At 51.2% G+C, this 54552-nt stretch overlaps 2 protein-coding genes across 2 annotated transcripts in view; both read right to left on the reverse strand.

Moving 5' to 3' along the window:
* The window catches only part of PLA2G1B (phospholipase A2 group IB), a 6425-nt gene extending 3954 nt beyond the window's left edge, over positions 1 to 2471 (reverse strand). Inside the window, exons 1-2 of the mRNA XM_023212810.2 lie at positions 2405 to 2471; positions 309 to 468 (exon numbers count right to left, since the gene is read on the reverse strand). Of these exons, the coding sequence (XP_023068578.1) occupies positions 309 to 468; positions 2405 to 2438 (194 nt within the window). The 5' untranslated portion in view covers positions 2439 to 2471. The remainder of the gene's footprint in view (positions 1 to 308; positions 469 to 2404) is intronic.
* An 11319-nt stretch (positions 2472 to 13790) lies between these two features.
* Positions 13791 to 42081, reverse strand: MSI1 (musashi RNA binding protein 1). Its single transcript, XM_023212938.1, has 15 exons — positions 41943 to 42081; positions 41746 to 41786; positions 41103 to 41184; positions 40919 to 41003; positions 37609 to 37650; positions 35966 to 36058; positions 31919 to 31967; positions 30743 to 30825; positions 29835 to 29952; positions 26564 to 26644; positions 24534 to 24590; positions 20334 to 20402; positions 19019 to 19206; positions 18387 to 18449; positions 13791 to 15591 (listed from the first exon to the last, which is right to left on the reverse strand). Exons 1-14 carry the CDS (start codon positions 41999 to 42001, stop codon positions 18408 to 18410), a joined length of 1089 nt encoding a protein of 362 aa, XP_023068706.1. The 5' UTR covers positions 42002 to 42081; the 3' UTR covers positions 13791 to 15591; positions 18387 to 18407.
* Positions 42082 to 54552: the final 12471 nt, after the last annotated feature.

Raw genomic sequence — 54552 nt, forward strand, 5'->3', positions numbered from 1 at the left:
AAAAAAAAAAAAAAAAAAAAAAAAAAAATGACACGTGGATTGTTGCTGTGATGTTTACTGTTGCCACATTCTGCCACTGGAGGGCAGCATCTCCCACTGTTTTGAGCGTCGGTCATTGTTTCCATCTCTAACGGGGAGCGTTCGCTACAGGTTCCTCTTGGAACATATTTCTTTATACGACAAGAGGTGAAAATATGTTATCCTTAGCAGATATGCAAGTCCCCTTTGTATGCCTCGTGAGATCCTTGGTGTATGCCCCGCCCCGCCCCCGGCAGGCACTCCAGTTTTCCTCCAGGCGGATCACTTACTTGTCCAATTCATCCACGGGGGTGCCTGAGCCCCCCAAGCCACAGTAGCAGCCGTAGTTGTTGTAGTCCAATAAAGGGTTGCTCTCCGGGATCACACACTTGATCAATTTGCGGAACTGCCACAGGGCCCGAGGGCTGATGCTGCTCTCGGCGGCAGCCACTGCAAGAAGACATAGCCAGAGTTCAAATCGGTCTGCCAGCACCCCGGGGGCACACTGCCTTCCGGCGCCCTCGGGCCCCACGCTGCCTCCCTGACCCCTGCCAGCTGCCTCCTACGAAGACCGTTGGACCCAGGAACCTGGTGAAGCGAAAGTGGGTAGAGGTTTTTTGTTTTTTTTTTTTTAATGAAAATTTTATATATATAAAGTTTATATATATATATGTGTGTGTGTGTGTGTGTGTGTGTATCTTCTTCTTCTTCTTCTTTTTGGATCTCACTCTGTTGCTCCCGGGAGAGTGCAGTGGTGCAATCATGGCTCGCTGTAACTCCGTCTTCCAAGTAGCTGGGATTACAAGCATGGGCCACCACACCCCAGTAATATTTTGTTTTGTGTTGTTTGTGGATACGGGGTTTTGCCATATTGCCCAGGCTGGTCTCTGGGCTCCTGGACTCAAGGGATCCTACAGCCTCAGTCTCCCAAAGTGTGCTAGGATTACAGGCATGTGCCACCCAGCTAGGCCTGATAGTTTTTGTTTGTTTGTTTGTTTGTTTGTTTGTTTTGAGACGGAGTCTCGCTCTATCACTCAGGCTGAAGTGCAGTGGCACGATCTCGGCTCATTGCAAACTCCATCTCCCGGGTTCATGCCATTCTCCTGCCTCAGCCTCCCTAGGCCAGATAGTTTTAAACTATCTGCATTGTTTATCCAGTGAATATTTATGGAGCACTTACTACGTGCCAGGCTCTGTCCTAGGAGCTAGAGATATAGCAGTGAACAGATATAATAATAATAATAATACTCTCTAACCTCATGGAGCTTACAACCTAGTGGGAGAGAAAAACAATAATAAATGTGATAAGGCCGGGCGTGGTGGCTCACGCCTGTCATCCCACCACTTTGGGAGGCTGAGGCAGGGGAATCACGAGGTCAGGAGATACAGACCATCCTGGCCAACACTGTGAAATCCCGTCTTTATTAAAAATACAAAAAAATTAGCTGGGCGTGGTGGTGGGCGCTTTTAGTCCCAGCTACTGGGGAGGCTGAGGCAGGAGAATGATGTGAACCCGGGAGGCGGAGCTTGCAGTGAGCCAAGATCACACCACTGTACTCCAGCCTTGGTGACAGAGCAAGACTCTGTCTCAAAAAATAAAATAAAATAAAATAAAATAAAATAATAATAATAATAATAATAATAATAATAATAAATGTGATAAGTAAGGAAACTGGATACTCCATTAGAAAGGGGAAAAATGGAGCAGGATGAGAAGAAACTGAAAGGGAGGTCAGCCAACCTGGCCAACATGTGAAAACCTGTCTCTACTAAAAAAATACAAAAAAAATTAGCCAGGCATGGTGGTATGTGCCAGTTACTTGAGAGCTACAAGTCCCAGCTACTTGAGAGGCGGAGGCAAGAGAATTATTTGAACCCAGGAGGCGGAGGTTATAGTGATCTGAGATCACGCCACCGCACTCCAGCCTGGGTGACAGAGTGAGCCCCTGTCTCAAAAATAAAATAAAGTGAAATAAAAATTAAAATAATAAAATAAAATAAAATAAAATAAATGGGAGATTGGCCTAACTACTTAGTTGACTAAGGTGGGAGGATCACTTGAGCCCACGAGTTGGAAGCTGTGGTGAGCTACGATCGCGCCACCAAACTCCAGCCTGGGCGATAGAGCAAGATCCTGTCTGGAAAAAAGAAAATAAAGGCAAGCTTTCTTAGCTCAGGCAATCTGAGTTCAGACTTGCAGGTTGAAAAGGTGCCAGCCTTGAGGGAACCCCAATAGAGGAGCCCTTAGGCCCCACTGGGAACCTCGAATTGAGACTGCGGGGCTGGCCAGCCCTGTCTGCTGTGGCCTGTGGCCCCCATTCCGGAGGAGTGAGAGCTTAGCTCACTTGGGAGAGAAAGGCGGGCGGAGCCCAGGAGACTTGCCTACCTGTGAGCAGCACAGCCAGCACGAGCAGTTTCATCTTGCAGTCAAGGAGGTGAGAGGAGAACTGAGATGACCAGTTTCAGTTATAGTCTTGTAGTCAGTCTCCACACACCCCTGCCCAGATAAGGCTGGAGTGTTTGCTTTGCTTTGCCCTTGGCTGAGTCTGGGGCTGGCCTTGAATCTGTTGCAGGAATGACCCTGACAATTTGCCAGCAAGGGATCATTGGAAAACATGTTATGCATTTGTCCTTAGCAACCGTTAACCAAAGGGATGGTTTCTGGAGTTTTCAGAGCTTACAATCTTGACCCTCATACCTACTACTTTGTACTCAGCCCAGCGTCTTGGGCTGGTTGGGGAAAGCAAAGTTCAGTCGGACGCTGGGATAAGGGAGACAAGAAGGAAGTGCAGCCTGGGCAACATAGAGAGACCTCATCTCTTAAAAAAAAAAAAAAATGTTAACCAGGTGTGATGGATTGCACCTGTGATCCCAGCAACTCAGGGGGCTGAGGTGGGAGGATCTCATGATCTAGGGAGGTCAAGGCTGCAATGAACCGTGACTGAGCCTCTTCAGCAGAGTGAGACCCTATTTAAAAAAAAAAAAAAAAAAAGATTGCTGCCTGCAGCCTCCATGTCTCATCAAGTGCCCGAATCTGTGCACTGGGTCTAGTTGAATAATCCCATCAGTCATGCAGCTTGCAGATGAAGAGACAGGTTCAGAGAGGTGCGGTAACTTGCCCAAGGTCACACAGTTGGCAGATGACAAAATAGGGCTCCAGTTTAGATCTGTCTGATTCCAAGACACAGGGTTTATTTTATCCCACCACTCCCCTCTGCAGTGTGGGTTTGTGAGAAGAACCTGGGGTTTGGATTCCAAAGGCCTGGGTCTAACTTATAGAATACTAAAGGACGTTAGAACTGGCATATCAGAGGCCAGGCGCAGTGGCTCACGCCTGTAACCCCCGCACTTTGGGAGGCCAAGGCGGGTGGATCACCTGAGTTGGGGAGTTCGAGACCAGCCTGACCAACATGGAGAAACCCCGTCTCTACTGAAAATACAAAATTAGCCGGGTGTGGTGGTGAGCGCCTGTAATCCCAGCTACTCGGAATGCTGAGGCTGGAGAATGGCTTGAACCCTGGAGGCGGAGGTTGCGGTGAGCTGAGATGGCGCCACTACACTCCAGCCTGGGGAACAAGAGCAAAACTCCATCTCAAAGAAAAAAAAAAAAAAAGAACTGTTACATCAAATATCGATATAACATTGTTTTGGCGAAATTCACATAACATAACCACGTTTAAGTAAACAATTCAGTGGCATTTAGTACCTTCACAGTGTTGTGCAACCATCACCTGTACCGGGTTCCAGAACATTTTCATCACTCCAGAAGGAAACCCTGTACCCATTAGCAGTCACACTCCCTCAGCCCCTGGTAACTGCTCATCTGCTTCTCTCTCTCTCTCTCTCTTTTTTTTTTTGAGACAGTTTTGCTCTCATCACCCAGGCTGGAGTGCAATGGTACAATCTCAGCTCACTGCAAACTCTGCCTCCCAGGTTCAGGCAATTCTCCTGCCTCAGCCTCCCATGTAGCTGGGAATTATAGGCACCTGCCACCATGCCTGGATAATTTTTGTATTTTTTGTACAGACAAGGTTTCACCATGTTGGTCAGCCTGGTCTCAAACTCCTGACCTCAGGTGATCCACACGCCTCAGCTTCCCAAAGTGCTGGGATTACAGGCATGAGCCACCTTGCCTGGTCTCTGATCTGCTTCTCTCTCTATAGATTTATACTTGGTTAACTTGGTGCTCTTCTGTTCCTATGTGACCTCTACAACAACCCTGTGGGGTAAGGAGGGCCTGGTTAATTTATTTATCTGTTTTTGTTTTGTTTTGTTTTTAGAGACAAAGTATCGCTCTGTTGCCCAGGCTGATGTGCAGTGACACGATCATAGCTCACTGCAGCCCCAACCTCCTGGGCTCAAGCAATCCTCCCACCTCAGCGTCCCGATTAGTGGGGACTACAGACATGTGTCACCACACCTGGCTAATTAAAAAAATTTTTTTGGGCCAGGCACAATGGCTCACACCTGTAATCCCAGCACTTTGGGAAGCTGAGGCGGGCAGATCACGAGGTCAGGTGATGGAGGCCATGCTGGCTAACACGGTGAAACCTCATCTCTACTAAAAATACAAAAAATAAGCCGGGGGGTGGTGGCAGGCGCCTGTAGTCCCAGCAACTCGGGAGGCTGAGGCAGAAGAATGGCATGAACCCAGGAGGCAGAGCTTGCAGTGAGCCAGGATTGCTCCACTGGACTCCAGCCTGGGCGACAGAGCAAGACTCCGTATCAAAAAAAATTTTTTTTTGGAGACATGGTGTCTCCCTATGTTGCCCAGGCTGGTCTTGAACTCCTGGCCTCAAGTGATCCTCCCATCTAAGCCTCCCAAAGCATTGGGATCACAGGCATGAGCCACTGTGCCCAGCAACCTTGATAGTTTTGAGGAGTATTGGTCAGGATGACCCTCTCTTGGAATGTGTGTGTGTGTGTGTGTGTGTGTGTGTGTGTGTGTGTGTGTGTTTGTTGGAGTCTCACTCTGTTGCCCAGGCTGGAGTGCAGTGGCACAGTCTCGGCTCACTGCAACCTCTTTCTCCCAGGTTCAAGTGATTTTTGTGCCTCAGCCTCTGAGTAGCTGGGATTACAGGCGCATGCCACTGCGCCCGGCTGATTTTGATTTATTTATTTTTATTTATTTTTGAGGCAGGGTCTCACTCTGTCACCAGGCTGGAGTGCGGTGGTGTGATCTCGGCTCACTGCAGCCTCTGCCTCGCGGGTTGAAGTGATTCTTCTGCCTCAGCCTCCTGAGTAGCTGGGACTACAGGCGTGCACCACCACGTCCCCCTAATTTTTGTATTTTTAGTAGAGATGAGGTTTCACCATGTTGGCCAGGATGGTCTTGATTTCTTGACCTCGTCATCTGCCTGCATCGGCCTCCCAAAGTGCTGGGATTACAGGCATGGGCCACCGTGCCCGGCTCTCTATTGGAATTTGTCCTATGTTTTTCTCATAATTAGATTAGAGTTATGGGTTTAGGGGAGGAAGACCACAGAGGCAAAGTGCTGTTTCATCACATGGCTGCTTTATGTTTAATCATCTCTTTTCTGGGCCGGGCGCAGTGGCTCACGCCTGCAATCCCAGCGCTTTGGGAGGCCGAGGCAGGTGGATCACCTGAGGTCAGGAGTTCAAGACCAGCCTGACCAACATGGTGAAACCCTATCTCTACTAAAAATACAAAATTAGCTGGGTGTGGTGGTGCGCACCTGTAATCCCAGCTACTCGGGAGGCTGAGGCAGGAGAATCACTTGAACTCGGGAGGCAGAGGTTGCAGTGAGCCGAGATTGTGCCACTGCGCTCTAGCCTGGGCAACAGAGCAAGACCCTGTCTCAAAAAATAAATAAAAATAAAAATGAAATACCATTAAAAATTCAGTTTCTTGGTCACAATAGCTACATTTTGAGGCTCGTAGACACACGTGGTGGGTGGCTGCCAGATCGACAGCCACAGAATGTTTCCATCACAGAAGGTTCTGTTGGATAGGGCTGCTGTGGATTGTTCCAGAGCCTGTCTCAGGGTTGCCCCATGGGAGTTGGGGGCTATGAGAACTAATGAAGGGGGCCTTGGGTAGGTCAGAATCCTGCATCAGCTTGACTGAATGGCCCCGCCTCTGCAGCCGCAGAATGAGTGGAGTCTGCCCAAGCACAGCGAAGCCTTGCCCAGCAAAATCTTCAGTCCCTCTTATGTGGGTTCCTTGGGGTCATAACAAGACAGAGGACCAGGCACTGCTCCTAGATTTAGGCCTGAAGGACACTAAGTGGGTGACTGGGGTGGCTCAAAGAAGGAGAAGCAGCTGTGGTTGCAAGTAAAGTTATTAATTAACCTTTTATCCAGGCTGGAGTGCAGTGGCACAATCTTGGCTCACTGCAGCCTCCACCTCACAGGTTCAAGTGATTCTTTTGCCCCAGCCTCCTGTGTAGCTGGGACTATAGGCATGTGCCACCACGCCTGGCTAATTTTTGTAGTTTTATTAGAGATGGTGTTTTGCCATGTTGGCCAGGCTGTTCTCAAACTTCTGGCCTCAAGTGATCCACCCGCCTCGATCTCCCAAAGTGCTAGGAATACAGGCGTGAGGCACTGCACCTGGCTATGAATTACTATTAACTGAGTGCTAACTCCATCCCAGGTCCCATATGCTAAGAACCTGGCATAAAGGTCGAGGTAGGTCCAAGAACAAACTTCATTTTATAGAGAAGACAGCTGAGGCTGAGAGAGGTTAAGTGACTGCCCCAGAGTCACACACCAGGACCAAGGTAAGAGTTGGATTTGGTTCTCATGCTACCATCTCAGGCCAGGGAGTACTGAAAGTCCCTTGAGGAAGGAAGAGATTCAGTTCAACCTACGACTTCCCTCCTTCCCCAGCCCATGAAAGCCTTACTAAGGACAATCTGGACAAACTCCACGTGCTGGAGTTTAGACAAAGCACCTGGTGGGGAGGGGGTCAGGTTGCTGCCACAACCCTCTCCCCGGGAAAGAGACATGCTAACTCTGACAGCCCAGACCTCTGCGGCCCCGGCCACAGAGATGACAGTATAAGGGACCTGGAAGGGCACTGGGTAGCTTCCCAAGGCCCTACGCTCTTTGTACCTTGACCTTTCACCACCCCAGATCCCTGCACAGGTGTGCAAAGCATAGCCTCTCCCAGCCTGGGAAAAACACACTCTTCAGTGGAAAGAACAGCTAAGTATAGCTTCTTGACTCCTTCAGGTGATGGCATACCCACACTTTAGCAAGGTCACGTCTTCTTGGCTGCTAAAGGGTAAGGCTCCTATTCCTAGGAAGTGCTTGACAGCAGCTGCCGGCTACCATTTGCTGAGTGTTTCTCTATGCTTGGCACTGTGCAAGCACTGTGCTTTATATATGTTGTCTTTCAGCCTAACAACAGTCTTCTGATAGAGTTATTATTGCTGTGATGGTTGTCATCATCTTCCCCATCTTACAGATGATGAAGCAGGTTCAGAGAGTTTAACTAACTTTCTCAAAGCCACATGGCTAGAAGGTGGTGGAGAAAACATTTGAACCTGTGTCTACCTGCCTCTGATTCCTGCTCTCTCCAGTGATAACAACAGCAGCAGCAGCAATTAACATGCTGTGAGGCTGTGCTAGGAAGGATACTAAGAGCCTTGCATAGGCTAGCCCATCATCAGGTGCCAAGGAGCAAGTTGAGGCAGTATACCGGTTTATTTATGATTTATTTATTTATTTATTTTTGAGATGGAGTCTCACTCTGTTGCCCAGGCTGGAGTGCAATGGCGCGATCTCGGCTCACTGCAAGCTCCGCCTCCTGGGTTCACACCATTCTCCTGCCTCAGCCTCCCGAGTAGCTGGGACTACAGGCGCCCGCCACCACACCCGGCTAATTTTTTTGTCTTTTTTAGTAGTGACGGGGTTTCACCGTGTTAGCCAGGATGGTCTCGATCTCCTGACCTCGTGATCCGCCTGCCTCGGCCTCCCAAAGTGCTGGGATTACAGGCGTGAGCCACCGTGCCCAGCAATATACTGGTTTAATGAAAACTTTTTCCACTCCCAAAGCCACCATCCTCAGTGTCCGGATCTTCCTGACAGCCTCCTAACTGCTACAATGGCACTGTCTACCTCCCCATTATCCAGAGAAGGGATAATGTAGCTAGTGGTTCCCAAACTTGACTGATCCCTGGACTCCCCTGGAAAACTTGAAGAGTGATATAGTCCTGGCATGATGGCTCAGGCTTATAATCCCAGCTACTCGGGAAGCTGAGGCAGGAGGATTGCTTGAGTCAGGAATTCAAGGCCTACATTGTGCTGTGATTGCACCAGTCTACTCTAGCCTGGCAACAGAGGGAGACCCTGTTTCAAAAAAAAAAAAAGTAATACAGATTATTGGAACATAATACATGCAGGTTGGGTATAGGATCTGAAATCTGTGCTCGCTCTCTTTTTTTTTTTTTTTGAGATGGTATCTGGTTCTGTCACCCAGGCTGGAGTGCAGTGGCACGATCTTGGCTCACTGCAACCCCTGCCTCCCGGGTTCAAGTGATTCTCCAGCCTCAGCCTCCCAAATAGCTGGGATTACAGGCATGTGCCACCATGCTTGGCTAATTTTTTTGTAATTTTAGTAGAGATGGGGTTTTGCCATGTTGGCCAGGTTGGTCTTAAACGTCTGACCTCAGGTGATCTACCCACCTTGACCTCCCAAAGTGCTTATGCTGGGATTACAGGCATGAGCCACTGTGCCCAGCTGCTTTTTTTTTTTTTTTTTTTTTTGAGACGGAGTCTCGCTCTGTCCCCCAGGCTGGAGTGCAGTGGCCGGATCTCAGCTCACTGCAAGCTCCGCCTCCCGGGTTCACGCCATTCTCCTGCCTCAGCCTCCCAAGTAGCTGGGACTACAGGTGCCCGCCACCTCGCCCAGCTAGTTTTTTGTATTTTTTAGTAGAGACGGGGTTTCACCGGGTTAGCCAGGATGGTCTTGATCTCCTGACCTCGTGATCCGCCCATCTTGGCCTCCCAAAGTGCTGGGATTACAGGCTTGAGCCACCGCGCCTGGCCTTCTGCTTAGAATTTTCTTCTGCCAGATAACCTAAATAGTCTCTCTCAAATTCAAAGTTCCACAGATGTCTAGGGCAGGGGCAAAATGCCACCAGTCTCTTTGCTAAAGCATAGCAAGAATTACCTTTGCTCCAGTACCCAGTAAGTTCCTTATCTCCATCTGAGACCACCTCAGCCTGGACTTCATTATCCATATCACTATCAGCATTTTGGTCAAAACCATTCAACAAGTCTCTAAGAAGTTCCAAGCTTTCCCACATCTTCCTGTCTTCTTCTGAGCTCCCCCCCACCCGCAAACTGTTCCAACCTCTGCCTGTTATCCAATTCCAAAGTCACATCTATAGTTTCAGGTTATCTGTATAGCAGTACCCCTAGCAGATGTTCTCCATGAGGACTCTGCCCCTGCAGCAGACTTCTGCCTGGATATCCAGGCATTTTCATATGTATTAGTCAGTTTTCATGCTACTGATAAAGACATACCCAAGACTGGGAAGAAAATAAAGGTTTAATGGATTTACAGTTCCACCTGGCTGGGGACGCCTCCACAATCATGGCAAAAGGTGAAAGGCACGTCTCACACAGTGGCAAGACAAGAGAAGAGACCTTGTTTGTATAGGAAAACTCCCCCTTATATAATCATCAGATCTCGTGAGAGCTGGTACCAATTCTCTGTATTAGTCTGTTCTCACACTGCTATAAAGATACTACCTGAGACTGGGTAATTTATAAAGAAAGGAGGTTGACGGGCGCGGTGGCTCACGCCTGTAATCCCAGCACTTTGGGAGGCCGAGGCAGGCGGATCATGAGGTCAGGAGATCGAGACCATCCTGGCTAACACGGTGAAACCCCGTCTCTACTAAAAATGTAAAAAATTAGCCGGGCGTGGCAGCGGGCGCCTGTAGTCCCAGCTATTTGGGAGGTTGAGGCAGGAGAATGGCGGGAACCGGGGAGGCGGAGCTTGCAGTGAGCCGAGATCGTGCCACTGCACTCCAGCCTGGGCAACTGAGCAAGACCCTGTCTCAAAAAAAGAAAGAAAGAAAGAAAGAAGTAAAGAAAGAAAGAAAGGAGGTTTAGTAGTTCCACATGGCTGGGAAGCCTCAGGAAACTTAGAATCATGGCAGAAGGCAAAGGGGAAGCAAGGCACGTCTTTTATTTTTTTATTTTTTATTTTTTTGTTGAGACGGAATCTCGCTCTGTCGCCCAGGCTGGAGTGCAGTGGCTGGATCTCAGCTCACTGCAAGCTCTGCCCCCCTGGTTTACGCCATTCTCCTGCCTCAGCCTCCCAAGTAGCTGGGACTACAGGCGGCCGCCACCTCGCCCAGCTAGTTTTTTGTACTTTTTTTTTAGTAGAGATGGGGTTTCACTGTGTTAGCCAGGATGGTCTCGATCTCCTGACCTCATGATCCGCCCATCTTGGCCTCCCAAAATGCTGGGATTACAGGCTTGAGCCACCACGCCCGGCTGCAAGGCACGTCTTAAATGGCAGCAGGAGAGAGAGAGCAGAGTGGGGAGTGCTACTTTTTTTTTTTTTTTTTTTTTTTTGGAGACAGAGTCTCGCTCTGTAGCCTAGGCTGGAGTGCAGTGGCGCGATCTCGACCTCGGCTCACTGCAAGCTCGGACTCCCGGGTTCACGCCATTCTCCTGCCTCAGCCTCCTGAGTAGCTGGGACTACAGGCTAATTTTTTGTATTTTTAGTGGAGACAGGGTTTCACCGTGGTCTCGATCTCCTGACCTCGTGATCCGCCCGCCTCGGCCTCCCAAAGTGCTGGGATTACAAGCGTGAGCCACCGTGCCTGGCCGGGAGTGCTACTTTTAAACCACTGGATCTTGCGAGGACTCACTATCATGAGAACAGCATGGGGGGAACCACCCCCATGATCCAATCACCTCCCACCAGGTCCCTCCCTGGGGATTACAATTCCAGATGAGATTTGGGTAGGGACACAGAGCCAAACCATATCACTAACATACTTCTTTTTTATTGGCTATTTTAAAGCTAATCATAGCTCTCAAGTCATTTTATTCATAAGCACTTCTGTATGCATTTCAAACTTTAAGGATTTTTTTATTCTAGTAAAAAACACATAAAGTTTACCATCTTAACCATATTTGAATAGGCAGTTCAGTAGTGTTCAGTATATTCACACTGCTAACCTTTTTCATCTTGCAAATCTGAAACTGCACCCATTAAACAACTCTCCTTTCTCCCTTGCCCTAGCCCCTGGTAACCACCATTCTACCTTTTGTTTCTATGAATTTGACTAATCTCAGTACTTCATATAAGTGGAATCGTATAGTATTCCATCCACAGTGTTATTTCACATAACACAATGTAACCTGATGTCCTCAAGGTTCATCCATGTTATAGTATATGCCAGAATTTCCTTCCCTTTTTTTTTTTTTTTTGTTTTTTTGAGACAGAGTCTTGGCTCTATCGCACAGGCTGGAGTTTGGAGTGCAGTGGCACTATCTTGGCTCACTGCAACCTCTGCCTCCTGGGTTCAAATGATTCCCCTGCCTCAGCCTCCCAAGTAGCTGGGATTACAGGTGTCCACCACCATGTCTGACTAATTTTTGTATTTTTAGTAGAGACAAGGTTTCACCAGGTTGGCCAGGCTGGTCTTGAACTGCTGACCTCAGGTGATCCACCTGCTTTGGTCTCCCAAAGTGCTGAGATTACAGGCATGAGCCACAGCACCCAGCCCAATTTCCTTCCTTTTTAAGGCTGACTAAATAGTCCATTGTATGGATAGACCACATTTTATGTATCCATTTATCCATTGATGGACTTTTGGGTTGTTTCTACCTTTTGGCTATCATGAATACTGCTGCTGTGAACACTGGCGTACAAATATCTGTCTGAAGGGCTGGGTCCGGTGGTGCACACCTGTAATCCCAGCAATGAAGTGGTATCTCATTGTCAACACTGAGCTCTGAGTCAAGTGGAAAGTAAAGACCTTCCCAGGAGGAAAGCAGGAGGGAGAAGGTACAGAGAATATTTAAAAATATCCACACTGATTATTTAAGCTAAAGGCACTTGAAAAACAGCAAGAACAAGATGATCACTCTCACCTTTGTGCTGTTTCTTAAAAGCAGAAGATGATGAAATTTCTGAGTGAAAGACCCCCAGCCGGTGCTGGAAGGAAAGGCAACATCCTTATCTTCAAAGGCAAGAAGCTGGCACTGAGATAATTCTGTGCAGACCCTTGTTAAAGTAACTTAAAAAAATTTTTTTTTGAGACAGGGTCTTGCTCTGTCACCCAGACTGGAGTACAGTGGTGCCATCTCAGCTCACTGCAGCCTCTGTCTCCCTGGCTCAAGCAATCCTCCCATCTCAGCCTCCCAAGTAGCTGAGACTACAGGCCTGCACCACCATCCATCGACTAATTTTTGTATTTTTTGTTGTAGAGATGGAGTTTTACCATATCACCCAAGCAGGTCTCGAACTCCTGGACTCAAGGGATCCGCCTGCCTCAGCCTCCCAAAGTGCTTTGATTACCGTTGTGAGCCACTGTGCCCAGCCAAAATAGCTTTTTTTTCTTTGAGACAGAGTCTCACTCTGTCACCCAGGCTGGCGTGCAGTGACGTGACCCTGGCTCACTGCAACATCTGCCTTCCGGGCTCATTCTTGTGCCTCAGCCTCCCGAGTAGCTGGGACTACAGGTGCGTGCCACCATTCTCGGCAAATTTTTTGTATTTTAGTAGAGATGGGGTTTCACCATGTTGCCCAGGGTGGTTTCGAACTCCTGAGCTCAGCGATCCACCCGCCTTGGCCTCCTAAAGTGCTGAGATTACAGGCGTGAGCCACCATGCCTGGCCCAAAATAGCTATTATCTTTTAAGCTTCTCCAACATAATTGAGTGGCTTTTTTATAATTTACTATTCTTTGTCCAATCCAGTATATAAGTAACTCTAATTGCTTCTTTAGGTCTTCATTTCTCTCTCTCTCTCTCTTTTTGAGAGTGAGAGCATCTTGCTCTGTCCTCCAGGCTGGAATGCAGTGTCAAGAACACGGCTCACTGCAGCCTGCAACTCTCAGGGCTCAAGCAATCTTCCCACCTCTGTCCCCTGAGTAGCTGAGACCACAGGCTTGTGCCATCATGCCTAAATAATTTAATATTTTGTATAGATGAAGGTCTCGCTATGTTGCCCAGGCTGGTCTTGAACCTCTGGTCTCAAGCACTCCTTTTGCCTCAGCCTCCCAAAGTACTGGGATTACAGGTATGAGCCACCACACTGCCTTCATTTCTTTATGGAGGCTCCCATGCCACGCACAACTTTTGATAAATAAATATGTATGCTTTTCTCCTGTTCTTTTTTTTTTTTTTTTTTTTTTTGAGACAGAGTCTCACTCTCACCCAGGCTGGAGTGCAAAGGCATGATCGTGGCTCACTGCAGCCTCCACCTCCTGGGTTCAAGCAACTTTCCTGCCTCAGCCTCCTAAGTCACTGGGACTACAGGCGCCCATCCCCACGCACGGCTAATTTTTGTATTTTTAATAGAGACGGGGTTTCGCCATGTTGGCCAGGCTGGTCTCGAACTCCTGACCTCAAGTGATCTGCCCACCTCTGCCTCCCACAGTGCTGGGATTATAGGCATGAGCCACCATGACTGGCCCTATTCATCTATCTTGTGTCAATTTAATTCTTGGATCCTGCCAGGACGCTAAGAGGATGGAGGTGAGTCCTGACATCCCTACAGCAGGAAAATGAGGTATCCCTTAATGCACAGAGACATAAGACACTCACAAGCCCAGCAACGTTTTCAAATAATTTATTAGGAATTTAAAACTGAAAATAAAACCTGGAAAAAGAAGTTACAGATGTGGAGAGAAGAGACACCGGAGGGTGGTAACTTGCTGGCTTCGAAACACCATGTAACATCTTAAAAAAAAAAAAAAAAAAAAAAATTCCCAAACAAATCAGAAAACGGAATTCCAGGGTCCTGAGCCCATGGTTGGGCCCAGTGGGGTGGAAGGGTATGGGGATCGGGGAGAGGGAAGCTAAGTGTCTCAGGACTCAGCTCAAACGTGTAGAAAATTAAAAATAAAAACCAATAAAATGCAGCTTCTCTTTTATTAGGAAACATTAAAAAAAAAAAAAAAAAAAAAAAAAAAAAAAAAACCAAAACACGAACAGCCGCGCATCTCAGTAACAAAGATTATTGCTTTGTGTTCTCAGGGCTGGTAGGTTAAGCACCTCACACAGACAATTAACTCTCCAAAGGCGGGTTTCCGGGTGGGGGCGATGCTGGGGAAGAGAGCTCAGGCCCTGGGCCTCAGAACTGGGGGACAGGGACACACAGAAGGGGGATGGCAGTGGGTGGGCCTTGGCCCTGCCACGCCAGCCAGGCCACTGTTCATGAAGGTCCAATGCCCTGAACATCTTTTTTTCCTTGGAAGGGGGCTCTGGGGTGAGGGGCTGCCAAGGGACTCTGGCTGTGGGGTCATCCTGGTGGGAAACTTCAGTGAGAGAATGTGGGGGTTCCCTGAGACGCCCTTTGCTTTCCCCTGGGGTCTGCCCTTGCCAGAGCGTCCCCTGGTGCCCACTCATTGCGGGGGTCGAGGAGGAAAAGGGGACAGACTGAGCAGAAACCATGAAGACCCAACCTAGGCAGGGGGCAGGGGAGACCTTTGGAGAGTTAATTCCCGTCCAGCAGTGTCTCCGGGCAAGCCCTGCTCTTCCCGCGCCCTTTGCCCTCACACTGGGTTTTCGGGGTGGGCAGGTCCAACCAAGGCCTTGACCCCGAGGGCCTGAGAGAGCGGGCCTGCCGTGGCCACAGCTGAGGCCTGCAAGCTTACAGTAACGGTGTCTGAGGGGACAGAAACAGGGGAGGGGGGAGCCCCTCACCCCCGAGGGGCCTTAGAGAGGGGTGGGCACATCACCTCACAGTATTTACATATGATACAGGACGGGATGGTTCCAGGGGCTCGGCCTGGCCTCCCTGCAGCCCTGCCCTCCTCTCCAGGGCTGGAGGGAGGCAGCCAGGGGCCCACAACCCAGATAGACACTTTGTTCTCAGCTGGTGGGGGGCACCTGGCCCCTTGCCCCCTGCGGCCTGGGGCTTCACATTCACAAACCTAGAAATAGTTTAAAAACGGTTTCTTTAAAAAAAAAAAAAAAAAAAAAAAGGAAAGAGCAAAGGAGGGGAAATCAGAATAAAAAACAGGGGTTGGGGCTGCGGCCTGTAGCAGGCTCCCTCCGCCTTCACTCTAGCTATGCACAAATCCAAAAGCCTTCTTGGGAGGGGCTGGTCCTAGGGGGGCGCGGCAGGGAGGGAGGGACCAGAGGGCTGGGGTGGGCAACCGGCTAATCCAAAATAAATAAAAGCAGGGCCGGGAGGGGGGCGGGTGGGGATGGGGGCAAGGGCGAAGAGGGGGACGTTAGTAGGGGAGCCAGACTCTGTCGGGGGTAGCAGGGCAGGGGCCGGGCCCGGGGAGTAGGGGGCAGGCAGTAGCGGGTCCGAGTCGCTGCGGGGGAGGGGGCGGCGGCTGCGGCTGAGGTCTCCCGCCCCCTCGCTGGCTCACTCGTGGTCCTCAGTCAGCTGCAGGCTGGGGCGCTGGGAACACAGCCGGGAGATTATGGGGGCTCCTGGGGCACACGCAGCCCTCCCCAGTCCTCTCACAGAAGAGATTTGTTCATTAACTATCCACTTTCTTCTTCCTATTTATTTATTTTTTATTTTTTATGTTTTTTGAGACGGAGTCTGGCGCTCTGTTGCCCAGGCTGGAGTGCAGTGGCCGGATCTCAGCTCACTGCAAGCTCCGCCTCCCGGGTTTACGCCATTCTCCTGCCTCAGCCTCCCGAGTAGCTGGGACGACAGGCGCCCGCCACCTCGCCCGGCTAGTTTTTTTTATATTTTTTAGTAGAGACGGGGTTTCACCGGGTTAGCCAGGATGGTCTCGATCTCCTGACCTCGTGATCCACCCGTCTCGGCCTCCCAAAGTGCTGGGATTACAGGCTTGAGCCACCGCGCCCGGCCTTAATTATTTATTTTTTTAGAGACAGGGTCCAGCTCTGTTGCCCAGGCTGGAGTGCAGTGGCAGTGATCATAGTTCACTGCAGCCTCAACCTCCTAGGCTCAAGTGATCCTCCTGCCTCAGCCTCCTGAGAATCTGGGATTACAGGTAATATCTGGGACACCAGGGGAAGGCAAACACACCCTGCTCATTTTTGTTGTTGTAGCAGAGATGGGGATTCACTACATTGCCCAGGCTGGTCTTGAACTCTTGGTCTCAAGCCATCCTCCAGCCTTGGCCTCCTAAAGATCTGGGATAACGAATGTGAGCCACTGCACCCAGCCAGACTTTGCACTTTCTGTTCCCTGGTTGGATGGCTCTTTCCCCAGATTTTGAATGACTGGATTTATTCAAATGTCACCTTCTCAGAGATACCTTCTCTGAACCCCACATCTAAAATAGCCCTGTGATGCACAATCTGGAATTATCTCATATGTTCACTTGATTTTTGTCCTGTGAAATGAGAGAAGACTTTGTCCGTCTTGTTCATCCCTCTTTCCTGGAATAGGGCTCATAAATGAATGGGAGAATGCACAGAATATCATGGGCTCACAGTCTCCCGCCATCTGGATAGACACTGTGATGGCCGTGTACACAGTCCCACAAGTCAAGGTATCCTGTTGCTTTTTGGTTTGTTTGTTTGTTGAGGTGGAGTCTTGCTCTGTTGCCCAGGCTGGAGTGCAGTGGCCTGATCTCGGCACACTGCAGCCTTTGCTTTCTGGTCCAAGCAATTCTTGTCCCTCAGCCTCCCGAGTAGCTGGGATTACAGGTGCACACCACCACACCAGCCAAGTTTTGTATTTTTAGTAGAGATGGGGTTTTACCATGTTGGCCAGGCTGGTCTAGAACTCCTGACCTCAGGTGATCCGCCCGCCTTGGCCCCCGAAAGTGCTGGGATTATAGGCGTGAGCTACCGCACTTGGTCAAGGTATCCTGTTTTGATAGCTGTGTACTATATACCACTATACACATACACTAATTTGTTTAACCACTCTCCTTTTGATGGATATTTCAGTTATTTGCAGTTTTAAAAATAAATGCCTAGAAGTGGAATTGTTGGGTGTAAGGGCATGAATGTTTGAAACAGGGACAAACATTGCCAGACTGTCCCGGGAACCCCTGAGCCACTGTACTTACTTGTTTCTCCCGTATCTTTATCAATGCTGGGCAGTGTTCATCTTAAAAAATCTTTGTGGCTGGGCCCAGTGGCTCATGCCTGTAATCCCAGCACTTTGGAAGGCCGAGGCAGAGGAGGATCGTTTGAGCCAGGAGTTCAAGACCAACCTGGGCCACATAATGAGACCCCCCCATCTCTACAAAAAATTTAAAAAAAAATCTTAGCCAGGTATGGTGGCTTGCTCCTGTGGTCCCAGCTACTTGGGAGGCTGAGGTGGAGGATGGCTTGAGCCTAGGAGTTCCAGGCTGCGGCGACCTGTGACTGCACACTGCACTCCAGCCTGGGTGACAGTGAGACCCCATCTCTATTAAAAATAATAATAGTAATAGGGCCAGGCACGGTGGCTTACCCCTGTAATCCCAGCACTTTGGGAGGCCGAGGCAGATGGATCACGTGAGGCCAGGAGTTTGAGACCAGCATGGCCAACATGGCAAAACCTGCCTCTACTAAACCAAAAAAATACCAAAATTAGCCAGGTGTGGTAGCGCATGCCTGTAATCCCAGCTACTCGGGAAGTTGAGACATGAGAATTCCTTGAACCCAGGGGACAAGTTTGCAGTGAGCCAAGACTGCGCTACTGCACTCCAGCCTGGGCGACAGAGCGAGACCCCATCTACAAAAATAAAATAAAAAATAATAAAAGATCTTAAAAAATCTTTGTGGCCTACCCTGGTGGCTCACACCTGTAATCCCAGCACTTTGGGAGACCAGGGCAGGAGGATCCCTTGAGCCCAGGAATTTGAGACTAGCCTGGGCAACACAGGGAAACTTTGTCTCTACAAAAAAAGTAAAAAAATTAGCCAGGCATGGTGGCGTGTGCCTGCAGTCCCAGCTACTTGGGAGGAGTCTGAGGTGGGAGAATCCCTTGAGCCCAGGAGGTCTGGGTGACAGAACGAGATCTTGTCTCAATAATAATAATCTTTGCCAACCTGATAGTGGGATGCGAAGCCTTACTGTTGCTTTGATTTCTGTGTTTAAATGGAGTAGGGTGAGCAGCGTTTCATGTTTATTGACCACAGCTGGTATAAAGATCTGTCTCCCCTGGGATTGTGATTCTTGAGGGCAGGGATGGGGTCTGTGTCCCAGATTCGACGGCCCAGGACAGGCTTCCCCAGTGCCACCCCACCACCTGTCCCCACCTCCCCACCACATCCTCACCTCCTGCCACCGTCCCCTGCTTCAGTGGTACCCATTGGTGAAGGCTGTGGCAATCAAAGGGCCCTGAAAAGGAAAGCATTTGACTCCTAGATTCCTGGGAAAGTAGAGGAAGATCGGGGCTCCTCCTCTCTCTGCAGGACATCTGAGGTGAGGCGCAGACCCCTCTCTACCTGCCCGGATCGCCCCCCACTGCAGGTCTTCCTGCCTGGATCGCCCCCTACTGCAGGTCTGCCTGCCCGGATCGCCCCCGACTGCAGGTCTGCCTGCCCGGATCGCCCCCCACTGCAGGTCTGCTCAAAGATTCTCCAACAAAGGGCCAGGGAATCTGCACAAACCAGTACCCTGGATAAAACCAGGGCACCCCGGGCTGGAATCGAACCTCCATGCGAGCGGAGATGCCATGTGTCTCATTTTCACCTAAAGCCCACTATGCCTGGCATTCAGAGGCGATAGCTAAGTGTCCACTGAATGAATGATAACCCCCACTGTTCTTCCTTAGTGACTCTTTCTCCATTCATCCTCCCTCACCCTCCTTTTGCCCCCAAAGACAAAGAAGGTCTCTCCCTTCCCCAACTTGGGGGTCTCTCAAGGTGTGGGGGGTGAGGTGGAGGCCGCCAGGCCTGGCCACTCACCCCAAGACTGTGGCCGAAGCCGGTGCTGGGGGCGGGGCTGGCGGCGCTGATGTAACTGCTGACCCCCGAGTCCTGGTTGGCCGCCCCGTAGAGCTCAGCCATGGGGCCGGGGCTGGTGGTCCCCAGGAAGCCCCCTGTGCGGCTGGGAGTCGAACCTGGAGGGGGAGCCATCGTCCAGGGGTGAGAGCCTGGCAACCCAGAAAGAAGACGGTGATAGCCCTGGTGCTCTCTGCCACACCACGGCACCCCCTCAAGCCTGTCCCACCCACCCTGACCTGGACCCCCACATTTCAGAAAGTCCTGTGGGCCCACCTCCTGGAGATCTCCCCACGCCCATCCACCCAGTCACCCCAGCCCTGACCCCCATCATCTCATCTGACCACTCAGCAGCCTCCTCTCCTGAGCCCCTTCCCAACTTCACCCCACCTGGCAGCTGAATGCATGTTCTAAACCCTGACCCGCGTCCCTCTGCTACTTGCAATTTCCATTGTCTCCCCGGTACCCGGGCTCCTTCTGCCTCCTTTCTCCACTCCCTACTTCTGCACTCTCCACACCCACTGGCCTCCAGGCCTTTGTATGTGCTATTCCCTCAACCAGAAACTCTTTTCCTCCTCTTTGCCTTTGAATGTGAAGTTAAGGGGCGCTTCCTCTTGGAAGGCTTCCCTGGCCTTTCCTAGAGGACCCAGCTGGGAGCTTCTCTGGTACCGGACACCCCCTAGTGCAGCAGCATCAGCCATCAGCATTATTGCCTTTTTAATACCTGATGCCACTATCAGGCTGCAAGCCCTGGAAGGCAGAGACCCTGTCAGTCTTTTTTTTTTTTTTTCCCTTTTGAGACAGATGGAGTCTCACTCTGTTGCCCAGGCTGGAGTGCAGTGACGTGATCTCAGCTCACTGCAACCTCCACCTCCCAGGTTCAAGCGATTCTCCTGCCTTGGCCTCCCGAGTAGCTGGGATTACAGGCGTGCACCACCACGCCCAGCTAGTTTTTATAGTTTTAGTAGAGACAGGGTCTCACCATGTTGGTCAGGCTGCTCTGGAACTCCTGACCTCAGGTGATCTGCCCACCTCGGCCTCCCAAAGTGCTAGGATTATAGGCAGGAGCCACCTCGCCCAGCTGACCCTGCCAGTCTTGCTGCTGGCTGGCTCGCCCATGCTGGCACGATGCCCAGCACAGAGCAGGTAATCAGTTGATACTTGAATAAATGAACAAGTGTCCCTCTGCAAAGGGGTGGCAGTGGCCACCTCCCCTCCCTTGGACTTCTCTGCTTCCTGTGCTGCCTCATCTCTCTTCCTGCACCCCAGAAGAGCTCACCTGTCCCTCGAACCACAGCCGCCGCCGCCGCCGCTGCTGCCATTGGTCCGTAGGCAGTGAGAGGAATGGCTGAAAAGAAAGGGATGGGCACATGAGCATGGCGGTGGGGGCAGAAGTGGGTGAAGGAGGCCCCTACCTTCTAACCAGAGCCTCTCCAGCCTGGCCTTACCTCACAGGGGTCCATGTAGCCCCAGGGTCAAGGCAGAAAAGGCTACCTTGGGACACCATCTGTGTCCTGACTCGTGGCATGGATGGAAAAAGGTGGGAGACAGCACAGCTTCCCAGTGAGCAGCTGAGCCTCAATTTCTGCCCTGGACTGGGGGCACATGCTCCAACAACCCAAAGCTCACGGAGGGTGGCGGCAGGGCACCCAACCCTGAGCAGCTGTGAAGGTTGCCCACCACTGCCCCCTTCTCCAGGGTGCCCTTGGCAAAACAGGGGGCACTTGGCCTAGAGGTGCCTGGGAGTTCACATCCTTCTTCACAGCCCACAACAGCTAGTGATAGATGACACATGGGACAGGCCCTCAGGCCTGCTGCTCCCAGGTAGAGCACCCCAGGGGTCAGGCTGGGGCTGGGCTCCCACTGAAGCCACAGCTCTGCACCACACCCTCTGCTGCCTGTCCTGCTCCCTTGCCCCTGTCCCCTGAGAGCACCCCAAGTGCCTCCCTGACCACCCAGAAATGACCACTGCCTCCCCCAAATCCCCTCAGCCTCTTTGTTTGCCATCTCCTCTTCAGACACAGGCACCTATCCCCTTGTTTGCTGTCTGCCTTCATCTTCACCTCTGCAGCACCTAGCACCTTGCCTTGTACACAGCAGGTGTTTAATAACTGCTGAAGGAGTAGAAAGGGCCTCTGCTTAAAACACCTAGTGGCTTGAATGGCTTGAGCCTGGAGCTCCCCGGGGCTGAGAGGTGAGCACCTCCTACTGTGAATCTTCCCTAAAAACTTCACACAGTGGGCTCCTTCTCACTCAGATGCCACCTCCTCTAAGAAGTTTTCCCTGAATACCCCCACTCAGGTGGCCCTTTGTCCCTAACCCTAATGCCTTAGCACATTTCCCTGCTTTAATTTCCTTATGGAACTTCTCACCCTCCAAAAATATATTTTTTTAATTAATTTTTTTGTAAAGATAGGGTCTTGGAAAGGCCAGGTGCGGTGGCTCATGCCTGTGATCCCAGCACTTTGAGAGGCCGAGGCAGGCGGATCACCTGAGGTCGGGAGTTCAAGTCCAGCCCGACCAACATGGAGAAACCCTGTCCCTACTAAAAAAAATACAGAAAAAAAAAAAAAAATTAGCTGGGCGTGGTGGCTCACGCTTGTAATCCTAGCTACTTAGGAGGCTGAGACAGGAGAATCGCTTGAACCTGGAAGGTGGAGGTTGCGGTGAGCCAAGATGGTGCCATTGCACTCCAGCCTGGGCAACAAGTGCACAACTTCATCTCAAAAATAAAATAAAATATAGGGTCTTGGTATGTTGCCCGGGCTGGTCCGGTCCTCAAGCTGTCCTCCTGCGTTCGCCTCCCAACTCCTCCTGTGTTGGTCTCTCAAAGTGTTGGGATTACAGGCCTGAGCCGCAGCACCCAGCCCAAAAATATCTTATTTGCTTTGGGGATACTCAGGTAAGCCTTTCTTGTTTTACTTGATTTTTTTTTTAGACAGAGTCTAGCTCTATTGCCCAGTCTTGTGTGCAGTGGCATGATCTCGGCTCACTGCGACCTCTGCCTCCTGGATTCAAGTGATTCTCCTGGCTCAGTCTCCTAATTAGCTGGGACTACAGGCATGCGCCCTCATGCCTGGCTAATTTTTTTTTTTGGTTGTATTTTTAGTAGAGATGGGGGTTTCACCATGTTGGCCAGGCTGGTCTCGAACTCCTGACCTCAGGTGATCTGCCTGCCTCAGGCTCCCAAAGTGCTGGGATTACAGCCATGCACTACCACGCCCAATTAATTTTTGTATTTTTAGTAGAGATGGGGTTTCACCATGTTGGCCAGGCTGGTTTTGAACTCCTGACTTCAAGTGACGCACCTGCTATAGCCTCCCAAAGTGCTGGGATTACACACATGAGCCACCATGCCTGGCCTGTTTATTTGTTTACTCCTGTCTCCTTCCTCTGGAATTTCAGTTCCAGGAAGGCAGGAACCTTGTCCGTCTCATTCACTGTTGTGTCCCCAGTGCCTGGAGTGGTGTCTGGTACAATTAATATTTATTGAATGCATGAAAAAACCACCCAAATCTCCTTTTCTCCAAGGTTAGAGAAAAGTTCAGATCCCAGGTGCCCAAGCACTGTTGATCCTTGACCCTACTCCCTTGCCTGCCAAGATATCTTTTTTTTTTTTTTTTTTTGAGACGGAGTCTCGCTCTGTCGCCCAGGCTGGAGTGCAGTGGCCGGATCTCACTCACGGCAAGCTCCGCCTCCCGGGTTCACGCCATTCTCCTGCCTCAGCCTCCCGAGGAGCTGGGCCTACAGGCGCCCGCCACCTCGCCCAGCTAGTATTTTTTAGTAGAGACGGGGTTTCACCGTGTTAGCCAGGATGGTCTCGATCTGCTGACCTCGTGATCCGCCCGTCTCGGCCTCCCAAAGTGCTGGGATTACAGGCTTGAGCCACCGCGCCCGGCCCCAGGATATCTTTTTAGAGACATTTCTTCCGTCATTTCTTTAAGGCCAGGGACTGGGCTCTGAGGTCTGTTGTTTGGCTCATTTAGGCATTTCCATAAAGTCAGAGGAGTCAACCCTAGCATGCCCTTACCACACTGTAAAGAATGACTTATTTATATAATAAGTATTTGCTCCCCTCTCCAAATTGCAAGTTCTGTGAGATCAGCGCCTGCCTCTGTCTTATGCCTGCTCTGTCCCCAGGGTCTGGGAGAGCATCCTGTGCACAGTAGGTCCCTAACATATGGCGCTCTGTTGCCCAGGCTGGAGTGCAGTGATGCAATCATGGCTCACTGCAGCCTTCACCTCTTGGGCTCATACGATCCTCCTTCCTCAGTCTCCCAAGTAGCTGGGACCACAGCCATGCACCACCAGCACACCTGGCTAGTTTTCAATTTTTTTTTTTTTAGTAGAGATGGGGTTTCACCGTGTTGCCCAGGCTAGTCTTGAACTCCTGGCTTCAAGGGATACTCCTGCTTTGGCCTCTCAAAGTGCTAAGATTACAGGCATGAGCCACCAGACTCAAAACACATAGTTTTTAAATGAGTAACAAGGACCTCCTTCCAGCCTTCTACCCCCACAACTATTGGCCAAACTCTCCCTCTTTTCAGGGAAGAGCCTCTGTCACTTGCATCTCTAGGGTTCTCCTCCCACCCCTTCCTTCACTCCAGGTTTCTCTTCCTCTCTCCTATTTTGGGGGAACCCTGAGCACTCCTTGGAAGGAAGGTGTTATCTAAAGCAAGGTCCATGCTCACATCTTCCACACGTGGCCAGGTTGAGGGGAGAGTCTGGGGGTGGGGTGGGGGAGAAGCAGGTTGGACAGAGAAACCCCGTGCAGCCCACCCCACGTGCTCGCAGTCTCCTCGGCTCAAGGCTGGCCCCGCAGCTGAGCTGGCTGGCTCAAGTGAAGGTTCCAGTCAGGGAACCGGCCCCCTGTCACCTTCACCCCACTGGTCCAGAAGTCACCAAAAGGCTGGATTCGGCCCTTGGCAATATTTCATTTGGCTCACAGTGTTGTCAACATTTAGAATCTGTTGCCAACATTGAAAAATAATGGACAAATTCATACGAAAGCAAAAGCCAGGTTTCTGGCATCTCTGGAAAAACATGAGATCTGAGCACAGTGAGTCTGTATCCCCTCCCGGCAAGAGTTGGCTGGCACCGAGGGCAGGTATGCCCATGCCGGCGTGCAGACGTCCCCACCCGGCCCACTTTGCAATCAGTTTGAGACCCTGGCTTGTTCACTGCGGGATCCCAGAGCCTCCATGGAGCTGGCACAAGGAAGGTGCTAGATAAATATTTGCCAAATGGATGAATGAGTGACTTTGCCTCCATCTGCTTGGCTTGGCCCTATGCCCCACCCTTAAGGGCCATGTAGCCGCCCAGACTGGCCAGTGCCCAGGCACAGGCTGCTGTGTCCCCACAGCCAGAGGGCTGGCGGGCAGGAGAAAAGAATCCCGTTAGCTTTCCCCAGGAAGCTCCCTGGGCCCCTTCTCTTTCTCCCCATGTGGCCTGAGAGGTATACAAAATCCGAGCGACTGACCTGTAAGCTCGGGGAGGACTGGGGCGCTCGGGAGAGGGGTCCGCTCTACACGGAATTCTAAAATGAAACGTAAAACAGCTTAGGAAGAAGCAGGGGAGGCCCCTTGGACGTGGCCCAGGGAGGACAAATGCACCGACAGGGACACTGGGTGAGGAGACAGGCCATGCACAGGACCCAAGAGCTGGGGAGGGGGAGCACACAGTTCCCAGAAGACAGGGGAGGGCAAGAAGACAGACATAGAGGGGAGAGAGAGAGAGCAGAGTTGCCACCTATACCCTGGGCACAGGGCAAGGCTGGAGGTGCGATTCCTGTTGTTTGTTTCCTTCTTTTCTTTTTCTATTTTTTTTTTTTTTTTTTTTTGAGACGGAGTCTTGCTCTGTCGCCCAGGCTGGAGTGCAGTGGCGCTATCTCTGCTCATTGCAAGCTCCGCCTCCCGGGTTCACACCATTCTCCTGCCTCAGCCTCCCAAGTAGCTGGGACTACAGGCGCCCGCCACTACGCCTGGCTAATTTTTTGTATTTTTAGTAGAGACAGGGTTTCACCGTGTTAGCCAGGATGGTCTCAATCTCCCCGACCTCGTGATCCACCCGCCTCAGCCTCCCAACGTGCTGGGATTACAGGCATGAGCCACCACACCCGGCCCTTTAAAAAAAAAAAAAAAAAAAAAAGGGTCTCGCTCTGCTGCCCAGGCTGGAGTGCAGTGGCATGAATACAGCTCACTACACACTCAACCTCCTGGGCTCAAGCGATCCTTCCACCTCAGCCTCCTGAGTAGCTGGGACCACAGGTGCACAACATCATGCCTGGCTAACTTTTAAATTTTTTGTAGAGACAAGGCCTCACTATGTTGCCCAGGCTGATCTCAAACTCATGGGCTCAAGCCATCCTCCCATCTCAGGCTCTCAAAATGCTGGGATTACAGGCATGAGTCACCATGTCCAGCCTCGGGTGTCTCTAAAAGGCTTAGAATTGATTGTTACCAAAAACATCTCCCAGAATCCTCTTCTCGTGTGTGTGTGTGTGTGTATGTGTCTGTGTGTGTATGTGTGTGTCTGTGTGTGTGTATGTGTGTGTGTGTCTGTGTGTGTGTGTGTGTGTCTGTGTGTGTGTTGGGGGGAAGGCAGCTTGATGAAAAGTGATGACCCTAGAATAGGTAGAACAGGTCAGGCTTGGGTTCGAGTCCCAGCTCTGCCACTTCCTAGTTGGCTCATCTTAGTTTGTCATTCTTCCTCTCTGAGTCTATGTCCTCATCTCTAAAATGAGGATAAGCATCCTTCCCCCATGAGATTATTGAGAGAATTAGGCAACATCCCATACACAAAGTTCTCCAAGCTGAACAGCCCTGAGGCAGAGGAGGTAAGTGCTTAGGGGCCCTCCAAATAAATAAGACCCCCAAGTAAATAAATAAATAAATATATAGCCTTGCAAAAGTTCGGTATTTCTTATTTCAAAGAAAACTGTATTGAACAGTCATCATGGGGAAGTCCAGAACTTTGCTGGGCTTCCTGACATCTACTTTCAGGTCTAGTGTTATCTTTACGTTGGCTTACAAATGAGCGTGGTGATGAGAATGCTTTTCAATTGGTTTTCAGCATTTAGGGTCTCAGCATAATACCTTGACTGGACTTGAAAGAGTTCAGCCTACAGCCTGGCCATTATAGGTGTCCGTGATGATGCAATCAACAATGGCCCTCGGAGAGGCGCCCACTACAAGCCCAATGCCTTCTCTGGTGGAAGTGGCAACCCCGGAGTTGGGTGGGAAGGAGAGACAGGCAGGAGGCAGGCAGAGGATGGCCTGGGGGAAAACGGTACCATGCAGGGTCACGCTGGGAGCCCCTGTCCCCAGCTTCTGGGGAGGGGTTGGAGGTGGGATGGGTGGGGAGAGGCCCTCTTTCCTCAGACATGCCCTTCCTTCCAAGCCTCCAGCAGGCAAACCCCCAGCCATGCACCCCCAGACACCACCCTGAGAAGTCAGACTGCCCGGGAACCAGGGGCATGCTGGCAGCAGAGGGTTACCAAGCAGGACTTACCGGGGAACTGGTAGGTGTAGCCAGGGGCAAGACCTGTGTAACTCCGGCTGGCGTAGGTTGTGGCTTGGAAACCTGGGTAACCTGATGGGGTAAAGGGGCAGTGTCAGATGTCTCATCCACAGGGCGGATCCTGCTCAAGGAGAAGGACCTGAGCCACTCATGTCCCCTCACCTTCCTGTATCATGAATAATACCTGTACCCTCCAAATACCTTCTTCATGCCAAGCCCTGTGCTGAGCACACTGCACACTATTATCCTGTTAAACTTGCCTTAGAGGTAGGTACTGTTAGGCACCCCATTTTACAGACAGGAAACCGAGGCTCTGAAAGGCGACACTTTTTGGCTGAGAATAATCCAATGCTCTTCGAGCTCTGGCTCCTGCTTCCCTCCTGTCCTCGTCTCCTGCACGCTGGCCCTCCCTCCCTCTGCTCCAGCCACACTGGCTTCCTTGCTGTTTTTCAGCTTTGCCAAGCTCATTCCCACCTCAGGGCCTTTGCACATGCCGGTGCCTTTGCCTGGAGCTCTTTTTCCAGATGACTGCATGCCTGAGTCCCTTTCATTGTACAAGACTCCGAAACTTCTTCCCATAGGCGTCCTCCTTCCCATCAGCTACAATCTCTATCATGTTACCTTAGTTTTTCTTAGTACTGATGATCATTATCTGAACTTATATCATGATTTTTTTTTCTTTTTTCTTTTTTAGAGACAGGATCTTGCTCTTTTGCCCAGGCTGGAGTGCAGAGTGGTGCAATCATAGGTCACTGCAGCCTCAAACCTCTGAGCTCAAGTGATTCTCCTATCTCAGCCTCCCCAGTAGCTGTGACTACAAGGCGTGTGCTACTATGCCTGGCTAATTTTTTAATTTTTTTGTAGAGATGGGGTCTTGCTATGTTGCCCAGGCTGGTCTCGAGTTCCTAGCCTCAAGTGATCCTCCTGCCTTGGTCTGGAATTACAAGCATGAGTCACCACACCTGGCCAGAATACCCATAATTTCTTTAAGTGCTGATTTTCTGTCTTCTCAAAGAAAAATCAAATAGTTAGCAATAATGGTGCAATTAAGATTCAAATTCAGATCTGACTGGCTCCAAGCCTCTTAACCACCAATTTCACTATTTGTTAGATAATTTCTTTCTTTCTTTTTCCACCTTTTTTTTTTTTTTTTTGAGATGGAGTTTCACTCTTGTTCCCCAGGCTGGAGTGTAATGGCGCGATCTCGGCTTACGGCAACCTCCGCCTCCTGGGTTCAAGCGATTCTCCCGCCTCAGCCTCCCGAGCAGCTGGGATTACAGGCATGCACCACCACCCCCAGCTAATTTTGTATTTTTAGTAGAGACGGGGTTTCTCCATGTTGGTCAGGCTGGTATTGAACTCCTGACCTCAGGTGATCCGCCTACCTCAGCCTCCCAAAGTACTGGGATTACAGGCGTGAGCCATAGTGCCTGACCTTTTTCCGCTTTTTAAATGAAGGGTGAAAACAGCTCATGAATCACCTTAGAAGAAAACTTTCTGAATGTTCTAAATAAAACAAAGTGAAAGAGACAGGATAACTAACTACAATACCTGATTGTAGCCTGGATCTTGTTCTAAAGGACAAAAATATTCTATAAAGAGCATGACTGGGTCTGGCTGGGCATAGTGGCTCATGCCTACCACCACAACACTTTGGGAGCCTGAGGCGAGAGGATTGCTTGAGGCCAGGAGTTTGAGACCAGCCTGGGCAACATAGTGAGACTCCGTCTCTACCAAAAACAAACAAACAAAAAAAGAGCATTATTGGGTCAATTGATAAAACTGGAAAATAGAAAGTAGATTAGATAAAAATATTGTATCAATTATAAACTTAGGAAGTTGATAACTACACTGTGGTTACATGAAAGAATATCCCTAATCTTAGGAAGCATCAAAGGGTAAAGGGCCACGATGCGTGTAACTAACCATCAAATGATTCAGTGAAAAATGACAAGTGTGTGTGTGTGTGTATATATGTTTACATACATATTTGCAAACACACACACACATATCTACACATAGAGTAAAACTGATCAAGCAAAATGGGGGCAAAATGTTAAGAACAGGTGAATCTGATAACGGTATACGGATGTTCTTTGTACTGTTTTATTTTTGCAGCTCCTCTGGGTTTGGGATTACTTCCAAATAACATGTTAAAGAAAAAAGGAACACTTCAAGGAAGACTGTGCCCTATTTGGAGGCTGCTCGCCTCCTCCACTTCTGACCCTCTAGCCCATGCTGTGCCCCCTCCTCTGAATTCCCAGAGCACCTCTCTGTGCGCCCCTCCCCCAGGCCTGGCATAAAGACCCCCTTGTACTGTTCTCTTTCTGTGTGTACACATCTCATCTCCCCAGGGAGCCTCTGAGCTTCCTGGGGGCCAAACTCAGATTTACCATCCTCAGTCTTGGACCCAAAGCACAGCTGACTCCTGCTCAGCTTTCAAGGCTCATGGCAGCCTTCACCTCCTCCAGGAAGTCTCCCCAACCTCCAGGTGGGTTTAGGTGCCTCCTTGGGCCTCCCACAGCCTCCAGTCACTCTGTAGAGGCACTGCCCATTTACTCCTGTCTCCCACTTGAAGGGAAGCCCCATGAGAGCAGGCTCCACTTCTCAGAAGTTGCTCAATAAATATTACTTGAATGAATAAGACCAGGCAGCCTTCCTTTTGCCCCTCCAAAGGCCTGGAACACTTTTCCCCTTCCCGTCTCTCCAGCCTCCCCATCACTGGCTCCTACTCCACCCGCAGACTCAACTTAAATGTAATTTCTTTTCCCACTTCTCCAAGTCGTGGTCAAGTTCCCTGTGACCACACTCTCCGCACCCTACGCTTCTGCATCTGAAATCTATGTATCTTCTTACTTCTTTTCCCTGCCAGATTGTAAAACTCCAAGGAAAGTCATTGTTGCAATTCCTGGCATGATGTCTGGCATATAGAGTTGCTCAATAACTGTGTACTGGATGGATGAATGGATGGAGGAAAGGACAGATGGAGGGATGGATGGAAGAGAGAACGGACAGATTGACAGGACCAATTAATATGGTTGGACCTTTCTGCTGGCTACCACCAGAGGGCAGCACCCCCCAACCAAACCACCCCACCTTGGGTGGGACTGCCAGACGGGACAGATCCCTAGTCCCTACTCCTGCCCAGTGACTCAGACAGGAGGAGGGCAGACCACAGAGGAGGTGCAACACCCACACAGCCCCTGCTAGCCCTGGGAGCAGTTCCGACAGAAAGAAGCCGCAGGCGCAGGCTCGCGCATACCCAGCATGCCGATGCCCAGCATGAAGGCGTCCATTCCGTAGGGCATGACTCGAGACCTCCCCCGGGCTGAGCCCGTCGGCGACATCACCTCCTTTGGCTGAGCTTTCTTACATTCCACCTGCAATGAGACCTGGCAGTTAGTCCTTCCCATAGAGCTAGCGTCGTTAGCCCTCTTGTTCCCTGGAAAGACTCTATTAATTTTATTAATTTCACTGTCCACCTGAAAACAATTTCATGGTTACCACTGATGGAGCACTCACTATATGCTAGGGAGTGTGTCAACAGCTTTGCATGCAATCGTTCAATGAATGCTTACACCAATACTACGATGGAGGAGCTTTCCCACTCCCATTTGACAGATGTGGAAACTGAGGCTCAGAGAAGGGAAGTCATCTGCCCGAGTAACTACCGTGTGACACTGCCTTCCTGTCTAGGTTTTCAGGGGGTGGGAGAACTGGCTCTGCCTCCACTCACTCTGACCCCCTCTGCCTCCCTTTAGAACTTCAAAGCTTCCCTGGCACGCCCCCCAAGGAGCCCCAGTCTTCTCTGTACCTGTGCTCCATCCAATCCCAACTCACCATGTTTTTGCTTTTGTTTTGTTTTGTTTTATTTGAGACAGAGTCTCACTCACTCTGTTGCCCAAGCTGGAGTGCAGTGGCATAATCTCAGCTCACTGCAACCTCCACCTCCTGGGTTCAAGCAATTCTCCTGCCTCAGCCTCTCGAGTAGCTGGGATTACAGGCACGCATGACCACACCTGGCTAATTTTTGTATTTTTATTAGAGACAGGGTTTCACTGTGTTGGCCAGTCTGGTCTCGAGCCCCTGACCTCAAGTCATCTGCCCACTTCAGCCTCCCCAAAGTGCTGGGCTTACGGGTGTGAGCCACTGCACCCGGCCCCAACTCACCATTTTGTTGTTGATTTCATGAAAATGAATTTCACACACTTTCTCCACAATGTCCTCACTCTCAAACGTGACAAACCCGAACCCTAGAGATTGGACAAAGCATAAAGGCAAGGTCAGAACCAGAGCGCAGGGTCAAAACCCAACCGCAGGTCGTACCAATATCCCCGCTCCTCTCTCTCTGGCAAGTGAGAGTTAATGAAAGGCTCTGCTCACAGCCTGGAATCCTCTCAACCACTCACTGAGACAGGGTTTCAAGTCCCAGATTACAGATGAGGAAAATAAGGCTCAGATAAGTGAAGTAACTTGCCCAAGGTGACACAGCAAGTTAGAAAGTGGTAGAGCTGTGATGAGAATACACTCAACATGCTTTTTCTTGTCCTCAGGTGTTTCCAAAGAGGGGAGAAAGAACACACGCGCACACTCATTTAAACTTACACAAAGGTGTACATGTTCAAACATACAAATGTACATAGACGTACACACGTTCACGCATGCACACACCTAGGTACCTGCGTATCACACACACTCTCAGGGCTGCTCTACATGTGCAGTTACCCTGACATACCAGATATACACAGATATTTAGGCACAGATACCCCCCTTTTGCACAGATACAAATACACACACACACACACAGCACATACTCCACTCCCAAAACGGACTAAAAGTCCTGAAACAACTGAAGAAACAACCCCGTCTCCTCCTGAGTGTGCCCCAGGGGCTGGAAAGGGATTTCCAACAGCCAGGCGGTACACACAGTGTGGCCCAGACTCTCACAGGTTCAGAGGCTGGGGGCTGGGGGCTGGGGGCTGGGCAGGAGGTGACTGCCTGGGGCTGTGGAGTCAGCCTGACCCTGGGCGGCCTGGCCTAAGCTCTGGTGACCAGGGACAAGGTAAGCCCGGGCAGAGGCAGACACCACTAGGGTGGGGGTAGGAGGCTCAGTGGGTTGCAGGGGCTGAGGAGGTACTCCTCTCTTCCTCTCGTGTGTCTGCAATTCGGCAAGTTTCTAGCACAGGAAATGGCGGGACAAAAGCCTTCTGTAAGGCCAGGCCCGGGAGAGGACGCAGATCCTGGGGGATAGGATGTCAGGAGGCGAGATGAAAGGGCAGCTGTGACCTGCAGCCCCCTGGCTGACCACGGGGCCCAGCCTGGGAAGGGGGAGGGGGCCACACTCACCTCGGTGCCGGTTGGTGGTTTTGTCAAACATCAGCATGGCGTCGTCCACCTGAAACACAGCCCGCCATGGAAGACCCAGCAGATATCAGCAGAACCCACCACCACCAAGGAACAGGGGCTCCAGCAACCCACTGCCCTCTTGCCCACTCCAGGCTTGACCTTAAACCTCTTTCCTGCCCAGGGGACAACTTTCCTTCTGCAACCCCACTGAATGCCATAGCACCCCCTTTTCAATCACCATCATCTCAATGGACCAGCCTGCATTTATTAAGCTCCATCGTCCTCCCAATGTTCTCTGCATGGTAAGATCCTCATGGTGTTGATAAGAAAATAGGCTCAGAGAGGTGAAGTTGCCTGCCCAAGATCACACAGCAAGCCCTTGACCAAGCTGGGGATGCACAGAGAAGATGCTAGAGAAGGAAATATGGGAGGCAGGACAATGACAAGATGGGGAAGCAAAAGTCTCATCCCTTCTGTAAAAGGCCAGGAGGACAGCAACCAGACTGGACTCCCCTCTCCGGCTACAGATCTTTTCCTCTAATTGAGGTTTCCTTTTGCTAGAGGCTGTAATTAAAGCAAGTAGAGTTCAGTGCCTGGGCTGCTTTGCCTCCCACTGACTGGGGGAGGGGAAGGAGACTGGGGAAGGAGGAGGGTCTACATCATCCATCCTCTCTTGGACTCCAGTCCACTCTCGTTACTTCCTCTAGGTACCCCTTGGATACACGGTCACCAAAGGCCTTGGTGCCACCTTCCTTTTGCCTGCATCTGGTGCCTCCTCCTTGCCTTCTTTTCTTAGCTAAGGTCTAAGTCACTTTTGGTATAAATCAGGGGCTGCCTCTGATACCCAACCCAATCCTACTCCAGGCCCCGACCCTCCCCCAAATGACCAGACATCCAAAGGATGAAAAAAAAAAAAAAAACTTTTCTCAAGCCATCAAGCCATGGGTAACCAGCCTCTTCCCTACTCTCCTTCCCTCTACTTTCAGGCCCATCATCCACCTTCTTCTTTTTGGAGACAGAGTCTCGCTCTGTCATCCTGGCTGGAGTTCTGTCGCGTGATCTCGGCTCACTACAGCCCCCGCCTCCCAGGTTTAAGCAATTATCCTGCCTCAGCCTCCCGAGTAGCTGGGATTACAGGTGCATGCCACCACCCCTGGCTAATTTTTGTATTTTAGTAGAGATGGGGTTTCACCGTGTTGGCCAGGCTGGTCTCGAACTCCTGGCCTCAAGTGATCCACCCGTCTCAGCCTTCTAAAGTGTTGGGATTACAGGTGTGAGCCACTGCGCCCAACCCCATCATCCAGCTTCTAAAGGCCCTCTCCTGCCTCATTAAAGACCCTGAACTACAGTGATCCTCCAGCTCTCCTTAGCCATCAAGCTACAGTGGGCCTCTGACTCCCGCTAGGGGAACCAGGACCCCACTGAGCCAGGAGCAACAAGATCCCTGGAGAATCTCATGACATCTCTCTTCTCAAAGAGCTGCCTGCACTGAGGCCCATGCAGCAGTGTCACTCTCACTCCCACCCTATGGACCACTCTGAGTCCCAATCCCAAATCCGCCGGACCACCCCAATGGGACAGTCATTTCAGGTTCAGCGCATCTTCCCCACCCCTTGCTTAACCAATGAGAAACAGAAACCCAGAAAGAAGGATTGTGATCAAAGCATAGGCTTTGGGTAGGATGGGCCTGAGCTGGAATCCCAGATCCTGCATTTGCTGGTTGGGTAACCTTGGGCAGGTGACTTGATGTCTCTCTGGCTTTGGCTCCTCATCTGTGAAATAGGCATAACAGTGTCTATCTTACAGGTTGAAGTTAAATGAAAGACACTTTTTTTGGAAATGGGTTCTCGCTATATTACCCAGGCTAGTCTTGAACTCCTAGGCTCAAGCAATCCTCGCATCTCACCCTCCTTGGTAGCTGGGACTACAGGTGCGCACCACTGAGCATGGCTATGGGAGGATTTAGTGAGATAGTGCATGTAATACTCTTAACTCACAGCACCCGGATACAGTAAGTGCTTAATAAATAACAGCTATTATTGTTATCTTTACAAGGGAGGGACTTGCCCATAGTTACATGGGGGAGCATGGCAAAGCTGGAGAGAGAGCAGCCAGATACTACTGGCTTGAAGGTTACATGAGGACAGCGTCTGTGTCATTTAGGGCCATGACCACCATCCTACTGAGCACCTTGACTGGGGCTCAATCATTTTCTGAATGAATGAATGAATGAATGAATGAATGAACCGGCCACACCCTCCCCCCAATCCTACAGCTCCGATTCTCTGCCTGACCCACAGATGGATTCAGACCAAATCCACAACCTTTCCGGTCTTCCTCCACCCAACCCTGCAAGGAAGGACACCATCCCTGGCCCCACTACAGCCTTCAACCTGGGCCTTGGCTGGAGAGGCCCCTAGTGGGACAGTGGGGTTGAGGCCAGGGCAGGGGGCAAGGAAGATGGCTGGGGGTCCAGGTTACCCCCACCAGTGTCCCCTCCTGGGGCCAGCTGAGGGGAGGGAGGCTCCCGGCCCAGTGTCCTTAATAGGCTTTGGTCTCCATGGGAACCCGAGGGCAGGGGGGATCGGGTGGGGGGAGGGGAGGCGGCCGAGGCCTGCTGACCAGTGGGAGCCGAGCCGCCAAGTTCGGCGGCCGCTAAGCCTGAGTGGCAGCCATGGCGGCTGACCATTGTTCCCCCCTCGGCGGCGGCCCCTCGATCCGGGCGGGGGGCCCCCCGCCGCGGGGCCCTTGGCATTCCCGGCTGTCCCCCTCGCTCCCTGGCAGCCTATTCTCCGGCTCCCCCTGGCCTCCCCGGGCCGGTTTCACATGCCAACGCCGATTTAGGCCCGAACAAAAGACGCGGCCGCTGACGGCTTCTCCTGGGGCCCGGTTGCCATGGCAACGCCGGCCCCGGGGGCAGGCGGCCTCCAATCACAGCTGCTGGATCAGATTAGTGCGAGCTCTAATGCTCGGCGCTCAGACACAAAGACACCCCGCCGCAGCCGAGCCGGGCCTGCTGCTTCCCAGGAGCGCCCTACCCTCTGGGGCCCAGGCCCGCCCGACCTGCCCTCCATCCCGGACCCAGGTGCCCACCGAGGCACGAAAGCCAAGGCCTCTGGTCCCCCACACCACCAGCCTCAGCTGGCCAGGGGACACCTCCCCGCCACACACACACAATCCCAGGCCCATTTCCCAGGCCACGTCCCCCTTCGCTTGCCTGGGGGTGACTCGAAGTGTCTTGATGGGAAAGTAGAGACCCAGCCTCTCGCCTGTCTCACCTAAAAGAAGAAAGACCGGGGACCCCGGCCCCAAGCAAAACAACCCTCTTTCCCTCCTAGACTTCAAACCTAGGCCCCTCTCTGCCATCTCCCCATGGGACCCCAAAGTTCACATTGTCTACCTTTCAGAGGACACCCTATTGTCAGATGTCGCCATAACATCTACCTCTTCAGAGGCCCAGAAATTAAAGCTCCATGCCCCTCAGAGCTCACAGTCAATCCTCCGGGCCTGATCAGGAATTGGGGGGGGGGTGCTCTCATCAGTTTCTCCCAATACCCAGGGGACCAGCAGCCCCCCAGCTTCTGCTCCAAGCTCCCCACCTACGCAAATAGGGTGCCGAGTGCAATTGGGAGTCATATTTATTGCCTCCTTATCATCCTCGCCCGGAAGGAGTGGGGAAAGGTTCAATAGCCCGTGGCCTGGACAGGTGCAAACTCCGAGGGGGCCACGGGGTGACTTGATTGAACTGGCTGCGGGGAGCACTGCCTCCCTTGTGAGAATGAAGATAAGAGAAAAATACAGTGGAAGGGCAACCACAGGGCCAGCTACTGTGTGGCTTCTCTGTCCCTAGGGGTGTCCTGAGTCTGAGGATCACAGATGAGCCAGGAGGCTGCAAGGTGGATTGGCCCGGTCTCCCCCCACAGCAGGATCCAGCCCCGCTCTCATCTTTTGCAGGAATTGAATGACCTGGCTGAATTCGGCTTGCTAGTGCCCCATTCTACAGCATGTTCACAGCCCCAGCAGCGAGCGCCCCCAGTTTAAACCCACCTTCCCAAACTGCTCAAAATATTGCTTCACGTCCTCCACCGTGGTGTTCACCGACAGCCCCCCCACAAAGATCTTCTTCGTTCGAGTCACCATCTGTTAGGGGAGGGAATGAGAAAGTGGGCATCTGAGTCCTGTGGCCTACCGCCACCAGCAGGGGCTCGAGCCCCCCTGCCAGGATGCCAGCTGACAAGCTCTCTGTGGCCCCAGCCTCTTGAAAGGCCCCCCAAGCTCCCTCTTGGACCCCCGCCTCTAGGCCTGTAATGGGCAGCTGTGCACCACACCCTGGCTGGCTCGAGTGTGCCTCCTTCCTGCCTCCCTCCCTAGGGACTATGCCCAGAAAATGCCTTCCCTAAGGACTAACACAGGGAAGGGGGCAGGCTGGTGACTCAGACCCACAGCCTCGCTCTAAGACCCCACCGGCCCTCCTAGGAGACCCCCAAGGCCCATCACAGTCTCCCTGAACTCAATGCCGACATTTTCCTCATCAGCCTCCTCCCAACACAACCTCTGGCAGCCCTGTGGCCCCAGCCCTGTTTTAGGAAGAACACATGGTCCTAATTACCCCAGGAGCGCATGGCTAATCCGCGGCAATTCCCAGCCCCATCCTAACACTAAAGCACCTTCTGTCACCAAACTGCTTAATGGAATTAACCCAATTCCGACCATGTGCTCCCTGGTGCGGCTTCCTTCGAATACCTGCTCCATAATTGCTTTCGGGCCCTCTACTGGACCCTTCCAGAGATGCCCCTTTCCTGTCTCCCAAAACTCTTCCTCTCCTTCAGCCCTGGCAGGAGCTGGGGGCCTTGACGGAATTCACTGGCCCGGAATCTTAAAGAGCTCTAGTTCCACCTGGCAAAGGAGGAAAGTGAGCTCTCCTGGAGAGGGACCTCGTCCTAGGACCCATGAGAAGTCGGTAAACTCAGGGGTCCTGACCCCGTGTTCTGCAATCAGTCTTTCCTCCTGTCCTCTATGTTCAATTGCTTCCCAAGGAAGACCTGGCTAGTTGCCCTGAGGCCTGGAATAGACTGTTAGGCCCCTGCCCTGCACCAAAAGGTTTTTGAGTATTGTATCGCTCAACTGCTCAGAAATCCATTTTCTGCACACCTTGCCGCTCTCACCCGGAGAACTCGCCAGAGCAGCAGGGTAAGAGAGCATTAAGAAAGCAGCCATAGACATCTAAACTGAAAGACAACAGGTGACAGAGTCCGTGGTCCCCTCTGCCTCTGCAAAGGGTGACTGGGGCTAGCCTGACTGTAGGGCAGCCTTAGGGTCTAAGTCTGTCCTGTATTTCACTTCCAGAGGCCTGGGCATCAAGGCTGTGGTCTATGATGTTGGAATTAGACTCGGGCTCTAAACTCTACTGGCTTCAAATACAGGACGATGAATCCTCTGAGTAGCTCCCCTTTCTCCCAACACACGCAAGCCCCTCTCCAGTCCACCCCAGAGCTCACATGGAAAGACGTGTAGTGTCTTCAGGCCACAGAGCAAGGACGTCAAGAATTCCCTTTTCCCAGCCCAGCCCATTCCACAAACACTCCAAGCAGAGGTTCCAGAAGCATCTTCCAGAGCAGGAAATACTGGGAAAATCACTGCTCAGCATTGCCCGCCGTAAGAGAGTTCCTCCCAGACATAGGCACACCTACCTTGGGCTGTGCTCGCCGAGGAAAGGCCACCTTGGGGTCAATCTACAAGAAAAGGGAGAGGTAGAAGGGGTCTTGGTTATCGCATTTTTAGAAGAGTCACCACACAGCCTTCAGCCCTCAGGACCTCTCTCCTCCCAGGACACAAAGGTGACAGAAATCACAAAAGCCTCTAGGAGGGAGAATAGTGGTTAAGCATTTATTTTTATTTTTTTCAGACAGAGTCTCACTCTATCACCCAAGCTGGAGTGCAGTGGCACGATCTCAGCTCACTGCAACTTCTGCCTCCCGGGTTCAAGGGATTCTCCTGCCTCAGCCTCCCTAGTAGCTGGGATTACAGGTGCACAACACCACACCCAGCTAATTTTTGAATTTTTAGTGGAGATGGGGTTTCACCATGTTGGCCAGGCTGGTTTCAAACTCCTGATCTCAGGTGAGTCACCCGCCTCAGCCTTCCAAAGTGCTGGGATCACAGGCATGAGCCACCACGCCCAGCCAGTTAAGCATTTAGACCCTAACGTCCCACTGCTGCCTTCAAATCCCATTTGCACTGCTGCCCAGCTGTGAGACCATGGACAGGTTATTTCCCCTCTTTGAACGTCAGGGTCAAGTTCACCTGCAAAATGGGCAAATAATAACACCCACCTCAAAGGGTCATCAGCAGATTATTGGAGATAATGCATACAAAGCTCTTGGCATGGTGTCTAGCTCACAGCAAAAACAAAAACAAAAAAATGTAAGCCGTCTTATTCCTTCAAGTATCAGGTAAATCGAGGGCCTTCCTTGCGTAACTGACTTCACACAGATGACCTATCTGGGTAAGGTATGCAATTCATGCTTCGGAAACCCTGCAAACGGGAATACTCCGTCTGCAAAAGGCCACGAGATGAGAGTTCATAACCATCAGGAGTAGGCTGAGTTCTGTTTTCCCGGTACTATCAACATCAAACAGCTCTCCTTGAGGCTGTGAGCAAACAGCTCCCTGATAATGCAGCTGGGCTTGGGGCAAGGCAGAGTGCAGTCTTCGGTGACGTGAAAGGGCATGGGACTTGAACTTAGAAACTCTGGGCCTCTTGCCAAGCCTGTGAGACCATGGACAAGTTCTTGGTAATGCACTCGAACTCTCTGAGCCTCAGTTCCTTCATCTGCAAAGTGGGGACAATCACACCCGCTTTTCCCAGGGGCAGCTGCGGGGAATCAGATGAGATAACACGGGTGAAAGCGGCCCTTTGTGAACTGCCCTTCATTGCACAAACAAAGGTGCTGTTACCAGCAGGCCACCTTTGCCCTTGGCTGTGAACAACTAGAGGGAAAAATCAAGATGCATCTGGGTGTACTCCTGGGTACTATAGCTGTATGACAAACAGCAAAAGACAGGGCATGAGACGCTGTGATCCATGCAGGGCCTACGGGGCCAGGTCAGGCCAGAGCTTTTTGCCACCCACATGGGTGGACATCATTCATAAGTTCACCAGCCAATCGCAGGGAAGATCTATCTTTTCCCAAAGTTCCTTGTGTTCAAAACTCAGCCTCATTCCAGGCAGCTGGCTCTGGCTTCTCTCTGAATGGCACAGACCAGGAACTAGCCTCCTACAGGCTCCCCCACTGGAATCTGTCCACAGAGATGGAACCTCCAAAATCCACACTAGGGCAATGGCTCCTCTCCTGCCAAGTCCCACTGGGCTCCGGGGAAAAATCACAACTGCCCATTTCTCCCGCCTGAAGTTTCAATTCCACACCTCCACGGACATGTCCATCCTTCTGTTTCTCCCAGAAGCAGCCGCCCCAGCCACCAGCGCACCACACACAGTCCCCCTACACAGACCCCGACGGGGAGACGGTACCCAAGCCATGTTCCCACAGACCCATGCACACCCCATCCCTGACACACCCCACCTCCACTGTGACTCACAGCTGGCAACATAAATAAAACCCAACAAGTAAATAAAAGGTGAAAGTCAGAACTCAAAATAGACTCCCCACAGTAAACCTCCCTCCCACCCCCTTTCCCAGGCTGGAGGACGCCAAACACAGACAAAGCCCTGGCTCTTTTCGGCCGCATCTCCTAAGGATAGTCATCTCACCCTCCTTCCTCCCTCATTCTCTTCCCCTTTATCAATCTTCCACTCCTCCATCCCCCAGCCCCTAAATCTCAGCTTCCTCAGCACTGCAGAAGCCATCAGTGCATTCTGAGGACAGGGGATGGTAGCAGAACAGGCAGCTTGATGGCAGATAATCACCAAAAACAATAGGCCACTGTCTCTCCATTTCCAGGCTTGGGTCACTCAGGCTGCGCCAAGAAGATCCTTTCAGAGCCGGCAAAGTTGAGGCCTGGCCTCATTTGCTCATTACTGCGAACGGGAGCGGGAGCCACTGGGCAGAGATAACAGGAGCTGGGGACAGGCGGTAATTTGACAAATTCTTGGGCACAAGCAGCTATTGTTGCAGGTAAACAGGAGCCAGGGACTGACCCAAGCACCCAAGCAGAGAGGCCCGGGGCTGGGGGACAGCCAGGGAGCATGGAGAGAAGAGATCCACACTATCCCTGACCCTGGCAGACAGACACCCCCATCAGATGGGGTAACCCCCTCCTCTGACTTTTCTCCTTTTCCATCTGCCCTGGAGCCAGCGCCCCCTGCAGGGTCTAAGGCACGAAGGCGCTGTGGGACAACAGCAAAATGTTCCAGGAGTTTGAATGCCAACCAAGCAGCTTCTCCTACGATCTAGTTTTCCAAAGGGTCGTTTCCAGGCAAGCTAGAGCCCTTCTCATAAATCCCCTCCGTGGGCAAAGCAGGTCCCTGTCTTCCACACAAAGCAAGGAGCTCATTGACCAAAAGTCGGGGGAGGAGGGAAGGAGGAAGGGAGGGGGCTTCAAGGGATGCTTTGCCATTGGTCTGGATGAAGAGGGGGTGTCGCTGAGCCAAATACTAGTTAGAGTTCACGGAAGCCACCGGGTGGGTCACTGCTACCCTGACTCACCCAATTTGGGCTGGGGGAGGGACCTAGCCCCACCCCAATCTCTGCTCTGAGGCATCATGATTAGTACTTCTAGGGCGAGGGTGGCGGCTGCCTCTCCCCTCACCAGGACTAGGGGAGGGGGGATGTAGCATCTCATCGCAAGCCGGGGATTTTTCTCCTCCCTCTCCCCCCCAACTCTAGTGACAAAGTTTCAGAGCATGGCAGCCCTCTTACTCAGAAAAACTCCCTCCTTCCTCACGGACCCCGTCCAGCTGTCCCCTGGGGAGAGTCCTGACCCTCTCCTCCGGCAGCCTCCCTCTCCCAAAGGACCCCCGAAGCCCCGAGGGCCACTCACTGTTTTGGAGTCGAGCTCGTGCCGCGATTGCGCCAGCACTTTATCCACCCCCGCCTGGTCCATGAAAGTGACGAAGCCGAAACCCCTGCGCGCCGTAGTGAGGGAGAGGCAGATGGTTACAAGGCAGTGAGTGGCGGGTGGAGGGGGGCGAGCCGGGAGCAGGAGGAGGGGGTGAGGGGCTCACCTGGATCTCTTGGTCAGGGGGTCCCGCATCACCAGACACTCCTTCACCTCCCCGAACTGGCCGAAGTATTCGCGCAGCCCTTCTGTAACCACACACCCGCCTTCGGACCAGCCCGGGCCCCGCGCCCTTCCCCCCTCCCCCGTCCTTTGCCCCCGGTGACCCCGGAGCGGCCCGGCCGCCCCCGCGCCAAGCTGCCCGCGCGCTCTCCACTGTCGCCGCCCCCCCACCGCCCTCGCCCCGTTCCCGCTGAGCCTCCTGGCGCCCACCGGGGCCCCGGGAAGCCGAGGGCCGAGCTGGGCTGGAGGGGGGACGGCTCCGGCCGGGTTCCCGCCGCTCCGGGAGCAGCCTCACAAAAGTTTGAGCCGCAGGTGCGAGCGGAGTTGGCGCTGCCGCCGGCGGGTCCCGGGGGCCCAGCCCACCCCCCGATACCCCCTGAACCCCTCATCTGCTCCCCTCCACCCGCTGGGCCGGGTGCGCTCGCGGATCGCCCGGCGCTCTCGGGGTCTCCGGGCGGGGCGCGAAAGAGGGCGCGAGGGCGCCCCGGGTCAGCAGGGCGCAGGGCTGGGCTGGGGTGTCCGGGTCCGGGGCGCCGGGGGGTCCGGGGTGCCCTGCCGGACCGGCGGGCGCTCCCGGGCTCGCTCACCCTGCGTAGTCTGCCAACTGAGTCCCCCGATGAACATCTTGCTGCGGGAGGAGAGACACAAAGGGCCCGCGTGAGCGCCGGGCGCCAGGGCGCAGGGGGCGCGGGCCCGGGCCCCGGGGAGGCCCGGCCCGACCCGGATCGGCCATGTTGGCGGGGCCGGGGCGGGCGCGGGCCAGGCAGGCCGGGCCGGGCCGTACCAGGGGTCGTGCGGCGAGTCCGGGGAGGCGAGGCCGGGCTGGGGCGCGTCAGTCTCCATCGGGAGCCGCGGGCGGCGCGGGCAGCGGAGCGGCGGCGGCGGCGGCGGCGGCGCTCGGCGCGGGGCAGATGAGGAGCGCGGCGAAGGGGGCCGGACGGACAGGCCATGCTGCCCCCTCCCCCGACCCCGCTCGGGCGGGCGGGCGGGGACGGCCGAGGGGAGGGCCCGCCGGGGGCCGACCTGCCGGCTCCTCCCCCCGCCGCCCTGCGCGCATAAAGCCCCGCGCTCGCCCGCGCGCCCGGGCGCCCGCGGAGGCGGCGGCGCCGGGACCCCCCTCCCGCGGGGCTCCCGGGTCCCCCGGGCCGAGCGAGACCCCGAATCCCGGTGCGGGTCGGGACCAGGGCGCGGCCGCACCCCCCACCCACCCTGGCACGGGGGCCTGGCCGCGGGAACGCCCTCCCGGAATGAAGCGCTTCCCGGTGCCTTCAAGGTAGCTCGGTTCCGGATCGAGAACCCTCCCCGGTCTTCCCTCTCAGGTCCCTGCTGTCCAGAATTGAAGAGAACCCCAATCTCCTCGGGTCGGGTGGGAGATAGCCCCAGTGTCCCCCAGTCCCCACACGCTCCATTTCCCCGGTCGGAGCGAGAAGCCACCCTCAGAGCCCCCAATTTCCTCCCAGCCTAATTTAGAGCCCCCCCCCCCCCCCCCCGGGCTCTAATTTAGAGTCCTCTCTCCGTTCCCAGGATCCCATATTCAGTTTGGGGGACCTTCTCAGTGCCCCGCGTCCCGAGTGGGGAACCTCCATCAGCACCCCAGTAGAAACCGTATCTGCTTCCCCAATCCGTCCTCAGCCCTTGGTGTCCAAAGTGAGAGTCCCCCTTAGCTTCCCCAAATCCCTGCTGTCCACATTAGTGGACCCTGTGGTCTGTTGAGAAAATCCCCCGCCCCAAGCCCGGGTTCCCAGTTTGCCGTCACCCCCAGCCCCCGGTGTGAGGGGTCTCCCCTGGTTCTCTCCCTCCCTGGCCGGTTTTGTGAGCTCCAGACTCCTGTCCTGATTCGGAAAACCCGGTGTCAGACGCTCACTACCCCCACCACACTGAGGCTGGAGGAAAAGGCAGTGCCTCTTAGAGCCTCCCGTTTCCAGTTTAGGAGCCCAACGCCTTAGCTGTGCACCGTCCCCTCCGAATGACCCCCTTCTTTTGCAGAGGTCTAAGCTCCACCCCATCCGATTGGAAGAGCCTAAACTACCTACCCACTGCATTTGGAATGGCTTCCCTCACTCCCTCTTATTTTGAGGCTACTCCCCATGAAGGCAAACACCTTCCTTTCTACCCCCATCTTCTGGGTCTCTGGGATCCCCCAGTACTTGCACCCAAGGCTCCTGGGAGTCACCTCACGGTACCCCTAAAATTCCCTCCCACCAGCCTGGGAACAACCCTGAGAAAGTATTCTGGATTGCCAGGGGAGCTGTGGGACCACTCTCCTTATCCCCACCTCTCCTTATCCCCACCTCTCCTTATCCCCACCTCTCCATATCCCCACCTCTCCATATTCAAGCCTTAGAACCCCTCACTTCCCTGACTGAAACCAGCCAAGAAAGGGTCAAAGCAGGAAGCTTAGGCGGCCAACACCCCTTCTCCCCATTCCTGCTGGGGGTCTCAGTGCCACACAAGCCCCTCCCTCCCAACTCACCTTCTACTCCTTCCCCCATCCCTACCTTAATCCATCCCGTGTAATCCAGTGACAACCCTTGTTGACAAGCCCTTTGCTGTTCACCTTCACATCCATCCTGAATTCAACACCTTTTATTCCTGGGCATCATAACTGACCCCTGGAAGAGTGCCCATCCCCCTCTTGTTAGCCCTCCTTCCCTCCCCCAACCCCAACCACCATGCAGAGAAGAAAGTGAGAGACTTACAGTAATGGTTTCCTTGGGGACCTTCTGGGAACGCTCAGCAGGTATATCCTGCCACCCTGTGAGCATAACACTAGAAACAAACTTGCTTTTTCCTGTTTGTGTCCCCTACTCTGCCCCACAGTTTCTCAGCATCCCCTGGACTGGGGACTGGGGGGCAACCCACACAAGGCATTTCTTACCATTCCAACACAAAAACATTCCAGTTTGTGTCGTAGGAGAGACACAGATGAGGGTGAGCAGGTAGCCTCTGCAGTATTAGGGAGCTGACTCTTCTTAGGTCTGAACTTAAAAAGGGTCATTGGAGAGATGCAGGGAGTAGGGATCTCCCAGTGTTCTGGACTTTGGTTTGTGTGCTGGTGCTGCTGGGCAGATGAGCTTGAAGGATAGGAAATGGGTCCTTTCCCGCAGTGGCAACCTACCCATGAGAATGAGAACGTGCCCCTCGAAACGGATCTCCGTCATCTCTCTCCAGAAAAGAAGAGAAAACACAAGAAGAACGCCTGGTGCAGAGTCCTGATTCCTACTTCATGGATGTGACATGCCCAGGATGCTATAAAATCACCATGGTCTTTAGCCATGCACAAACGGTAGTTTTGTGTGTTGCCTGCTTCACTGTTCTCTGCCAGCCTACAGGAGGGAAAGGAAGGCTACAGAAGGATGTTCCTTCAGGAGGAAGCAGCACTCAAAGCACTCTGAATCAAGATGAGTAGGAAACCATCTCAATAAACAAATTTTGGATCAAAAAAAAAAAAAAAAAAGGAAATGGGTAAGGGCATCTGTTCAGAGTCAGCCAAGGCTGTGTAAGAAGTAGCTTGAGATAGGATCCATGTATTAGCATCTTCATTCAGGATCTCCGAGAAGGAAGCGTCTATCTCGTTTTGGCCAGTAGCTTGTTAGTGTCACAGTAACATGGGTTAGACTTAGACAAGTTCTCTTTCAGTGCAGGTTTATCTCAGTCACGCAGCTTCAGTCCGTTTTGTTCACAGGAGGGGCCACAAGTCCTTCTAGAGGTAGCCCTCACAGGACAATGCAGTTGTAAACGCATGATCCTCACAGTAAATTGAGGATCTCAGTGGTATTAAGGAAAAATGATCTTTAGAGCAACTGGCCCAGACTTCAGAATTAAGAGATTAGAGGATGTGGTTCCAGCTCTTTTTCTCTGGTACTACACATACAGAACATCACTCAGAGAATAAAAGAAGAATTTGCTTTATAGTTTTTAAAAAATCCTCTTGAGAAAGACAATGGGTAAATGATATTATGCAACTTGGCACGTATTTACTGAACATCTTCTATGTACTAGACATTGTCCCAGGTGCTGTAGTCCCAGCAGCTGCCTTTGTAAAGCTTGCATTCTAGAGATGAGTCATATAAGTAAATGAATGAATGAGTGAATGAATAAACAATAGATAAATAAATGGTGTGTTCAGTTAGATGTTGTAAGTGCCACAGAGAAGGAAGGGTGATAGGGAGGGTAGGTACCATGGGGAAGAAGGTGAAATGCAATCATATGTGTGTGTGTGTGTGTGTGTGTGTGTATACATATATATATGTTTGTTTCTTTGTTTGTTTGTTTGTTTGTTTTGAGACGGAGTCTTGCTCTGTCGCCCGGGCTGGAGTGCAGTGGCCGGATCTCAGCTCACTGCAAGCTCCGCCTCCCGGGTTTACGCCATTCTCCTGCCTCAGCCTCCCAAGTAGCTGGGACTACAGGCGCCCGCCACCTCGCCCGGCTAGTTTTTTGTATTTTTTAGTAGAGACGGGGTTTCACCGTGTTAGCCAGGATGGTCTCGATCTCCTGACCTCGTGATCCGCCCGTGTCGGCCTCCCAAAGTGCTGGGATTACAGGCTTGAGCCACCGCGCCCGGCTGTTTTTTTTTTTTTTTTGAGATGGAGTCTTGCTCTGTCGCCCAGGCTGGAGTGCAGTGGCATGATCTTGGCTCACTGCAATCTCTGCCTCTTGGATTCAAGCAATTCTCCTGCCTCAGCCTCCCCAGTAACTGGGATTACAGGCATCCACCACCACTCCTGACTAATTTTTTGTATTTTTAGTAGAGATGGGGTTTCGCCGTGTTGGCCAGGCTGGTCTTGAACGCCTGACCTCAGGTTATCTGCCCACCTCTGCCCTTGAAAGTGTTGGGATTACAGGAGTGAACCTGAGATGCAATTTTAGATCAACAACATTCTCATGGGGAGGGTGATGTTTTGGCAAAGAGTTGAAGGAGATGAGGTAAATGAGTCTACTCTATGATACAAAACTAATTTAAGCAGAATGTCTGCATCTCTTAAGTGCAATGATAATCAACTTTCATATTTTGACTTTCACTACTCTAAAACTGTAGGTCAAGTGGACTCAGGGTAGATGGGGGCTCATAAAATGGCAGTTTTTGAACAAACACCTCTATCAGATGAGGAGGCTGAGAGCTGAGGGTTTTCCAGGGCCACTCTTGGAGAACACAGCTTTAAGATCTATTGAAGGGCCTTTGAGAATGACAACAACAAAATTAAAGATTAAATTATAGTCCATATGGTTTTAGTGTGCAGAATATTTCAGTGTTCTCATTCTTTGAAAATGCAATATTGGCCGGGTGCGGTGACTCTTGCCTGTAATCCCAGCACTTTGGGAGGCCAAGGTAGGTGGATCACAAGGTCAGGAGTTCAAGACCATCTGGCCAACATAGTGAAACCCCGTCTCTACAGAAAATACAAAAATTAGCCTGGCATGGTGGCGCACGCCTGTCATCCCAGCTACTCGGGAGGCTGAGGCAGGAGAATTGGTTGAACTTGGGAGACGGAGGTTAAAGTGAGCCAAGATCGCACCACCGCACTCCAGCCTGGGTGACAGAGTGAGACTCCGTCTCAGAAAAAAGAACAAAAGAAAATGCAATATCCAAGCAAAGCTCTGAATTACCCAGAACATCCTATTTCTTGTCCATGCAAGACAAGGAAAATTTACTGTAAGCCGATTAAGAGCCATGCATTTATAATCAGTCCATTTTACAAACTTCCCCTACTTAAAATATACATATATATATACACACACACACACGCACACTTTATTTATTTATTTATTGTTTTGAGACAGAGTCTTGCTCTGTCGCCCAGGCTGGAGTGCAGTGGCATGATCTCAGCTCACTGCAAGCTCCACCTCCCAGGTTCACACCATTCTCCTGCCTCAGCCTCTTGAGTAGCTGGGACTACACGTGCCTGCCACCATGCCCGGCTAATTTTTTTTTTGTATTTTTCGTAGAGACGGGGTTTCACTATATTAGCCAGGATGGTCTTGATCTCCTGATCTCGTGATCCGCCCGCCTTGGCCTCCCAAAGTGCTGGGGTTACAGGTGTGAGTCACAGCGCCCAGCCTTCTTTCTTTTTTTGAGACAGGGTCTCACTCTGTTGCCCAGGCTGGAGTGTGGTGGCACAATGAGGGTTCATCATAGCTTCAACCTCCTGGGCTCAAGCAATCTTCCCATCACAGCCTCCCAAGTAGCTGGGACTACACATGCACACCACCATGCCCAGCTAATTTTTGTTTTGTTTTGTTTTGCAGAACACAGTCTCACTATATTGCCCAGGCTGCTCTCAAGCTCCTGGACTCAAGCAATCCTCCGCCACCACGGCCTCCCAAAGTGCTGGGATTACAATGTAAGCCACTATGCCCAGTCTAAAAAGTAGACTTTATTTTTATTGATGAGAAGGTACAGAGATTTCCCCATACCCACTGCCCCCACGTGTGTCTAACCTTTCCCACTGTCAACATCCCCCACCAGAGTGGTACATTTGTTACAACTGGTGAACCTCTACTGACACATTGTTATCACCCAGAGTCCATAGTTTAGAGTTCACTCTTGGTTTTGTACATTCTATGGGTTTGGGCAAATGCATAAGGACATGTATCTCCCATGATACTGTCATACAGAGTAGTTTCACTGTCCTAAACATTCTCTGTGCTCCACCTATTTGTTCTTCTCTCCCCCAACGCCTGACAACCCCTGATCTTGATCCATAGTTTTCTCTTTTCAAGAATGTCATATAGGCCGGGCGCAGTGGCTCACGCCTATAATCCCAGTACTTTGGGAGGCCGAGGCGAGCGGATCACGAGGTCAGGAGATCGAGACCATCCTGGCTAACATGGTGAAACCCCGTCTCTACTAAAAATACAAAAAATTAACCGGGTTTGGTGGCGGGCACCTGTGGTCCCAGCTACTGGGGAGGCCGAGGCAGAAGAATGGCGTGAACCTGGGAGGCGGAGCTTGCAGTGAGCCAAGATCGCACCACCGCACTGCAGCCTGGGACAGAGCAAGACTCCATCTCAAGAAAAAAAAAAAAAAAAAGAATGTCATATAGTTGGAATCACATGGTATGTCACCATTTCAGATTGGCTTCTTTCACTTAGTAACACACAGTTAAGATTCCTCCATGGTGGCTTTTTTTGTGTGTGGGTTTCATTTTTTTTGTTTCTTGGGTTTTTTTTGTTTGTTTGTTTGAGACAAGGTTTCACTCTGTCGCCCAGGCTGGAATGCAGTGGCATGATCAGGCTCACTGCAGCCTCAGCTTCTCAGGCTCAAGCGATCCTCCCACCTCAGCCTCCCAAACAGCTGGGACTACAGAATAGTTGGGACTACAGGCACACACCACCACCCCTGGCTAATTTTTGTATTTTTTGTGGAGACAGGGTTGCACCATGTTGCCCAGGCTGGTCTGGAACTCCTAACTTCAAGTGATCCACCTGCCTCAGTCTCTCAAAGTGCTGGGATTACAGGTGTGAGCCACCTTACCTGGCCCCCTCTATGTCTTTTCATAGCTTGATAGCTCATCTGTTTTTAGTGCTGAATAATAGTTTGTGCTCTAGATATACCCCAGTTTATGCATCCCTTCACCTCCTGAACGACATCTTGGTTGCTTTTAAGATTTGGCAGTTATGAATAAAGCTCAGGTTTTTGCGTGGACATAGGTCTTCAGTCCCTCACTTTTTCGTCCTAATTTTTCTGTTTTGTTTTGTTTTTTCCTTCTTTCAAATTTCTGGACTTAACCAGAAGGCTATCAGCTGGAGTAATGAGAGCACTTGACTGAAAGTCCAAAGATCCATATGCTGGTCTTGGGACTACCACTGTTTCTGGTTGGGTGGTTCTAGGGATATACCACTTAGCCTTCTGAGATTCCATCTACTTTCAGAGTTGCTGCAAGACTTAATTGAGATCATGTATTTGAAAGCACCTTAGACACTCTAAAGCACTATGGGAAAGTAAAGGTAGTCCATCAAAAGTACTGTGGGGGGGTGCCAGGTGTGCTGACTCACGCTTGTAATCCTAGCACTTTGGGAGGCTGAGGTGGACGGATCACTTGAGGTCAGGAGTTTGAGACCAGCCTGGACAAAATGGCAAAACCCCGTCTCTACCAAAAATACAAAAATTGACAAGGCGTGGTGGCACATGCCTGTAATCCTAGCTACTGGGGAGGCTGAGGTGGGAGAATCGCTTGAACCCAGGAGGCAGAGGCTGCAGTGAGCTGCGATCTTGCCACTGCACTCCCGCCTGGGCAACAGAGTGAGACTCCATCTCAAAACAAAAGAACAAAAGGCAGCACGATGGGAAGGTAAGGATAGAGCTGTCGGCCGGGCGCGGTGGCTCAACCCTGTAATCCCAGCACTTTGGGAGGCCGAGACGGGCGGATCACGAGGTCAGGAGATCCAGACCATCCTGGCTAACACGGTGAAACCCCGTCTCTACTAAAAAATACAAAAAACTAGCCAGGCGAGGTGGCGGGCGCCTGTAGTCCCAGCTACTTGGGAGGCTGAGGCAGCCGGGCGAGGTGGCGGGCGCCTGAGTCCCAGCTACTTGGGAGGCTGAGAATGGCGTAAACCCGGGAGGTGGAGCTTGCAGTGAGCTGAGATCCGGCCACTGCACTCCAGCCCGGGCGACAAAGCGAGACTCCGTCTCAAAAAAAAAAGGATAGAGCTATCCATCAACTCTATACAATGGAATATTATTTGGCCATAAAAAGGAATGTGTTACTGGTACACTTCACAACACACATGAACCTTGAAGACATTTTACTCAGTGAAAGGAGCCAGAAACAAAAGGCCACATATTTCATAATTCCATTTACATGAGATGTCCACAATAGGCAAATCCACAGAAACAGGAAGTAAACAGTGACTGCCTAGAGCTTGGAGTGTGAGGGAAGACATGGGGAAGTGGGGAGTGACTGCCAATGGGTCCAGGTTTCTTTCGGGAGTGATAAAAATGTTCTAAAATTAGTTATAGTGATGGTTACACAATTCTGTGAATGTATTTTAAATGTTGAATTATATACTTTAAGTGGGTAAATTGGATGGCATGTGAATTATATCTCTATAAAGCTGTTACCAAAAAAAAAAAAGAAAGAAAGAAAAACATTTACCTAGTTTGAACCTTTCCCTGATTTCATTGCCTGTCCATGGAAATGAATTGCCCCTCTTTTCTGCCCTAACACTTTGCTTTCACCTTTATTGTTATTATTATCTAGAAATTATTAAACACTTTCCACATCCTAGACATGGTACTAAGCATTTTACACTTTGCAGGGATTTTCCCATTTCATTCTCCCAGCAATTCTACAAGGTAGAAACTACTATGTTTTTATTTTTCTAACCAAGAAAACAAGCCTTAGAGAAGTAAAGTAATTTATCCAAAGTCACATACAGATACTCCTCTATTTACAATGAAGCTACATCCCAATAAAACCATCATAAGCCAAAAATATTTTCAGGCCAGGCTCAGTGGCTCACACCTGTAATCCCAGAACTTTGGGAGGCTGAGGTAGGAGGATTGCTTGAGTCTAGGAGTTTGAGACCAGCCTGCGCAACATGGTGAAATCCCATCTCTACTAAAAATACAAAACATTAGCCAGGAGGGGTGGCACGTGCTTGTAGTCCCAGCTGAGGGGGAGGCTGAGGTGGGAGGATGGCTTGAGCTCAGGAAGTCAAGGCTGCAGTGAGCCATGATCATACCACTGCATTCCAGCCTGGGTGAAGGGAGTAAGACTGTCTCAAACAACAACAACAACACAAAAAGCCAGGTGTGGTGGCACACCCTGTGGTCCCAGCTACCCTGGAGGCTGAGGCATGAGGTGAGCCTAGAAGGTTGAAGCTGCAGTGAACCGTGATTGTGCCACTGTATTCCAGTCTGGGCAACAGAGTGAAATCCTGTCTCAAAAAAAGAAAAAAAAAAGAAAAAAAAGTATATATAATGCATTTCATACCTGGAAAAACTTAACACAAAGTCAAAATCTTGTTAGTCACACCATTGTAAATCAGGGATCATGTGTACTAAATGCTAAGTAATAACTAAGATGTATTGAGCAGTTATCGTGTCTTAGGCACTTTGCATTGGGAAACTCATTCAATCCTTGCAACAGCTCTCTGAGGTAGGTCCCTATTTTATGGATCAGGAAACGAAAGCATTGAGAGGTCAACTTGCTAATAAAGATAAGATGGGTGGTAAGTGAGGGGGCTGAGATTTGAATTCAAGTCTGATACCAGAATTCCCATCATGAACTTCATCATGAACATCATGAACATAATTTTATATTATCCACCTATTTAATGCACACACAGTGCACCTATTATTACAGATGGTTCTGGAATGTCTGTTATGCTGGAATGGGAGCTCTCTAAGGGAAAGTCCCTTAAACCTCTTTGCATTCTGCTCCACCACCCCTTATCCTCAGTACCATACCATACACTGAGTACTCGGTAGTTGGGTTTTGTTTGTTTGTTTTTGAGACAGGGTCTCACTCTGTCACTCAGGCTGGAGTGCAGTGGCATGATCTCGGCTCGCTGCCACCTCCACCTCCTGGGCTCAAAGGATCCTCCCTCTTCAGCCCCCCAAGTAGCTGGGACTACAGGCTCAAGCCACCACACTCAGCTAGTTTTTGTATTTTTTGTAGAGACAGGGTTTTGCTATGTTGCCCAGGCTGGTCTCGAATTCCTGAGTTCAAGTGATCTGCCCGCCTCAGCCTCCCCAAGTGCTGGGATTACAGGCATGAGCCACCAAACCCAGCCTCACCAGTTGTACTTGCCTAGAAGCCATCACTGTGCTAGGGCTAGAGGATGAGATGGTGAATGAGACAGACAGTGATTCCTACTTTCACAGATGTGACAATCTGGGGACACTCACAATAGTTTAACATACATCTTTGTTGCCTAGGCTGGTCTTTAACTCCTGAGCTTAAGCGATATTCCCGCCTCAGCCTCCCAAAGTGCTGGGATTACATGCGTGCACCACCACGCCTGGGTGATATACATCTTTTTAACCAGGTCATTTGAATCACTGCAATAATTAAATGTAGTAGGTTCTATTAATGTGCTTGCCTTACAGATGATGAAGCTGAGACTCAAACATCTGAAGTGACATGCCCAAGGTCATGCAGTTGGCCAGTCTAAAAGTCCAGCTCTACCTGACCCAAACATTATGCTACACGCTGGCTCCATTCCCCACCCCCTGACATTCCCCCGCTGCCCTGGCAGAGAGGGAATTAAATAAACTATTCTGCTTGCCCAGCTGAGAACACCCACAGTCTGTCCAGACCTGCTGACTCTCCCACTTTCTCACTTTCTCACTGTCGCTTCCAATGACAGCCAGGGCTGGTTTGATGTGTCGGTGAAAGGGGGGATGCTTCAGAGTTTTATGGTTTCAGCATCTGAAGTCACCTCTCTGCTGTAATTAACTCTGTGATTTAATCTGCTCAACTAATCATTCTACATTTCAGGGACCAAAGACAAAGATGTGAAGAGGATGCCTCCTTTATATTTTATTTTTTTTAATGTTTATTTTGGGAAACTGAAACTGCGGACCTGGAGAAGTGAAAGCGCAGGTCTGTCAGTGCTGACTGTGGGGAAGGGGTGCCAGGCTGCAGGCAGGGTTCTCTTACACTTAGGCCAGACCTAAAGGTGAGGGGCTGGCTACAGGGGAGGTTCTCATCTCTGAGCCCCGTCTGGAGAACAAAGCGCCCTCTCTAGAGCCCAGGTTTTCAGGGACCAGGGAAATAGTTTTTGGAGTTTGTGAACTTAGTGGAAAAAGTATTAGGGAATTAGGAGCCTGGGGCTCCACCTCCGACCTTGAGGCAGGCTCTTCCCCTCTCTGAGCACTAGTTTATTCATGTGCAAAATGGAAAGTGGCATATTATTCCAGAGATGGAAAATTGGTTTCAGTTTTTCTACTTGGCCTCCCAAATTACCTCCAAAATGACTGGTGGTGGCTAGGGCTGGGCAAGGATAGAAATCAGTGATTGATTAGTGATGTCTGCCTTGGTGCAGGTAGTCACGGAACAGTAGAAGGTGTGCTATAGAATTGCCTTCTCTGGACTAGATAATCACTACATCTTTTCCAGTTTTGGTCTTCTAGAGACTTTAGAACAAGAAGGGCAAGGATTAAGAGCTATGCAGCATCCCCAGGAGTAAGGCAACCAAGGGAAGAACCATCAAAGTGACAATTTTATTAATAATGATAATACATGATTCTATATGTGGAGGAAAAGAGTTTACAGCAAACCATAAGCCATTTGCCTCAAACAACTAACATGGTGGGGAGGCAGTGTGTGTTAGTATGAGTATGAATTTTTTTCTGTGAGTATAGATTTATCTTAATCAGAAAACAGTAAAAACTGTTTAACGTGGTGGGGAGGCGTGTGTTAGTATGAGTATGAATTTTTTCTGTGAGTATAGATTTTAACAACTAGAAAACAGTAAAAATAATTTAAATGAGTCTATTTAAAGACTGTTCAAGAACACTGATAGCAGCATTATTCATAATAACCAGAAATTGGAAGTAATCCAAATGTCCATCAACAGGAGAATGGATAAACTATGATATATTCATACAATGGAATACTATGTAAAATGAAAATGGCCGGGCGCCCAACACTTTGGGAGGCCAAGACAGGTGGATCACTTGAGGCCAGGAATTCAGGACCAGCCTAGCCAACATGGTGAAACCCCATCTCTATTAAAAATACAAAAATTAGCTGGGTGTGGCGGCACAGGCCTGTAATCCCAGCTGCTTGAGAGGCTGAGACAGGAGAATCACTTGAACCTGGGAGGTGGAGGTTGTGGTGTGCCAAGATCACACCAAGATCATGCCACTGCACTCCAGCCTGGGTGACAGACTACATCTCAAAAAAAAAAAAAAAAAAAAAAGGCCATGCTTGGTGGCTCAGGCCTGTAATCCCAGCACTTTGGGAGGCTGAGGCGGCCAGATTGCTCGAGACCAGGAGTTCAAGACCAGCCTGGCCAACATGGTGAAACCATCTCTACTAAAAATACAAAACTTGGCTGGGCGTGGTGGTGTAAGCCTGTGGTCCCAGCCGCTGGGGAGGCTGAGGCATGAGAATTGCCTGAACCCAGGAAACAGAGATTGGAGTAAGCCGAGATCATGCCACTGCACTCCAGCCTGGGCAACAGAACAAAACTCCATCTCAAAAAAAAAAAAAAAAGGACAAATGACAGATACATATAATAATACAAATGAATCTTCCTTCCTTCCTTCCTTCCTTCCTTCCTTCCTTCCTTCCTTCCTTCCTTCCTTCCTTCCTTCCTTCCTTCCTTCCTTCTTTCTTTCTTTCTTTCTTTTGTTCAAAACAAAGTCTTGCTCTGTCACCCAGGCAGGAGTGCCTCCCAAGTTTTATATATAAATTTTTTTTTTTTTTTTTTTTTTTTTT

This window comes from Piliocolobus tephrosceles, chromosome 10, assembly GCF_002776525.5.
Source record: "Piliocolobus tephrosceles isolate RC106 chromosome 10, ASM277652v3, whole genome shotgun sequence".
NCBI classification, from domain to species: Eukaryota; Metazoa; Chordata; class Mammalia; order Primates; family Cercopithecidae; genus Piliocolobus; species Piliocolobus tephrosceles.

Excerpts from the sequence above, each read along its gene's own strand:
- MSI1 (XM_023212938.1), bottom strand. The coding sequence starts at position 42,001 with ATGGAGACTGACGCGCCCCAGCCCGGCCTCGCCTCCCCGGACTCGCCG. Across the intron at positions 41,004-41,102 it reads CCCCTGACCAAGAGATCCAG|GGGTTTCGGCTTCGTCACTT; the intron begins GTGAGCCCCTCA and ends TACGGCGCGCAG. Across the intron at positions 37,651-40,918 it reads ACGAGCTCGACTCCAAAACA|ATTGACCCCAAGGTGGCCTT; the intron begins GTGAGTGGCCCT and ends CTTTTCTTGTAG.